The sequence below is a fragment of the Oncorhynchus masou genome, chromosome 8, assembly GCF_036934945.1.
Source record: "Oncorhynchus masou masou isolate Uvic2021 chromosome 8, UVic_Omas_1.1, whole genome shotgun sequence".
NCBI classification, from domain to species: domain Eukaryota; kingdom Metazoa; phylum Chordata; class Actinopteri; order Salmoniformes; family Salmonidae; genus Oncorhynchus; species Oncorhynchus masou.
The window spans coordinates 17,901,657-17,973,235 of NC_088219.1; the positions used below are offsets into that span (position 1 = coordinate 17,901,657).

General features: G+C 44.4%; 2 protein-coding genes, 1 long non-coding RNA gene and 2 pseudogenes across 4 annotated transcripts; 3 read left to right on the forward strand and 2 right to left on the reverse strand.

Annotated features, from left to right (window-relative positions):
* Positions 1 to 2,032: 2,032 nt before the first annotated feature.
* Positions 2,033 to 5,121, forward strand: LOC135543890 (cdc42 effector protein 2-like). The gene has a single exon (XM_064971204.1). It carries the CDS (start codon positions 2,109 to 2,111, stop codon positions 2,868 to 2,870), a length of 762 nt encoding a protein of 253 aa, XP_064827276.1. The 5' UTR covers positions 2,033 to 2,108; the 3' UTR covers positions 2,871 to 5,121.
* A 6,143-nt stretch (positions 5,122 to 11,264) lies between these two features.
* Positions 11,265 to 21,930, forward strand: LOC135544269 (zinc finger protein ubi-d4-like). 2 transcript variants are annotated; one of them, XM_064971750.1, is made up of 12 exons: positions 11,265 to 11,342; positions 13,180 to 13,340; positions 13,992 to 14,098; positions 14,239 to 14,420; positions 14,536 to 14,628; positions 14,821 to 14,905; positions 19,000 to 19,041; positions 20,490 to 20,627; positions 20,701 to 20,832; positions 21,058 to 21,170; positions 21,293 to 21,374; positions 21,805 to 21,930. In XM_064971750.1, the coding sequence occupies exons 2-12, from the start codon at positions 13,240 to 13,242 to the stop codon at positions 21,885 to 21,887; spliced, it is 1,158 nt and encodes a 385-aa protein (XP_064827822.1). In that variant the 5' UTR covers positions 11,265 to 11,342; positions 13,180 to 13,239; the 3' UTR covers positions 21,888 to 21,930. The 2 variants fall into 2 exon arrangements, with proteins under 2 accessions (XP_064827822.1, XP_064827823.1); XM_064971751.1 differs by lacking the exon at positions 19,000 to 19,041.
* Positions 21,931 to 22,894: 964 nt separating this feature from the next.
* LOC135544270 (uncharacterized) lies at positions 22,895 to 25,511 on the forward strand. The gene is made up of 2 exons (XR_010456318.1): positions 22,895 to 22,937; positions 22,977 to 25,511. It is a non-coding gene; the product is annotated as an uncharacterized LOC135544270 (long non-coding RNA).
* A 525-nt stretch (positions 25,512 to 26,036) lies between these two features.
* On the reverse strand, positions 26,037 to 27,477 carry LOC135543769 (muscarinic acetylcholine receptor M1-like; annotated as a pseudogene).
* A 4,034-nt stretch (positions 27,478 to 31,511) lies between these two features.
* On the reverse strand, positions 31,512 to 55,592 carry LOC135544271 (sodium/potassium/calcium exchanger 3-like; annotated as a pseudogene).
* Positions 55,593 to 71,579: the final 15,987 nt, after the last annotated feature.

Here is a 71,579-nt window from a genome sequence, read left to right on the forward strand (position 1 = left end):
CAAGGGCCTTTGCTGTTGTTCTGGGATTGATTTGCACTTTTCGCACCATTGTACATTCATCTATAGGAGACAGAACGAGTCTCCTACCTGAATGGTATGACGGCTGCGTGGTCCCATGTTGTTTATACTTGCGTACTATTGTTTGTACAGGTGAACGTGGTACCATCAGGCGTTTGGAAATTGCTCCCAAGGATGAACTAGACTTGTGGAGGTCTATAAAAAAATTGAGGTCTTGGCTGATTTCTTTTGATTTTCCCATGATGTCAAGTAAAGAGGCACTGAGTTTGAAGGTAAGGCTTGAAATACATCCACAGGTACACCTCCAATTGACTCAAAATGATGTCAATTAGCCTGTCAGAAGCTTCTAAAGCCATGACATCATTTTCTGGAATTTTCCAAGCTGTTTTAAAGGCACAGTCAACTTAGTGTATGTAAACTTCTGACCCACTAGAATTGTGATACAGTGAATTATAAGTTAAATAATCTGTCTGTAAACAATTGTTGGACAGATGACTTGTGTCATGCACAAAGTAGATGTTCTAACCGACTTGCCAAAACTATAGTTTGTTCACAATAAATTTGTGGAGTGGTTGAAAAACGAGTTTTAATGACTCCAACCTAAGTGTATGTAAACTTCCAACTTCCACTGTATGTACTGTGTTTTAACAATGTGCAAATAGTTGAAGTACAAAGGGAAAATAAACTCACTCTCTTTCTCTCTGTTAGTTAACAATGTGTGTATGTGCTATCTGTCACCAACCAGAATGCGCTCTGTTCTGGTTCAGCAAAGCTTCGATCAAGTTGGTTTGACCAGTTCCTCTCGCTCTACTGCCCTGACATTATGTGACATCATATTGTCTCTTCTGGTACCTTTTTGGGTCTTTTATTCAATAGTACCATTGTTTACTTAACATGCACGTTGAGGTCAGGTATTGTGTTTCGTATGCTGGTAGAGGGGAGACATTGTTTAGTTTTTGTTGCAGAGTGATCTATGTGCACAGTAGCTGACAGCGAACATTAAAGTAAATATTCTGTGTGTGCCTGAGCCTCAAGCTCCTCCTGTGCACTCAGTGGTGCTACTGTAAAGCTATCCCTATCTCATAGCTGTAACCTAAGAAGCAAGAGTTAATGTCAAGTCATGCCCTCTCTCTCATGCCCAGTTTTTCCTGCTCTGCTTGGCCAAGGCCCTCACTGAGCAGCAGCAGCACTTTAATCTGCCTCCTTCAGAACTACTGTCTGCCAGCCTGACACACACACCTGCCTCCCTAAAGCTCCCTAAATAGGTTTAAACCAGGCTAACCTCTCTCTCGTCCACAAGGCATGCTACTGAAAGTGTCCTCTCTTATTCACACCTTCACACTCACATATCGCCCTATCACTCAGCAGTGCATCCTGATTCATTCATTCTGGCATTCACCATATAAGAAACTTTTCCCATGCTGCATTGCCAACAACAATAGACTGAGTGATTATTTTATGTCCTGTTGTTGATATGATACGATGGAAATATTTATTGAATTACTTGCTTTCAGCTCAACTCTATCAAACTAGACCGAAGGGGCCTCTGGGTTTTTATGTGTCACGGTTGTTTTTTTTACACTTGAGTGTTTATTTTCCTTACAAATTAAGTTTCTGAACATCAGACGTCATGTAATATCATGAGAGTATTGTTCCTCCATGTTTATATAGCATGCATTTTAGAGCAACGGTTCTATGATGGAATATAAAACTAATGGCTTTCTTCTGCTTGTTTCCGCAGTGGGAGGTGATTGACACCGTGGACACAGTGAGCGGACCTCACTAAAAAACCTCTCCAACAGTCGTCGTGCCATCCTCACTTCTTACTCACTGTGAAGCGCTGTAACAAGAGTGATGTGGACTTTATTTGGGACTATTCATCAGTAAAGCTGGCTGCAGAAGTAGCAGTCCTCCCTGAGCACCAGGCCTGACTGTTAATAGCTCAGCTCAGCTCAGCCAGCCTGGTTCCCTCTCCTTCTTCCTGTGTCTGATTCAGAGAGAAGCTCTGCCCAGCCCCCCGAACCCTCCCCACCCCACCACTCACGTTGTTGCAGGAGTTGAGTCTCTGCTGCCCAGGGAGGGCTCCAGACATGTCCACCAAGGCGCCCATATACCTGAAGCGGCGGAGCAGGAAGGGTAAGAAAGAAAAGCTGCGGGACATCCTCTCCTCGGACATGATCAGTCCTCCGCTTGGGGACTTCCGCCACACCATCCACATCGGCAGCGGCGGGGGGGAGGACAACCTATTTGGGGACCTGTCCTTCCTGGAGGGGAAGTTCCACCTGCTCCCTGGGCAACAGGGCGACTGCCTATCCCAGCGCTCTTCCATGTATGCAGAGCCCTTCCAGTTCAGCCATACTGCCAGCGTCAGCGGACACACAGCCTCCTCAGAGAGCTCCCCCCTTCTGAAGAACGCCCTCTCTCTGCCTGTCATTGGAGGGCTGCAGGCCATCACCCTGCCCGTCACCTCTGCACCCCCCACTGTCCCCCACCCGCCTCAGAACGCAGCCCCCCCACCCAAACCTCCTCGACTGCACCTGGATGACAAGATCCTGATGTCCCATCACCCAGGCCTGGACTCCCCCTTGGCCCAGACTCCCAGCAGGACTTCCCAGTTCTGCCCACCCTCTCCCAGGTTTTCATCAGACAACGATGTGTGTATCCAGGACCCCTATCTGGATGACCGGGTTCAGGAGCGTCCCTACTTGTCCAACGCAGGCTCCCTGCTTTCCCTGCACCTGGACCTGGGCCCCTCCATCCTGGATGACGTGCTGCAGATCATGGACCGCCAGCGCCTCAATGGCCTCAACGGAACCTGTCTGCAGGGAGGACGGCAAGAGCTCTACACCTGACCATGGGAAGTCCTCCTCCCTCGGTCCTCTGTCCCTCGTAGTGTAACACAGGAGATTCTGACCTCAACCAGGCCTTGCTTGATCACAAGGCTGGGTTTGTACAGTAGTTTGCTCATATTAAGTGCTTTTTTTCTGGAACTTAACATCAGTTTCTGTTAGTGTTTTAATTGATATTGAATATCTTTCTACACTTTTCCATATTTGAATTACTTAATGTAGGAAGTGTTGTCTAATGAGGTGACATGAGACAAAAGCTGACTGTTAAATCTCATTTGCCCTTCCTCCAAAGAGTACATGAAGAGACTGGGGAAAGAATACACTGCTGGTCAGGAACTGAGGTCAGCATATATCTATCTGTTTGGGCCAATATGTCAGTGGGAAAGGTATGGTAAACCTGAAGGTCAGTGTTAGATCTTTTTTTTTACTGCACCTGAGCTGTAGACTACTCTACGTACTCCGAAGATCACAGTTTGCTGCGCGTGTCCTACAGATTTATCCAGCTTATGAAGCTATTCTGGAACAGACATTCTATTCAGACTCTACTTGATTGGGGATATTGTTCTCAAAGACACACACTTACGGAAAGATGAACTGTACGACAGGGATGATGTCATCTCTGCAAGGACAGAGAGCCAGAGTGGGAGAGGAGGTCACCTCCCTGAGTCTCGGTCTTCAGCTTTTGTTCATTTTTTACTGCAAGATTGTGAAAGTTGTAACTTTGTATCAGGAGAGACACTGAGTGTTGGAGAGTGCAGTTCCATATCTGTCGTCCTCTCGGCAGATCTACAGAGCAAAGCGCTCTGTTTTTACTGGCTCTCAGACTCTGGTCATTGAGATGTTGGACACGCTTTGATTCACAACCTGAGACTGCTCATAAAGAGATTATCATCGCTGTAGCCATCCAAGTCCTTGTGTTGCTCCAACTATCTCTGTACCAACACAGAAAAGTTCACAATCAGACTATTACCAATGTTATTTGGAATTCTAGTTGCAAGATACATACTTCAGTGTTTGCAGTACAATACAGCGTAGAGTTGCTGGAACACCAATTGCTGCATGGGGTATATATTTTTCTATTTCAATGTAGCAATCAACTGGATAATGATAACAGGTTAATGATTCTTCACAAACCCAATAAGAAATGCTTTATTATTTGCACCCAAAGGTGCACTGATTCACTTCAACATTGTACAAATTATTTCAAAAGTGAAATGCTAGATAATTTAGAACATATGTTGGTTCTTTGATAACGGTGGACCAATGATGTGCAGGTCTACCTTAAGAATGGCAAAAAAATGCTGGATACCCGTTAACCCATTTATAATGTACCCAACAGGGGTTCTATACATTACATGTCCTACTGTAGGCTAACATACACTACATGAATGCATAACGCTAAACAATATCATTATAGTATTATATTTGATTAATCTCATAGTAGATCAAATGTCTTGATACTTTCACACACTTACTAAAGCACTATAAACCTGTTGGCATTGTAACTGCATATATCTACGTTAATTACAGCTTTTAAACTGCTCTATAATTTCTGCTTACTTTTGGATATCAACTCATCAGATCAAATCTATCAAAATCTAATGTTCTCACTCCATACATATCCACCCTGTCACCGGCGGCCAGTAGCACCTTAATTGAAGAGGATGGGCTCATTTTTTAAAAACTAACTAGGCAAGTCAGTTAAGCACAAATTCTTATTTTACAATGACTGCCCAAACCCTCCCCTAACCCGGACGACGCTGGGCTAATTGTGCGCCGTCCTATGGGACTCCCGATCACGGCCTGTTGTGATACAGCCCGGGATCAAACCAGAGTCTGTAGTGACGCCTCTTGCACTGAGATGCAGTGCCTTAGACCGCTGCGCCACTCAGGAGTAAATCATAGTAATGGCTTGAACGGAATAAATGGATTGGTATTTAACACATCAAATAAATGGTTTCCATGTGTTTGATACCATTCCATTCACTCCATTCCAGCCATTATTATGAGTCATCCTCCCCTCAGCAGCCTCCTGTGCACCCTGTGCATGCTCAAGTGATTACTAAATTAGATGGAAAATAATTTGGGCTCCATAGCTGACATGTTGAGAAGAAGACTATATTAATAGACATATGTTGCAGAGAGAGAGAGAGAGGATGTGATTAGAGGTGCTGCAGTGCAGTCTGTTTGGACTCTGAGAGAGAGAGAGAGAGAGAGAGAGAGAGAGAGAGAGAGAGAGAGAGAGAGAGAGAGAGAGAGAGAGAGAGAGAGAGAGAGAGAGAGAGAGAGAGAGAGAGAGAGAGAGAGAGAGAGAGAGAGAGAGAGAGAGAGAGAGAGAGAGAGAGAGAGAGAGAGAGAGAGAGAGAGAGAGAGAGAGAGAGAGAGAGAGAGAGAGAGAGAGAGAGAGAGAGAGAGAGAGAGAGAGAGAGAGAGAGAGAGAGAGAGAGAGAGAGAGAGAGAGAGAGAGAGAGAGAGAGAGAGAGAGAGAGAGAGAGAGAGAGAGAGAGAGAGAGAGAGAGAGAGAGAGAGAGAGAGAGAGAGAGAGAGAGAAAAAAAAGAAAGGATATGGTAAGATGTGCTGCAGTGCAGTCTGTCTGGAGCTAGAGCCTGCAGTGCAGTCTGTCCTGCTGACCATGGCCAGGCCAGAATGGTGTTACGTAAGCCTGTGTCTGTTTACTCTGGAGCTCTGCTGACAGATCTGCAGCCAGCCACTCAGTGACAGGGGAGCTGTACGGTGCAGAACAGTGTGTCGGGCTCTCCTGCAGCGTTTGGGACAGCACCTGTTGACAGACTGACATCAACACTACTAACCTTCACTAGCTCCTGCAACTGCTATAAATCCAGATTTCTATAATCTTTGGTGTTTCATACTTTGGTGTTACTTTTTAAGTTGTGATATGCATGGTATGCCTCCTACAACAACTGAACTCAAGTTATTTTGGCATGTTTCCTATTGTATCTAGCTACTAGTCTAGACCTCCAAGTAAGTGTTGGCAGTTTTAGAAAGTGGTTGCAGCATACGGAACCAAAACCCTTTGTCATCATCACTCCGTTTATCATGGTTGCTATGGTACTGGCTTCTGCTAATACCTGAATCGCCAGATATGAGGCTCCACTTCCCTACATATTTATTTGGACAGTGAAGCTAAAACTTTTAATTTGGTTCTATACTCCACCATTTTGGATTTGAGATCAAATGTTTTATATGAGGCGATGGAACAAAATGTCACCTTTTTATTTAGGGTATTTTTCATATATATACAGTATGTTTTACCATTTAGAAATGAAAGAACTTTGTATGTAGTCCCCCCATTTTGAAGGTATCATAAGTATTTGGACAAATTCACTTAGTGTATTAAAGTAGTCAAAAGTACAACTCGACTTTAACTTTCTCACTCATCATTATTCACGATTCATTCATGATTATCCGTAATCATGGTAGCTTCCAAATTAATGTACAAATGCTCAGAAACATTCTATATTATTTACAATAAAGTGACTCCAAAAATACATTATTTACAATTCATTTCTACACAACTGTCCGGAACACCTGGTACTCTCATGCATGATTCAGTGTTGCTTGCCTCAAAGCGCACATAGGAGTAATTTAGCTCATCTTGTAGGCTTGTATCACTGGGCAACTAACGGCTCTGCTTCCCTATGTAGTCCGTAATAGATTGCAACCCCTGCCACATCCGACGAGCGTCGGAGAAGGTGTAGTATTTGTATTTATAATGGATCCCCATTAGCTGCTGCCAAAGCAGCAGCTACTCTTCCTGGGGTCCAGCAAAATTAAGGCAGTTTATACAATTTTAAAACATTACAATACATTCAATGATTTCACAATACACTGTGTGCCCTCAGGCCCCTACTCCACCACTACCACAGTACTAAATCCATGTGTATGTATGTTATCGTGTGTGTGTGTGTGTGTGTGTGTGTGTGTGTGTGTGTGTGTGTTGCTTCACAGTCCCTGCTGTTCCATACGGTGTTTTTTTATCTGTTTTTTAAATCTAATTTTACGGCTTGTGCAATTACTTGATGTGGAATAGCGTTCCATGTAGTCATGCCTCTATGTAGTACTGTGTGCTTACCCATAGTCTGTTCTGGACTTGGGGACTGTGAAGAGACCTCATGTGGCATGTATTGTGGGGTATGCATGGGTGTCTGAGCTGTGTGCCAGTAGTTTAGACAGACATCTCGGTGCATTCAACATGCCAATGCCTCTCAAAAATAAAGTAGTGATGAAGTCAATCTCTCTTCCACTTTCAGCCAGGAGAGATTGACATGCATATTATTAAAATTAGCTCTCTGTGTACCATCCTTTTTTGTGGCACCTGACCACACGACTGTAAGGTGCGACAAAACTAGGGCCTGTAGGACGTGCTTTGTTGATGGTGTTAAGAAGGCAGAGCATCGCTTTATTATACAGAGACTTCTCCCCATCTTATCTACTCGTGCATCAATATGTTTTGACCATGACAGTTTACAATGTAGGGTTACTCCAAGCAGTTTAGTCATCTCAACTTGCTCAATTTCCACATTATTTATTACAATATTTAGTTGAGGTTTAGAGTTATGTGAGTGTTTTGTTCCAAAAACAATGCTTTAAGTTTAAGAAATATTTAGGGCTAACTTATTCCTTGCCACCCACTCTGAAACTAACTGCAGCTCTTTGTTGAGTGTTGCAGTCATTTCAGTCGCTGTAGTAGTTGACGTGTTGAGTCATCCGCATACATAGAAACTCTGGCTTTACTCAAAGTCAGAGGCATGTCGTTAGTAAAAATTGAAAACAAGTGGCCTAAACAGCTACCCTGGGGAATTTCTGATCCTCACTGGATTATATTTGATAGGCTTCCATTAAAGAACACTCTCTTCTGTTAGACAAGTAACTCTTTATCCACATTATAGCAGGGGATATAAAGCCATAACACACGTTTTTTTCAGCAGCATACTATGCTCAATAATGTCAAAAGCTGCACTGAAGTCTAACAAGACAGCCCCCACAATCATTTTATCATCAATTTCTCTCAGCCAATCATCAGTCATTTGTTGTAAGTGCTGTGCTTGTTGAGTGTCCTTCCCTATAAGCATGCTGAAATTCTGTTGTCAATTTGTTTACTCTAAAATAGCATTGTATCTGGTCAATCACAATTTTTTCCCAGAAATTTACTAAGGGTTGGTAACAGGCTGGTTGGTCGGCTATTTGAACCAGAAAAGGGGGCGTTACTATTCTTGAGTAGCTTCCCTCCAAGCCTGAGGGCACACTCTCTAGTAGGCTTAAATTAAAGACGTAGAAAATAGGCAATAGGCGATATCGTCTGCTATTATCCCACAGTAATTTTCCATCTAGATTGTAAGACCCTGGTGGCTTGTCATTGTTGATAGACAACAATCATTTTTTCACCTCTTCCACACTGACTTTACGGAATTCAAAAGTACAATTCTTGTCTATCATAATTTAGTCTGATATACTTGGATGTGTAGTGTCAGCGTTTGTTGCTGGAATGTCATCCCTAAGTTTGCATATCTTGCCAGTGGGATTCAATCTGTCCTGTATTTACGCTTTGCCTGTTGATGGTTCTTCGGATGGCATAGCGGGATTCTTATAAGGGTTAGAGTCCTGCTCCTTGAAAGTGGCAGCTTAGTCCAAATATTACCTGTAATCCATGGCTTCTGGTTGGGGTATGTACGTACGGTCACGGTGGGGACGACGTCATCGATGTACTTGTTGATGAAGCCAGTGACTGATGTACTCCTCAATGCCATCGGAAGAATCCCGGAATATGCATCTGCGTAATCTGACCACTTCCGTATTGAGCAAGTAATTGGTACTTGCTGCTTTAGTTTTTGCTTGTAAGCAGGAATCAGGAGGATAGAGTTATGGTCAGATTTGCCAAATGGAGGGCGAGGGAGAGCTTTATACGCGTCTCTGTGTGTGGAGTAAAGGTGGTCTAGAGTTTTTTTTCCCCCCTCTGGTTGCACATGTAACATGCTTAAAAAGATTTAGGTTTCCCTGCATTAAAGTCCCAGGCCAAAAGGAGCGCCGCCTCTGGATGAGCGTTTTCTTGTTTGCTTAATGCCTTATACAGCTCGTTGAGTGCGGTCTTAGTGCCAGCATTGGTTTGTGGTGATAAATAGACAGCTACGAAAAATATAAATGAAAACTCTCTTTGTAAATTGTGTGGTCTACAGCTTATCATGAGATACTCTAACTCAGGCGAGCAAAACCTCAAGACTTCCTTAATATTAGATTTCATGCACCAGGTGTTATTGACAAATAGACACAGACCGCTGGGGTGGTCTGTGCAAACTTATCTTACAGGAAGAAACTGTTCTATCTTGCAGATGTACGAAAAACCCAGCCAGCTGAATGTTATCCATGTTGTCGTTCAGCCACGACTCGGTGAAACATAAGATATTAGAGTTTTTAATGTCCCGTTGGTAGGATAGTCTAGATCGGAGCTCATTCAGTTTATTATCCAGTGATTGCATGTTGGCTAATAGGACTGATGGTAGAGGCATGTTAACCAATCACCGTCGGATTCTCCAGACCTACGACCGCTATATCTCCGTCTCTTCTTCGTGCGAATTACAGGGATTTGGGCCTTGTCCGGTGTCTGAAGTAAATTCTTCACGTCCGACTTGTTAAAAAAAAATCTTCATCCAGTACGAGGTGAGTAATCACTGACCTGATATCCAGATGTTATTTTCTGTCGTACTTGACAGTGCCAGAAAAATTATGTAGATGCAGATGCATAAAGTGCTTTCATTTCTAAACGGTAAAACCGATATGTATGAAAATACCTTCACAAAAAAAAGGTGCAATTCTGTACTGTCGCCTCATTCTAAACATTTGCTCTCAAATCCAAAATGCTTGAGTATAGAGCCAAATTAAAGATTTGAGCTTCACTGTCCAAATAAATAGTCAGTTTAATATTTACCAAACTTCAAGGATTTGTAGATATCTCTATTACATCATAACCTTTGCTGATCTTTATGTATGATAATGACTCTTATCGTGCTGCTATCAATTGGCATATTTTGCATGTTTGAACAAATTGTTTACTTGCATCACACAATTACAAGCTGTAAATGATTATGAATAAATGCAATGTTATGGATAGAAGAAGAAAGACATCCTTGTTGAGTTTTTCTCTGTGTGCGCGTTCCCGCGCCCACGTTCTCTTGTTTGCCATGGTCCCTCCAGTTTTTGAATAGCCCTGGGAATGGCTCCAACTTCCTTTGTTAACACAGGGCCCTCGACACTAACAGCCAGTGACCCTGAGAGCAGGGGCGGTCTGGAAACACCACTGAGAGGGGCCCTGCAGGGGGAGGATCTCAGAGGGGAGGTAGACAGGCGAGTGAAAAACCAGTGCGGATGAGAAGAGGGAGAGACCAAATATATATTATTATTATATTATATTTTAACCTTTTTTCTCTTAAATGGTGTATCTCTGATCAGAGCAAATAGTTGAAGCAAACAAGTTAAAAACATCACTTCTTTCTGTTTCAACTGTGTTTTCAATTTGATTTGCTGTTGAGATTTGTTCTGCCTCTTTGAGCTTTAGATTCTTCAAGGAACTTCAGAGATAGGAAGATCCCACTGGGTAAACACTGTTTGAAGATTTCCTAGGTGACCTCCAGAATTTATTTGTGTTGATTATGGGACCACCCAGTCTATTCCTCACTTATTTAATCATACTCAAAACCTCATGCTGTAAGTGGAACGTGTCCCGCTGGCCTGGATAAATTATGTAACTCCTAATCTAAAACACTAATGACATTCGAAGGAGACCCCTTGTGAGTTTCACAATCAAACAAGTGTGTTGTGCTTCACTGTCTCCCTCATTGGCTGGGAACACCAGCTGTGTGTCTAGGTCTAAAAGCATGGCATACACAGATGTAAGAGGGCATAGTTTTAATGGAATGGCCTGCCTAGAGCAGAGTGACCAATGCCAGCCTCTTTCTCCCTGGTCTGAGTTTGGACCTCTGCTTGGGTGTAATAAGTAATATTGGGCCACTGACAGGCTGAAAGTGGATAGCATTCAGAGAGTTTGACAGTTTACATGTCAGAAAAGCTCCTTGAAGTCCATGCCCAGAACGATTCCTTCCTTCCATGTGCTTACATCTCCATCTGCTGGACATTTTTGTATATCACTAAAAGTAGTACATTTAATCCGTTTTAAGAGCAACACTGAAGTCTAAATGACATGTATGTCATACGTGTCATATTTTCCAATAAAATAATCAAAGACATGATTTAATCATATTTACTGAAATTGCATAGCTGGCTAATGTACTCTGCCCTAAACTATGAGTGGTTAACTTTTTTTGTAAACTCTATTTGATACATAATTGCAACACTATAACCTTGGTCTTCTTTACAAACTGCTATTTTTTTATTGCGCATGCGCAACCTTTCACGGGAAAGCGAACCAAGATGGCGGCTGTTGTTGAAAATGTTGTAAAACTGTAAGTAGCTATGTTCTTTCCCCCTAGCTAGTTTAAAGTATGCACATGTGTTTTACATTTAAATGTAAAGATCGGTGGTAACAGAAACATGTAAATGGTATAGTAAATTGTCTAAGATGTTCGGTAAAAGAACCGAATAACTCAGTTTTCAAACTGTGTCAGTACTCATAGCTAAACTGACCTATGTCAAGTGTTTTTGTATAATGGACACTTTGAAATTAACCAAGTGTCATCATTATATAACCAAACGTTGGGCACTAGTTAGCAAATGTACACGAAGAACTGCATATCCGCAACTCCATCCATAAGCCTAATTCCACGCGAGTTTGAAAACACCCACGGTGAGAGAGATGGGATGGTGACATGTTAGTTTACAATCATTAGCATGTTAGCTGGCAACTTGGTTATTAAGTTCAGTTAACTGCAGTGCGTATAGCTACTGTTGTTGTTTTACAATGTAGTCCTTCAACCAAGAAATGAGTTCAAATCCTGGTGTTCAATCAGTATTATGAATATATTTGCTGACACTGTCTGCATTCGTGGTCCTGTGACGCTTTCATGTGGAAATGGTTTGCATGTTTTTCTTTTAGCTTTCCAACAGAATATCCATGTCACCACAATGCATTAGTCACTATGACGAACGTCCTTGAGGCATTGTTAAAACTAGCTTTTGCCAAAAGATTAGAGTAATATGAATCAGATGTTCTTCAAGACAAATTCTACCAACAAAAAAAGAAAATGACCATGGAATGCAATGCAACAAATGTTTCAAACTCGTGAACTGCTGTGTGTTCATCATAGAAACCATTTACAGTTTAAGAACCAAATGGAAGCAAACAGAGCAGGGAGGGAGGGACCTACCAGAATTTGTCCAATAGAAATCTCGTTTTCGTTGTAAAATGTTTTCGTTGTAAAATGTTTTTGTTGTAAAACTAGGCTTAAACCGTTTCGCAACAGAACCTGTGTACTTTTTTATTTAACCTTTATATAACTAGGCAAGTCAGTTAACAAATTCTTATTTACAATGATGGCCTAGTGGGTTAACTGCCTTGTTCACTGGCAGAATAACATATTTTTTATCTTGTCAGCTCTGGGATTTGGGCCAGCAGCCTCAGTTACTGGCCCAATGCTCAAACCACTAGGCTACCTACTTCCCCAAATAATACAAGTAATACGCCCATGTTGTCTCTCATAGACCTCTTTCCATATCCACTTTCCCGAAAGCTTCTATATCCCTTTGCCTAAAATGGATTTAAGATTGTCTTAGTGCTACGAAGCTTTGAAGACAGATTTATTTAAGTAAAAAGTAGATTTCACTCAAGCTGATTCGTGTTGAAAAGCTGAGCCAGCAGAGGCTGCTGCTCCCAACCAGGCAGACCGCTGTTGCCAAGCCAACAAAAGAGCAACTGCTGACATTCTCAACAGTGACTGAGTTCAGGGACACAATGATGTAGTCTGCTTGCCTGCCTCCCCGAGGTGCCAGCTTAAACAGGACCAAAAGGTTTTTAGCTGTGGCTGTGATAGATAAAGGCTTTGAAGTTTGAACAATTTTAAGCCTCTTTTACAACACGCTAGAGCAGTAGAATTTAGACATGATTTGTTTTAGAGGTGGTAGGACACATACCATACCAACCTCTTTATGGTAGAGATACATTACAGGTACTGTCAGTTGTTGAATTGATGCATGAAGGTTTATTTATTTAGATCATTTTGCAGAAGCAGCAGTTACTCTTCCTGGGGTCCACAGTAATGTATCATTCTTATAACAGTATACACAGGCAGTGTGTTTCCTGGTGCTAACTTGTCCCTGGCTGTTCCTCTCGGTGTGTGGGTGAAGGCTGGGAGAGCAGTGCTACAGAGATGCCATGGAGCAGTGCCATAACTACAACGCCCGGCTATGTGCCGAGAGGAGTGTCCGGATGCCCTTCCTGGACTCTCAGACTGGAGTGGCGCAGAGCAACTGTTACATTTGGATGGAGAAGAGACACAGGGGACCAGGTAAATACATTACACATCTACACAAATTTAAGTCACATACAGTATTTCAACTACTGAGTTCACAGTCTGGAGTAGTAGGCTATATGAGTTTTTCCAGTACATATTTGTGTTATAGCCCTGGACACACCTCATTCAAACTGTCAGGGGCTTGATGATTACTAGAATCAAGTGTGCTTGTCTAGGCCACAACGGAAACGTCTACTGTTGGGGGTACTGGAGGACCCGAGTTGTTAAACACTTGGCAGTACCATTCATCATCTTCTCATGATCTGGAGACGAAAACAAAATAGATCACTGTAGTTCAAGCACTCGGTAGAAATTGTGTTCACCTATGTTTCCAACCACACCAATGTGTCGGAGGAAACACCATACAGCTCTAGCCACAAGGAGTTGCTTGAGCACAATGGGACAAGAACATCCCAGCCAGCCAAACCCTCCCTTAACCCGGACGACGCTGGGCCAATTGTGTGAGTCGGCTCATAGGTCTCCCGGTCGCGGCCGGCTGCGACACAGCCCGGGATCGAACCCGGATCTGTAGTGACGCCTCAGGCCGCTGTGCCACTTGGGAGGCCATAAAGTGAAAGTTAATGTCTGTTTTATAGGTCATCATAAATGTCTAGGTACGTTTATGTGCATCTTCTGTCGTCTCAGGAGTGGCCCCAGGACAGCTGTACACCTACCCATCCCGCAGGTGGAGGAAGAAACGACGAGCCCTCCCCCCAGAGGATTCCCGGCTGGTCTTCCCCCTCTAAAGTCAGGTACGTCCTAATCATGGGATACTGGTCAGCTTAATAACACTATAACTGTGTTGACATGTTTGTGTGCCCCTCTGTGCCAGAGTTCTCTGTTGGTTCTTCACTCCTTTGTAAAGGTTGTTTGTGATTCTCCCTGTCTGTAGAACTGGACTTGGGTTTTAAGAAGGATGCCCTGTCATCATCTGATGGCAGCAGTCTGGAAGCCCTGCTGAAGGGGGAACCCCTGGACAAACGGGGTCCTCTGGAGCTCCATGGGCCAGATGAGGAGTCCAGTCTGGCAGACTACACTTGTGGGGGAGTCACCCCTGCAGCACGCGTCAGAAAGGTACCGTAGCATGCTCTGGTTGGAGGGATCGTGTGATACATGGCATGGTTTACAGTTTATTACTCCTCCAATGACATTAGATACTACAGCAACATGCATTCTTCTGTCTATACAGAGAGTCCTGGAGCCAGATGACTTCCTGGATGACTTGGAGGATGAGGACTATGAGGAGGACACCCCCAAAAGAAGAGGCAAAGGAAAGGGAAAGGTGAGTGAAGCTATTCTAATAGAATAGCATTACATTTAGCATAGTCATTTAGCAGACGCTCTTATCCAGAGCCACTTAGTTAGAGACTCACTTTACTCAATGTTACAGGCATGTGATCTGAAATGGTGGCTGTGTCCACTGGCACCATGTCTGTACCTATGATATTGAATATGATGGTGTATTTGTCCTTAGGGTCGTGGAGTGAGCAGTGCCAAGAAGAAGCTGGATGCTGTGGTGGCTGCACTGGAGGACAAGGACAAGCCTTACTCATGTGACAGTGAGTCCCAGCAGGGCTTTGGAGGAGAACAGTGGGAGTGCCGGTGGCTTTGGAGGAGAACAGTGGGAGTGCCGGTGGCTTTGGAGGAGAACAGTGGGAGTGCCGGTGGCTTTGGAGGAGAACAGTGGCTTTGGAGGAGAACAGTGGGAGTGGGAGAACAGTGCAGGTGGCTTTGGAGGCAGAGGAGAACAGTGGGAGTGCCGGTGGCTTTGGAGGAGAACAGTGGGAGTGCAGGGGGCTTTGGAGGAGAACAGTGGGAGTGCAGGTGGCTTTGGAGGAGAACAGTGGGAGTGCCTTTGGAGGAGAACAGTGGGAGTGCTGGCTTTGGAGGAGAACAGTGGGAGTGCCGGTGGAGAACAGTGGGAGTGCAGGAGAACAGTGGGAGTGCTTTTGGAGGAGAACAGTGGGAGTGCCGGTGGCTTTGGAGAGAACAGTGGGAGTGCAGGTGGCTTTGGAGGAGAACAGTGGGAGTGCCGGGGCTTTGGAGAGAACAGTGGGAGTGCAGGTGGCTTTGGAGAGAACAGTGGGAGTGCAGGATGGCTTTGGAGGAGAACAGTGGGAGGCTTTGGAGGAGAACAGTGGGAGTGCCGGTGGCTTTGGAGAACAGGGGAGTGCTTTTGGAGAGAACAGTGGGAGTGCAGGGGCTTTGGAGGAGAACAGTGGGAGAGGAGAACAGTGGGAGTGCTTTGGAGGTGGCTTTGGAGGAGAACAGTGGGAGGAGGAGAACAGTGGGAGTGCAGGTGGCTTTGGAGGAGAACAGTGGGGCTTTGGAGAAACAGTGGGAGTGCTGGCTTTGGAGGAGAACTGGGAGTTGGCTTTGGAGGAGAACAGTGGGGAGTGCAGGTGGCTTTGGAGAACAGTGGGAGTGCAGGGGCTTTGGAGGAGAACAGTGGGAGTGCAGGGGGCTTTGGAGGAGAGTGGGAGTGCAGGTGGCTTTGGAGAGAACAGTGGGAGTGCCGGTGGCTTTGGAGGAGAACAGTGGGAGTGCAGGGGCTTTGGAGGAGAACAGTGGGAGTGCGGATGGCTTTGGAGGAGAACAGTGGGAGTGCTGGGCTTTGGAGCAGTGGGAGTGCATGGCTTTGGAGGAACAGTGGGAGAAGAACAGTGGGAGTGCGGATGGCTTTGGAGTGGGACTGCAGGTGGCTTTGGAGAGAACAGTGGGAGTGCCGGTGGCTTTGGAGGAGAACAGTGGGAGTGCCTTTGGGAGAACAGTGGGACTGCCGGCTTTGGAGGAACAGTGGGAGAAGGAGAACAGTGGGAGTGCGGATGGCTTTGGAGGAGAACAGTGGGACTGCAGGGGGCTTTGGAGAGAACAGTGGGAGTGGGTGGCTTTGGAGGAGAACAGTGGGAGTGCGGATGGCTTTGGAGGAGAACAGTGGGAGTGCCGGTGGCTTTGGAGGAGAACAGTGGGAGTGCAGGTGGCTTTGGAGGAGAACAGTGGGAGTGCAGGTGGCTTTGGAGAGAACAGTGGGAGTGCAGGTGGCTTTGGAGAAGAACAGTGGGAGTGCAGGTTTTGGAGGAGAACAGTGGGAGTGCACTTTGGAGAGAATTGTCTTTGGAGGAGAACCAGGGGGCTTTGGAGAGAACAGATTAAACTTTTGGAGGTGATGTTGAGGAGAACAGTGTCTTCCTTTGGATGGGAGTGCAGGTGGCTTTGGAGAACAGTGGGAGTGTTTGGAGAGAACAGTGGGAGTGCAGGTGGCTTTGGAGGAGAACAGTGGGAGTGCTGGCTTTGGAGGAGAACAGTGGGAGTGCCGGTGGCTTTGGAGGAGAACAGTGGGAGTGCTGGCTTTGGAGGAGAACAGTGGGAGTGCAGGTGGCTTTGGAGAAGAACAGTGGGAGTGCTGGCTTTGGAGGAGAACAGTGGGAGTGCCGGTGGCTTTGGAGGAGAACAGTGGGAGTGCCGGTGGCTTTGGAGGAGAACAGTGGGAGTGTCAGAACTGGGAGTGCAGGGGCGTTTGGAGAGAACAGTGGGAGTGCAGGTGGCTTTGGAGTCAGTGGGAGTGCGGGGGCTTTGGAAGAACAGTGGGAGGATACTGTCAGTCTGTGGGCGTACTTTGGAGGAGAACAGTGGGAGTGCTGGCTTTGGAGAGAACAGTAGTGCTGTCAGTCTGTGGGCAGTGGGAGTGCTTCTTTGGAGGAGAACAGTGGGAGTCTGGCTCTGCTTTGCTGGGAGTCAGGATGGCTTTGGAGAGAACAGTGGGAGTCTCTCTCTATGCTGTCAGTGGGAGTGCTGGAGAACAGTGGGAGGGTGGCTTTGGAGGAGAACTTGCTCTGAGTCAGTGAGTGCTGGCTTTGGAGGAGAACTGGGACTGTCAGGTCTGTGAGCGTACAGTGGGAGTGCTTGGAGGAGAACAGTGGGAGTCCGGTGGCTTTGGAGGAGAACAGTGGGAGTGCTGGCTTTGGAGAGAACAGTGGGAGTGCCGGTGGCTTTGGAGGAGAACAGTGGGACTGCAGGGGCTCTGAGTGCTCTTTGGAGGAGAACAGTGGGAGTGCGGATGGCTTTGGAGGAGAACAGTGGGACTGCAGGGGGCTTTGGAGAGAACAGTGGGAGTGCAGTCTTTGGAGGAGAACAGTGGGAGTGCAGGGGCTTTGGAGAACAGTGGGAGTGCTGGCTGAGTCTCTTTGGAGGAGAACAGTGGGAGTGCTCTTTGGAGGAGAACAGTGGGAGTGCTGGCTTTGGAGGAGAACAGTGGGAGTGCTGGCTTTGGAGAACAGTGGGACTGCAGGGGGCTTTGGAGAAGAAGAGTGGGAGTGCTTTGGAGGAGAACTGGTGGCTTTGGAGTGGGAGTGCTGGCTTTGGAGGAGAACAGTGGGAGTGCAGGTGCTTTGGAGGAGAACAGTGGGAGTCAGTCTGGCTTTGGAGGAGAACAGTGGGAGTGCTTCTCTGGGAGTCTGGCTTTGGAGGAGAACAGTGGGAGTGGACAGGGGGCTTTTCATACTTTTGAGAAAACTTAGGTGAGTGTTGATGTCTTTGGAGTCTGTGAGCGTACTTCTCTGAGTCTCTCTCTTTGGATACTGTCAGTCTGTGGAGCGTACTTCTCTGAGTCTCTCTCTTTGGATAGTGCTATCAGTCTGGCTTTGGAGGAGAACAGTACTTCTCTGAAATTGTCTCTCTCTTAGGTATGTTGATGTCTTCCTGATTGTCAGTCTGTCTGTGAGCGTACTTCTGAGTCTATACTGTCAGTCTGTGAGCGTACTTCTCTGAGTCTCTCTCTATACTATCTGTCAGTCTGTGAGCGTACTTCTCTGAGTCTCTCTCTCTATACTGTCAGTCTGTGGGCGTACTTCTCTGAGTCTCTCTCTATACTATCAGTCTGTGGGCGTACTTCTCTGAGTCTCTCTCTATACTATCAGTCTGTGAGCGTACTTCTGAGTCTCTCTCTATACTATCAGTCTGTGAGCGTACTTCTCTGAGTCTCTCTCTATACTATCAGTCTGTGAGCGTACTTCTCTGAGTCTCTCTCTATACTATCAGTCTGTGAGCGTACTTCTCTGAGTCTCTCTCTATATACTGTCAGTCTGTGAGCGTACTTCTGAGTCTCTCTCTATACTATCAGTCTGTGAGCGTACTTCTCTGAGTCTCTCTCTCTAGTCAGTCTGTGGGCGTACTTCTCTGAGTCTCTCTCTATACTGTCAGTCTGTGGGCGTACTTCTCTGAGTCTCTCTCTATATACTGTCAGTCTGTGAGCGTACTTCTCTGAGTCTCTCTCTATACTGTCAGTCTGTGGGCGTCTCTCTCTCTATACTGTCAGTCTGTGGGCGTACTTCTCTGAGTCTCTCTCTATACTGTCAGTCTGTGGGCGTACTTCTCTGAGTCTCTCTCTCTATACTGTCAGTCTGTGAGCGTACTTCTCTGAGTCTCTCTCTATACTGTCAGTCTATGAGCGTACTTCTGAGTCTCTCTATACTATCAGTCGGTGAGCGTACTTCTCTGAGTCTCTCTCTATACTGTCAGTCTGTGAGCGTACTTCTCTGAGTCTCTCTCTCTATACTATCAGTCTGTGAGCGTACTTCTGAGTCTCTCTATGCTGTCAGTCTGTGAGATTACTTCTGAGTCTCTTTCCTTTTTCTCTCTCTCTCTCTCTTTTCAGACACTTTCAGACAAAAGCATATTTCACAACCTTCTGGACGAGGTATATTTCTCCTTCTTTTCCCTCTACCACCAGTCCAGTCTGCTTACTGCCTGTTTGTCTTTCTCTCTGTGTGTGTTAGCTAACATCTAGAATGCTTTGAGGTTAGTGTTGCTGCCTCCCCCTCGTCCACTGAATAAGGTCTCATTTTCAATCGACTCAGAGTATAAGTAACTTGATATGCTTGACGGTGGATTGTGAATGTGTAGTGTGGAGATGCCTTCTCTGTGCATGAGTTCCACCTCACGCTTTAAGAAGCAGTGTACTTTTTGTATTATTTTATCCTAAATGACCTTTAGGCTACTCCAAGGTAGTTGTATTCAGGAACATCTTGGCTTAGTTGGTAGAGCATGTCACTTGCAACTCCAGGGTTGTGGATTCGATTCCCACGGGGGACCAGTACGAACAAATATGAAAATGTATGATAAGAGCATCTGCTAAATGACTTAAATGTAAAATATGTATTTCACACATGATATTATTGCATCACATTGTGGTCCTTTGTAGCTCAAGTGGTAGAGCATGGCGCTTGTAACGCCAGGGTAGTGGGTTTGATTCCCGGGACCACCCATATGTAAAATGTATGAACGCATGACTGTGTTGCTTTGGTTAAAGTGTCTGCTAAATGGCATATATCGCATAATCGTATTGCACACACTGCAGCCAATCAAATGTAGTCTGTGTTTTCTTTCATGTCATAATCTGTCTCTTAACTGAATATGTCTAATTTGCATTTCTTTGCTACATTTCTTTTTTTCTTAACTTGTCTTGTCCTCCTCACCTGTTTCTTGAGACTGAAATAGTGCCTCTGCCTTTGTGTTGAACCAGCTTGATGTCTGTGCTGGCTGTGTGGATCCTGATGTGAGTGTTCATGGGGGGAGAGATTGTTGAGGAATGCCTAACCTGGGTTCTGCACCATGGACCGTGTTGCACAATGGCCTGGAACTGGCGGTTTGACTCACATAGAGACAGGTGGCCTGAGGTTCAAATCGAATGTTATTTGTCACATGCTTTGTAATGCTGACTTACGGGTCCTTCCCAACAATGCAGAGGGGGAAAAAAGAGAACTGGGGTTGGAGATTGTGTTGCAACTGGGGCGAGGGTTGGAACTGGAGGGGTGTAATGGGAGATGGGGGCTGGGAGCTGACCCAGTCAGTAATCTTGCCCCTCTAGGTATCAGATGAAGAAATATGATGGGATTGTGTGATGAAATAAGAGAGGGTGATTGAGTGAGTGGATGGATGTCTGGGTGAGCATACCATACCATTGCTCTAGACCAGGCACGTGGACACTAATACATCAATATGATTTTCCTCATCAGTAAATAAAGATCAGATCGAGGCGATATCTTTCAGTGGAGAAAAATGTACTCTGTTCTAGTATGAAGGCTACTTAATGGTTTAAGTATGTTTCGTTTTAACACGTGTTGTGTTTGGGGGTTTCTCTGGCAGTCTGTGGGAAGCGTTACAAGAACCGTCCGGGCCTGAGCTACCACTACGCCCACTCCCACCTGGCTGAGGAGGAGGGAGGGGACAAGGAGGAGCCTGAGGTCCACACCCCCACCCCACCCCAGCCTGAGGAGCCTAAGAGTAAGTCACCATTTGAATGCATTTGAAACCTTTGAATGCAGACCCATACTCATTCTGTGTTTCTCCCTTACAGCCCCCAAGAAAGGTCCAGACGGTTTGGCGATACCCAATAACTACTGTGACTTCTGCCTCGGGGACTCAGCCCTCAACCAGAAGACGGGCCAGTCAGAGGGGCTGCAGTCCTGCTCAGACTGTGGACGTTCAGGTAACCCTTCCAACCCTGGCCTTTACCCTGAGAGACAGGGCCAACCTAGGCCTTTCAGACCATTTGTGTATATTTGTATGAGCATGCAAATGAATGCATGTGTGAGTGGTATTTACTTTAGGATGGTATTGAGTGTGTCAGACGCATGATGGCGTAGTTACAAAGACCAGTAGTAGTATGATGGAGGCTGACAGTTTGTTCACCCATTCTCTGTGTCCAACCCAGGCCACCCGTCCTGCCTGCAGTTCACCCCTGTGATGATGGCTGCAGTGAAGACCTACCGCTGGCAGTGCATCGAGTGCAAGTGCTGCAACATCTGTGGCACCTCAGAGAACGACGTGAGTTCACCTGCAGGCGTCATGCTTATTACTGTGGGATAAATGAAGTACACTGTATATTTAAAATGAAGTGGTGCGCTGATAAACTGCGTTGTATAATGAGCCTGTTGTCTTTTGTCCAGGACCAGCTTCTCTTCTGTGATGACTGCGATAGAGGCTATCACATGTACTGTCTCAGCCCCCCTATGGCTGAACCTCCAGAAGGTGAGAGCAGGATAATGGTTCTATCTGTTCATGATGTACCACTGGGGACCACTTGCCTGTCTAATAGGGGATATTTGAGTCAAAGTTTTTGATGATGACTGTTGTGGTTTTATCTCCGTAGGGAGACAGATTTATCTGAGTAGATTTGGCAGAGCAGAATGTCCAAGTCGAGCTCTCAGGCGGCGTAGCCAGACAACGATAGCACGGCCGGGTGTTTTACTGATGAATCATCGCTTTCAGCAGTTAACTAGCCTTGAAATCTTGAAATGCTTAGTCAATGCAAGTTATTAGAGCACAAAATAGCCTGCACCTTTAAATCCAGTGACTTCAACTGGGCTAATGACCAGATGTGGGTCCATGGAAGACAGGATATTTATAGCAAGTCTGTGTGAGTCACTCACCACTCTGTTTCCTTGTGTCCTCTTAACAGGGAGCTGGAGCTGCCATCTGTGTCTGGACCTGTTGAAAGACAAGGCGTCCATATACCGGACACCTAATGCCCCTCCGTTGTGATGGACCTCCACCCTCTCACAGGTTCTCCATCACTGGTCAGCAGAGAGGAGTGGGTGGGACAGATGTCTTGTGAAAAGGGAAGCATACCTCACCAACCCCCCTTCTGAAACAGGCCTCGGGAAGCATACCTCACCAACCCCCCTTCTGAAACAGGCCTCGGTTTGGAAGGGAAACACCTTACCAGCCCCTTGCTGAAACAAGGCACCTTACTAAGCCCGGTTTGGTTTGGAAGGGAAACACCTTACCAGCCCCTTGCAGGTCTCGGTTTGGAAGGGAAACACAGCCCCTTGCCCTCGGTTTGGAAGGGAAACACCTTACCAGCCCCTTGCTGAAACAGGCCTCGGTTTGGAAGGGAAACACCTTACTAAGCCCGTGCTGAAACAGGCCTCGGTTTGGAAGGGAAACACCTTACCAGCCCCTTGCTGAAACAGGCCTCGGTTTGGAAGGGAAACACCTTACCAGCCCCTTGCTGAAACAGGCCTCGGTTTGGAAGGGAAACACCTTACTAAGCCCGTGCTGAAACAGGTCTCGGTTTGGAAGGGAAACACCTTACCAGCCCCTTGCTGAAACAGGCCTCGGTTTGGAAGGGAAACACCTTACTAAGCCCGTGCTGAAACAGGTCTCGGTTTGGAAGGGAAACACCTTACTAAGCCCGGCTGAAACAGGCCTCGGTTTGGAAGGGAAACACCTTACTTGCTGAAACAGGCCCGTGCTGAAACAGGGTCTCGGTTTGGAAGGGAAACACCTTACCAGCCCTTACTGAAACAGGTCCCGCCCCTTGCTGAAACGGGCCTCGGTTTGGAAGGGAAACACCTTACTAAGCCCGTGCTGAAACAGGTCTCGGTTTGGAAGGGAAACACCTTACTAAGCCCGTGCTGAAACAGGTCTCGGTTTGGAAGGGAAACACCTTACTAAGCCCGTGCTGAAACAGGTCTCGGTTTGGAAGGGAAACACCTTACCAGCCACTTGCTGAAACAGGCTCGGTTTGGAAGGGAAACAGCCCCTTGCGGTTTGGAAGGGAAACACCTTACTAAGCCCGTGCTGAAACAGGTCTGAAGGGAAACACCTTACCAAACAGGGCTGAAACAGGTCTCGGTTTGGAAGGGAAACACCTTACTAAGCCCGTGCTGAAACAGGCCTCGGTTTGGAAGGGAAACACCTTACCAGCCCCTTGCTGAAACAGGCCTCGGTTTGGAAGGGAAACACGTTACTAAGCCCGGGCTGAAACAGGTCTCGGTTTGGAAGGGAAACACGTTACTAAGCCCGTGCTGAAACAGGTCTCGGTTTGGAAGGGAAACACCTTACCAGCCCCTTGCTGAAACAGGTCCACGGTTTGGAAGGGAAACACGTTACTAAGCCCGGGCTGAAACAGGTCTCGGTTTGGTTCTTATATGGCTGTTACACAGTTCCAAGCTCAAGTGACTCATAGGCTTTTGTTTTCAACTATTTGTCAATATATCAAACACAATGTGTCAATATCCTGAACTTGACAATACATGAAGTTTGTTTGAGTGACGTAAACCGCTTTTGCCAGCCAAAATACCTGAACACACAGTCTCACATACAGTTCATGCACACCACTGCTCAGATCCTACTTTTATTCTGCAGAATATCAGTTTTTCATGTAGAGGAGATAAATAGTTTGAGTCAATTAGCATGCCAATGCTTGTTCATAATAACATGTTCAAAGGTTTTGTATATTTATATATTTGTATAGAATATAAAGGTGGGAATTATTTAAAAGCTGCTCTCTGTTCAGCCATTACATTCCACTCCTTGACATTCATGTCATTTGCCAAAGACTGGAGTGGCAAGGAGTGGAATGCTAGCTAAAAAGACAGGAGTGGCAATATTGAGATTTAGGAAGCATTGGGCGTTAAAAGGGCCTTACTATTACATCAATCTCTATCTCGGTGACAGAAAGAGGACTTTGGCGTAACTTTTTTTTTTAAGGAATTAAAGATTGGGTGTTTGTTGTGGAAAGGGAGTCAGAATGGATGCTGGTTGGTGTGGTGATTGAGTGAATTTTAGTGTATCCTATGTCCACAGCCAGCCTTTACCAAAAATAGTTACCTAATCCATTGGTAGACAACACTGGTCCTGGAGAGCAGTTTGACATTTTACTGCTAGTAACGTAAGCATGTTGCTGCACCCGCTATAACATCTGCCAAACTGTATGTAACCAATAAACGTTGATATGCAGCAGTCCTAATCTGGACCCCTTTTTGACTCCTTGTTGTTATGTGTTGGGAGATCATTTAAAAACAGACAACTACCAAGCACAGGACTTTGTGTTTACCTGGCCATATCAGCTCTGAAGTCTCATCACAGACTGTCATGCTCTATGATTCCCTCCGTTTATAGCCAGAGGAGGGCAGTAAGGAGCCATTCAAGAGCTACTGGGACTGTGGGGAGATGGAAGAATGTTTTGGGGAGGATGTGGAGCCATCAGAGGGTCTAGTCAGAAAGTGGTGTGTTACCACAAACTGCAGACTGGTGTACCTGCACTTGCTATACTGTAGTGTTGTCCTTGGAGGCAACATCATTTGACTCTTTCATATATAGGTCTATACAGCATTCAGAAAGTATTCAGATATCTTTGTCATTATGGGGTATTGTGTGGATTGATGAGGGGTAAAAACAATTTAATCCGTTTTAGAATAAGGCTGTAACGTAACAAAATGTGGATAAAGTCAAGGGGTCTGAATACTTTCTGAATGCACTGTAAATACACAGTGTACAAAACATTAAGAACACCATCTTACTATTGAGTTCCACCCCCCTTTTAGCCCTCAGAACAGCCTCGATTTGTTGGGGCGTGGACTCTACAAGGTGTCAAAAGCATTCCACAGGGATGCTGGCCCATGTTGACACCATTGCTTTCCATAGTTGTGTCAAGTTGGCTGGATATTTTTTGGGTGGTGGACCATTCTTAATACACGTGGGATACTGTTGTGTGAAAAACACCTCAGCGTTGCAGTTGTTGACACACACAAACCGTTGATCCTGGTACCTACTACTGTACCCTGTTCAAAAGCACTTCAATATTTTCTCTACCCATTTACCCTTTGATTTTCTCTGCTTTTCCCCCAAAGCCGAGTGCAATGCTCTCCACCAGTTTGGCTATGGTTACAATTAGCTACAATTACTTTACCTCAAACTAGTGAAAGTAATTATTCTTTAAAACATTGGATTCATTCTCAGACATGGTCAAAAGGAGAAACAGTAGACGTTACGCTCTCTACAGACAGTGCATGATAATGTGTGCCCTCAACACGGGTGCTCATGGTCTACTCAGATTTGGATTGATCAAGGTGTAAGGAAGTTATGTAATATCATTTAGCTATACTATCATGTTATATTAATAGCCAACTAACAAATACTAAAGCATCAAACAAGTATTTCTCATTTCATTTGTTTAGCTGTTTGTTTAGAGGCAGTTGCCATTTGGAATATTACGGTTTTGGTTCATTTAAAACAAAACAAAAATTAAATCATCAATGATATTTACTCAGTTGATGTAAAACAGTTTTGGAACTTTATTTGGATTGTAACTCTGTTTCCTTTAGGGTACAAAGTTTTGTCCTTTTTTCCAGGAAAATAAAAGATTTGACGCTGTCTGTATTTGGTGCCATGTCATATTTTCTCTATTACCACAGTTGCCTTTCAGGATCACTGAAGCATTGTTGTATAAGTGATGGATCTTTGTGTCTGTGAAACCAAAACATTGGAAATTAATTCTGTACCTTATATTGCAAAGTACAAGGCCTGGTCTTGGTGATCAGCTGTAACATTAAGGCACATGGAACAATTCATAACCCTGCTGTTTAATAAACACCATGTCATAAACACAAGCCATTTCCTCAGGCCGTGGATGGACCCATTTACCCATAGAGAGGAACTGAGGGGGAGGGATTGAAGATGGTCTAGGGCAAAAACAGACTACATGATTACCATATATGTAGGCAATGTAATGTTCTTAAGATAGGGTACTGCCTAAAAGTAGTATCTATGTAGGTTTTCTGCCATTGCCTGTTCTAGATGTCAATGCCATCACATTTACCAAGTCAGTTCGTTAAAAAAAAATGAACAGTCAAAAGAGCGATTCTACGCCTTGCATGCATGGTGTCTTTTTAGCTTTGAAAATGTTCAGACAGTGCTGTTGATCTTGTGTGTCCTGAAGGAGGCATGATTGCTGTGATAAGCCCTTCCCCAGTTCCTCTGTCCGGGGCCGCACAGCAGCAGTGTCTTGAAGGTGATAGAAGTGCTCTTTGCAGTGGGCATAGCAGACTGGGTTGATGGTGCTGTTGATGTAGCAGAACCAATAGCCCTGCTGCCACAGCTTCTCAGGCACACAGTAGGAGATGGACACCAGCACCATAGTGTTGTAGGGTGTCCAGGACAGGATGAAGGCCAGAAAGACAGCACACAGGGTCCTAGCTGCCTTCTACCAGATGGTCATGTTCCTCTTGGCTTTGGTCTGCTTGCGGTGTCTGGAGTCTGAAGATATGGAGCATCTCAGGGAGGACTGCCTGCCCTGTGGGCCAGCTGCACTGTCCCTTGCCCTAGACGTTAAGGATTTGTGGGTCCCTCCAGTGTCCCTGCTCTGGACGTCTCTTAGTGGGATCATGGTTTTAGGGCTTGTATTAGCGCTTACCCCCGGCTGCTTCTGAACTGGGTCTTCCTCTGGGGAGGAGACAGAGACAGTAGGTTCTTCCTCATCTACATTACAGTTGCTGTCTCTGCAACCCTCCCTCTATCTACCACTGGTGTTGCTACTCTCCCTGCTCTGCTTAGGCTCCTCTCACAGGGAAGCAGCCCTGAGACCCCTCACTGCTCTGTTCCCTACCAGCAGACACCTCTCTGGACCTGCTCGCACTGCTCATGGTGCTGCTGGAGTAAACAGCCTTTCCCTCAGATCCATGGGAGGCCCCTCCACTGCTCCAAGGGAGGCCCCTCCCCAGCAGCCCCTCCAGATCCTGGGCTTCCAGATCCAATCTCCCAGTAGGTCCTCCAGTACAGGATGCCCATCATGGTGACAGGAAGCTCGAAGGCATCGATGGCCGTACCGAATGTGAGAGTAGGCTCGGTCAGGAACGGGTTAGAGCAGTCACCCTTGTCCTGCGAGGACCTGCCCACCACTTGGGGCCAGAACAAGATGGCTGGCCCTCACAGGATGAAGGACGCTGCCCAGGCCGGCTGCCCGGCCCTGTAGCTGAGAGGTCTGATGACCAGCAGGTTCATGACAGAGCCACATGGTCCACAGCTAGCCAGACGTAACAGGCCCAGGCCCCAGTGTCCCATGATGATGTAAACAGCATAGAGGTTCATATAAACCATCCCCAGATTCAGCAGGAAATTGTTGCTGACGGTGCGTAGTTCACTGTTGACCTGAAAGGAGATCAATGATAGTGACCAAAGAGAGAGGTCCTGTGATGAGTATGATCACCACCACCTCTCATATCTCATGGCCCCCCGATGGATCTGCTGTCACATTGGTGATCTTACTAGTCTGGGAGACACAGGAGTGGTTCATCCTTCACAAAGCGATGCTGAATGAAGTGGTGGAGCAAAAGTCATTATTCTTCATGACAGGGAATCGCTGATGAGGACATCTGCCCTGAAGCTATCATCTCAGGGCCAACTGCAGAACAAGAGAACAGGTGATCAGCCATGAGCTGGAACACGTTTCCAACAACCATGACTTTTATACATGTTTTCTCATGAATTTAGATCATTTGTTTTAGAACTGTTCGGTTGGTATAATTAGAGAATTGTCATTGTAGTAAATCCCATGATCATTTCTCCAGCAAGGACAGTTCTGTGAAACTCATTAATATATAAACCCTTCAGTTTACACACCATGTTTGAAGTCCTGCCTTTCTGTTGACTCAGACTAGGTAACATGTTGTTACTAAGATACATGTATTTTTCATAACTGTTAGTGTTTGATGAGTTTACTGCTGTATGCTAACAAGAGCATATGATTTAAAGGGAGAGAAATGTGTCATTCAATAATGTTCCTGATGGGGAATTAGTTTAGATACAGAATTTAAATAAGCAGTATTGGTGTATGATGGCAATTGTGATAATTGTGAATACTTTGGGATATGAACTTAGTTGTAGGACTACTGATGCTGAACGGTAAACTCCATAGTGAGAAATCTACCGCTCAATTACATGCTCTAATGATGTATCCCTTTATGCAAAAATAAACCTAGTAAAGAACTTATTTATGGTCACGATTACTGTCACAATAATTAATTCAATTTACGACTGCTTTAAACAAGTGTTTATATTATGCATCAACCAGTGGAGGCTGCTGAGGGGAGGACGGCTCATAACAACCGCTGGAACAGAGCAAATGAAATGGCATCAAACAAGGAAACCATCTGTTTGATGTATTTGATACACTTCCACTTATTTCGCTCCAGGCATTACAATGAGCTCATCCTCCCCAATTAAGGTGCAACCATCCTCCTGTGGCATCAACACTTACACTTGTATTGGATGGCGTCCATATACCCATAATAAGACAACAGGTTCATGCGATGGTCAATCCCTTGTGGTTGAAGTCGTAAAGGTACAGTATAAAAAAGGAGTTACTAGTCATGGGACATCCAATGACAGAAACTTTACCGCCGGTGTCTATTTTGGTCAACCTTGCTGTTTGTGTGTGTAGATTTTATTATGCATATGAATTATTGCTCCTCAAATGGCTTGGTCCTAAGGTGAGGCATGGTGTGTTCTTAGAAGATAAGGTGAAGCATGGTGTGTTCTTAGAAGATAAGATGAGGCATGGTGTGTTCATAGAAGATAAGGTGAGGCATGGTGTGTTCTTAGAAGATAAGGTGAAGCATGGTGTGTTCTTAGAAGATAAGATGAGGCATGGTGTGTTCATAGAAGATAAGGTGAGGCATGGTGTGTTCTTAGAAGATAAGGTGAGGCATGGTGTGTTCTTAGAAGATAAGGTGAGGCATGATGTGCTCTTAGAAGATAAGGTGAAGCATTGTGTGTTCTTAGAAGATAAAGTGAGGCATGGTGTGTTCTTAGAAGATAAGGTGAGGCATTGTGTGTTAGAAGATAAGGTGAGGCATGATGTGCTCTTAGAAAATAAGGTGAGGCATGGTGTGTTCTTAGAAGATAAGGTGAGGCATGGTGTGTTCTTAGAAGATAAGGTGAGGCAAGGTGTGTTCTTAGATAAGGTGAAGCATGGTGTGTTCTTAGAAGATAAGGTGAAGCGTGGTGTGTTCTTAGAAGATAAGGTTAGGCATGGTGTGTTCTTAGAAGATAATGTGAGGCATGGTGTGTTCTTAGATAAGGTGAAGCATGGTGTGTTCTTAGAAGATAAGGTGAAGCATGGTGTGTTCTTAGAAGATAAGGTGAGGCATGGTGTGTTCTTAGATAAGGTGAAGCATGGTGTGTTCTTAGAAGATAAGGTGAAGCATGGTGTGTTCTTCGAAAATAAGGTGAGGCATGGTGTGTTCTTAGAAGATAAGATGAGGCATGGTGTTAGAAAATAAGGTGAGGCATGGTGTGTTCTTAGATAAGGTGAGGCATTGTGTGTTCTTAGAAGATAAAGTGAGGCATTGTGTGTTCTTAGAAGATAATGTGAAGCATGGTGTGTTCTTAGAAGATAAGGTGAAGCATGGTGTGTTCTTAGAAGATAAGGTGAGGCATGTGTTAGAAGATAAAACATGAAGAGTACAGAAGAAACTGATGTAACAAGAGGTTCCTGCCACAACATGTGTAGCCTACATAATGTGTCAGGCAGGCTGCTATGCAAACTCAAGCAGCTGACATCCAGCTACCACCTCACAAATAATTTCCTTCAACTTACTTCCTGTACTCCAGTAAATGAGCACATTTAGATAAAAACTTCTCAATGTTTACAGGTGTCAATAAAGCATTTATTAAAGTGCATGGCAAAGTAATCACCCTGGAAATCTTGATTGGGCTCACACACATGATGATAAATAAGAGCACGATATCTAGAATATATTATTATTTAGTATAGCTGGGTTAAACTGTAGGTCTATGTAAACGATGTGAAATGGCTAGCAAGTTAGCGGTGGTGCGCTCTAATAGCGTTTCAATCGGTGACGTCACTCGCTCTGAGACCTTGAAATAGTTGTTCCCCTTGCTCTGCAAGGGCCGTGGCTTTTGTGGAGCGATGGGTAACGATGCTTTGAGGGTGGCTGTTGTTGATGTATGCAGAGGGTCCCCGGTTTGAGCCCAGGTAGGGTGAGGAGAGGGGCGGAAGCTATACTATTACATTGGTACCGTGACCCGGATTACTGGTTGCTGCAGAAAAGGAGGGGGGCGAGGAGAGGGACGGAAGCTATACTATTACATTGGTACCGTGACCCGGATTACTGGTTGCTGCAGAAAAGGAGGGGGGCGAGGAGAGGGACGGAAGCTATACTATTACATTGGTACCGTGACCCGGATCACTGGTTGCTGCAGAAAAGGAGGGGGGCGAGGAGAGGGACGGAAGCTATACTATTACATTGGTACCGTGACCCGGATCACTGGTTGCTGCAGAAAAGGAGGGGGGCGAGGAGAGGGACGGAAGCTATACTATTACATTGGTACCGTGACCCGGATTACTGGTTGCTGCAGAAAAGGAGGGGGGCGAGGAGAGGGACGGAAGCTATACTGTTACATCTACATAGTTCTGTTCTCACTAATTCACACGCATGCACACACACACACACACAGTCTTTCCAATTGTCTGTATTTCAGAATTTCAAATCTGAACCCTAGATCATCTTTCAATTAATATTTTAGCTGTACTTGTTTTCTGCCGTGTGATTTGCAACACAATATTCATACAGTTGTATATTGTTGTGAGCTCAGAGTGCTGGCGCAGTGGGAATGGATTGGCTGTTATGTTTAACATCCACAATTAGGGCTGGTACAATGACAAGGATGAAATTACTTTTACAACCCTTTCATCTGCTGTGTCTGGTGCCTGACAGCACCAGGAACAATGTATCATATTGGATGATGCCATATCACACTGGATATGTTGTAAAAATGATCTGTTGTTATAACTGGGAAAACTTAATGACCTTGTTATTTTCAATTTACCAGCCTCTCATCTGTGGATCCAAATGAAGATAAGGAAATGGGGGTTTCAGTCCCCAATATGTTCCTCATTAGGACTTTGATGGGAAACGTGTGTGCGTACGTACTTGCAGCATGTGTGCATGTACTGAATATGAGTGGACGGCAGTGTGTGCAGCATATGGTCAGCGGAGATGGGTTTCTGTCTGCATGGCTCCCTCTGGACTCGTATCAGAAGGATGTATTTGCTTTGAGAGACTAACAGGCTAGTAACAGCTTACTGCAGCTCCTCGGGGGTTAATGAGTAAACGACAGGTCTGGAATCAGTGAAAGGTAGAGGTAGGCACTGGGTTTGTTTCCCCTGTTGTCTTCCCACTGGGCACACCCTGGTTGAATCAACGTTGTTTCCACGTCATTTCAATGAAATTATGTCGAACCAACGTGGAATAGACATTGATTTCCTGTCTGTGCCCAGTGGGCCCCACTCATCACTTCTCAGAGCTTAACAGTTGTACAGTATGTACAGTGACTTAAGGAGAGAGACATGGATTGTTATTGCACAGATTTTATTTATTGCACTCAACAACATACAAAAGTTCTCAATGATCAGAGATCATGTCTAAAGTAACGAATCTCAGTGCTGGAATTTCTGGCGGCTCCAACCTAACAGAATAAAACATTGAGGAACAACACACTTCAAACACAGATCTTCCATGTGAGAACTAAATCAGGGTTTTATTTGGTGCTCTGACCTGAACTGCTAACAGAAGCAGGATTTATGACTGGTTGGTTGGTAGTGGGGACTCCTTGGTGGTCTTCCTATCTCAGTAGGTACTTAATAAAGGACTACCCTGGACATACGACAGGTGACTAAACCTGGGATAGTTAGCAGCACCAGCAACCAGCCTATACAACTCAGTCTCTACTCCTCTACTCCTTATTTGAAATGTAAAAAATGTTGAGTGGCTGAAATCAAAGAGCAGAACTATACCGAACAAAAATATAAACGCAACATGTTAAGTGTTGGTCCCATGTTTCATGAGCTGAAATAAAAGATCCCAGAAATGTTCCATACGCACAAAAAGCGTATTTCTCTCAAATTTTGTAAACAAATTTGATTACATCCCAATTAGTGAGCATTTCTGCTTTGCGAAGATAATCCATCCACCTAACAGGTGTGGCATATCAAGAAGCTGATTAAACAGCATGCTCATGACACATGTGCACCTTGTGCTGGGGACAATAAAAGGCCACTCTAAAATGTGCAGTTTTGTCGCACAACACAATGCCACAGATGTCTCAAGTTGAGGGAGCGTGCAATTGGCATGCTGACTGCAGGAATGTCCACCAGAGCTGTTGCCAGAGAATTTAATGTTAATTTCTCTACCATATGCCACCTCCATCGTTGTTTTAGAGAAAAAGCTCTTTTGTGGGGAAAAGCGTATACTGATTGGCTGGGCCTGGCTCCTCAGTAGGTGGGCCAGACTCCCAAGTGGTTGGTTGGGCCTATGCCCTCCCAGGCCCACCCATGGCTGTGCCCCTGCCCAGTCATGTGAAATCCATTGATTAGGGCCTAATGAATTTATTTCAATTTCCTTATATAACCTGTAACTCAGTACATTCTTTGAAATGGTTGCATGTTGCATTTATGTTTTCTTTCAGTGCAATAGTTCGATCACATAAAGAATGTATTCTGCAATCCTTTCATTTGGCAAAAAGTTTGAGTCATTTGATCTGATCTGAAATCTAAATTATTTCAGGAAATCATATTCACGCTGTAAATAAATACCTATACGTTTTTGAGAATATACTATTTTGCAGAGCAAACCATTAAGTATTGTAATCACAAGCACTTGACAAAAGAAATATATGAAATCTCTTGGGAATAATAAATAAAGATACTAAATCAAGAAGATTCAGTGCTAAAAAGGATCTTAGCTGGCTTAAATAGAATAGTGGCTTAGAAAGTGATACAATTCAATATAACCTTATTCTCCTTTCATCAGATATAGGTGGACTGTGCTGATCTGAAGAGTCAGTCTCATTTAGTATCACTTTACAAAGTGACAGAAATATACTTCATTTTTCAGTTACAGCATATGATTTTCTCACAAATATCACGGGAAGAATATATTATTTAGTGCTTATATCAAAAACACCACAAATCTAGTCTGTTTGACATACATTTTTTGTAAAACTATGTAAAATATTTAGTAAACATTTAGAAACAGTAAAAAGTATGGTCTTGTAGACCTAATAATCATTGTACAGTAATACAAACACTGACCGTCCCTAAAGGTAGTGAACTATTACAACAGACCCGTACGCATGATATCAAAGGTTGTGACACCCAGAGAAACATGTTGTCCATAGTAATAACACTTCTAAAAATGATAAAATCATACATTTCACGTGAGCCTATTATTTACTTAGTTTGTAACAGTACATGTTATGAGGCAAAACATGATTAATGAATCCTCTTTGGGGGAACTCGGTCAGTCACTCTACAAATTCTAGTCACATAATCTGCATCTCTTACGAATACTTCTTCTATTGTACATCTATGACACGTTAACAACGTCCATTTTTCTTATTGCTTCGTCCATAGTACCTTACTGACAGTTCTATGCTCCACTGTACCCCAGCACTGCTACACATTTGCACAAATGTACACACTGTATCACCACACAACAAGGCAATGTCAGCTAGGGCACACATTGAAAACAAACACGGGCGTTCCAAACGTAAGGTCAAGAAACGAGGATTAGTCTACTGTATTATTTTTCCATTGGTCACTGCTGAACATTAGGTGTTGCTACGTATTAAAACACCAAACTTCGGAAGAAAAAGGTTTGTGCTATAGAAAAGACTGCTGTGTGTGTGTGTGTGTGTAAGTGTGTGTGAGTAGGTTCTTCTATCCTTGAGGGGACCTTAAAATCCCCAAGAGTCACCACAAGTGAAACAAGGAAAATTGTCCCTCGTTTAGGATTTATATTTAGGGTTACAATTAAGGTTGTAATTAGGGTAAGGGGTTGGTGGTTTATGGTTAGGAGTTAGGGAAAATAGTGTTTTGAATGGAAATGTATTTTAGGTCCCCACAAGTGTGTGTGTGTGTGTGTGTGTGTGTGTGTGAGAGAGACTGACTGACGAACTATCCGGAAATCCCCACAAGGAAAATTCTCCCTTGTGGACATAGGCTATTTAGGGTTAGGGAACATTTTAGGTCCCCACAAGGATAGTAAAACGTGTGTGTGTGTATTTGTGTACAATGTCACCCAAGGATATCCTGTTTGTGGAACATCACATGTTAACTGTAGCACGATGTAGCTGAGGCTGGGTTTTTTTGGCTTTAGGACAGAGTATGTCAGGGAGACAGAGGACTCCTGGACGTGGCAGCTGACAGGAAGGCAAATCAGGGTTGACCTTCGACCCCAGCATCAGCCTCACATCTGCCCAAAGAAGATGGAGCAGAGCAGGAAGATGGCATAGAGTAATATCAGCCCCAGGCCCAGACGGCGGTCCAGCTTCCAGTGGTTCAGATGGACACTCATGACCTGGGAGGTAAGAAGGGAAGAGGGGGAGGTGAAGAGAGAACAGGGGATGGGCAGATGGAGAGGGGTTTAATGGGAAAGAAAAGTTGCATGAGGTAAAGAAAGGAATAGCTTGGCTATGGCTGGGTGATTGCGTAATAGATGGAGCCACACAATGAACTTGTCTAACACCGGTATGGTGATACTGATGGTTTGTTTAAATAGCAGGTTAGGAGAACTAACGTGGCAGGTTAGGAGAACTAACGTGGCAGGTTAGGAGAACTAACGTGGCAGGTTAGGAGAACTAACGTGGCAGGTTAGGAGAACTAACGTGGCAGGTTAGGAGAACTAATGTGTCAGGTTAGCAGAACTAATGTGTCAGGTTAGCAGAACTAACGTGGCAGGTTAGGAGAACTAACGTGGCAGGTTAGCAGAACTAATGTGTCAGGTTAGCAGAACTAATGTGTCAGGTTAGCAGAACTAATGTGGCAGGTTAGCAGAACTAATGTGTCAGGTTAGCAGAACTAATGTGGCAGGTTACGAGTAACGTGGAAGGTTAGAACTAATGTGACAGGTTAGCAGAACAAACGTGGCAGGTTAGGAGAACTAATGTGACAGGTTAGGAGAACAAACTTGGTAGGTTAGGAGAACTAATGTGGTAGGTTAGGAGAACTAATGTGGCAGGTTACGAGTAACGTGGCAGGTTAGCAGAACTAATGTGTCAGGTTAGGAGAACTAATGTGGCAGGTTAGGAGAACTAATGTGGCTGGCAGGTTACGAGTAACGTGGCAGGTTAGCAGAACTAATGTGACAGGTTAGCAGAACTAACTTGGTAGGTTAGGAGAACAAACGTTGCAGGTTAGGAGAACTAATGTGGCAGGTTAGGAGAACTAATGTGGCAGGTTAGGAGAACTAATGTGGCAGGTTAGGAGAACTAATGTGGCAGGTTAGGAGAACTAATGTGGCAGGTTAGGAGAACTAATGTGGCAGGTTAGGTGATGGAGGTATAGGTAAAGAAAAGGGTTATAATTAGGCTTAGCTAAAAAATGCTACAGTTGTTAACAACTTTAATCCCCGACAACTAGTTGGAGCTGTGGTAGCCACAATGGTACAAACCATCAGTATCATAACCACACCCTGCTCCAGAAAGACTGTACTATACTCTGTCTTGTCTGCCGGCATCCTGCTTGTGGTCCATAACAAATATCTTGTAAAAACCTTAAATACCAGTAAAACTATGATCATACTGTGTTTGTGGTGTGTAAGAAAAGACTTGTAAAAAGTGAAACACCAATAGAATTGTGATACGCGTGTGGCATATGGCCTGTTATGTGGTTAAATGATGCTCAGAACCAGATGTCTAGTGAAACAGTAACTGATGGTGACAGGAACGCATGCACACACACTTACTGTGAGGAAGACAGAGGCCAGCAGCAGGACGACAGAATACACCAGGCCCTTGTTATTGATGTAAACCTGCGAGGAAGAGGAGGATGAGAGGGGTCAGATGTCGATGATTGTTAAATGTCCATAGAGAGAGAGTTTTAATGAACCCACCAATGATCCGTTGTCCACCACCAGAGTGCGCAGAGCCCAGGGAAAACCCAGCCCCAACAGGATGTCAAAGATATTACTGCCAATGGAGTTAGACACCGCCATGTCCCCCATACCTGAGGAGAGGGGGGGGGGGAGTAAAGCAGTCTACACTACACCACCAGGACGTCAAGAGGCTGGTCAGGATGAGAGGAAGTTGAAAAGAGAGGATGACGGGTACCTTGCCGAGCTACAATGAGGCTGGCCATGCAGTCTGGCACACTGGTGCCCGCTGCCAGGAAGGTGATGCCCATGATGTAGTCTGGGATGTCTAGTGTGTAGCTGATGATGGTGACCTGGTGGGCACACACAGCTAGATCAGAGACAGAGACACCACACACACTCACCCTCTCAATATTATCCTACAACTCCTGGAACATCCAATATGGCCTTACGGCTCTGCTGTGGGTCCTTACCATCCACACCATGAGGTAAGAGAAGATGGCTATCCACAGGGTGGAGGCCACGAAGGTGACCATGAACCAGCGGTGCCAGCGTGGGTACACACAGTTAGGCACAGTGCAGTACAGCAGCAGGCCCAGGGGCCACGAGATCAGCCACTTGACCCGCGCACAGCAGCCCCCTGCCATACACACATGAACAACAATATACTGTCGGTCACAGACCAGAACATACCAGAGCCGACACCCACTTTGTTTTCCTCAAATGCAATTTCAGCGAACGTCAGGGAAATTGTCTGTAGCCCTTTACACTCATACCCGTATACGGGTTGAAAATGGCAGATTTGGGCACTAATAAGCGCTAAAATTGGAAAGCAGTGACTGTACAGTAACTTGTTATACATGATGTCAGAGGTCTGGCTCTGCGCTTCACAGCTCTGTATTGGTTTTGACTGACAGCTGTTCTGAACTTGAGCACCGCGCACGACAAGAAGTTGCTCCCATCCCTCCCGCTAATTGGGCAACTTTTACACATTTTTTGTTGTCTACGTGAGGGAAATGCTGTATATTAAGATGACTCAATGTATTTTGAGAGAGGAGGCGTTGAGGATTACAATAAATTCTGCGTTGATGCCAGAAAAGCAATCCAAACACCTGTGAGTCCAAATGTGTACTTTTTCAATAAATGTGCACATTTTCAAATCCTAAAACTCATGTCAAATACCGTGTCAACGTTTATGATCACTATGTTTGATGTAGAGTTACAAGATACACGCCGTCATACCCGTGGTTTTTCTGAACAGTATGTTGAAGGAAATGTACCTGACTGCACTCATGACTCCTTTCTATGAGCACCAAAAATACCATCTGTTTTGTTAGGCCTTGTGAAAGCCTAACACAAGCCTAACAAGATCATATTTCATAACCAAGTCATGTCGTCAATAGAACATGCTTTCAAATCATGCCCATCTGACCCAGGTTGCGATTTATAATGGATCGTTTTTGGATTGCGTAAACAACAACCGTAATTGTGTGATGGTGGGGATGCAGGGTTGTGTTCCAAATTCAACTACTACAAGTGTGCTTGCTCTAGTTTCTCACAGCTAGGAAAGCTAAAAAAACAAAAAGCACGTTATAGTCATAAAAGTGCATTGAAATTGCGTTGGAACTGTGCACACTTTGGAGAGGCGAGTGGCCACTTAGAGATACTTCAAACCCTTGTAATTGGTTTTGTCTTATATTTTATAATGTTAATGAATGTATCCAGAGTATTTTCAGATTTTGTTATATCACCTGGCCAATGCAGAGGCCTGAATGGCCCATCATCATCATCCTCCTCTTCCTCAGCGTGACAGCCCTCCGCTCCTGGCTTCTCCCCCCCTGCATCCCCTACCCTGGCCCCGTCAGGGGTCTGCTTCTCCACACTGCCCCCATTCTCCAGACCTCCAGAGCCCAACCCCTTCAGAGGGGTGCCCCCTGCCGCTGGGCTGGCCTCCCCGTCCAGCTGGCTGTTGGGACTCCTGATCAGCCTCTGTCTCTGTGTAGGAAAGCGAGAGAGAGTGTCAGAGAGAGTGAGAGTGCACATTAGTTCTCCATAGTGGCTAATGTAGCCCCTTGTTGATGTTCCTCCAGTCTGAGTCCAATACCTCACTGATGAGCACACGGCCTGCCATGGTGAGCCTGGTGCGAGGGGAGAAGTGGGGGCTGATCATTATGCGCAGGCCGGCCTCGGAGAAGGACAGCTGGTGGGGGTTGAGGATCAGGAGCTCGTCCACCATCACCACTGGAGGAGACTCCTGACCCTGGGGTTGTCCTGCAAGGTGAGGGAGGGTAACACTTTACCTAAAGCCAACAGGCAGGTATAATGCATTATGATGTTGTTATAATGCACTGTGAGACTTGTAATGTAACAACAAATCAATAACAGCCACAGCTTCTAACACTCAGACAGTGAGAGCTGAAAGGAGCTCCAATCCAGACAGACCTTTCCTGAGCAGCACCATGTTGGTGTTACAGGTGAGTCCGTCCTCTGCCATCTCCTCGTCTCTGAGTCCCTCACTGACAAGGCAGCACTGACCCGGGCCCCCAAACCGACGTTGCACACATCCCCTGATCTGGGAGTTGAACCTGAAACCACAAAACAGCTGTCATATGAGAAACAGCACAAGCAGACACGAGCTACATGCTCTGGGGATTGATGACTCTTGTGAGAGGTGTTTCAGCATACTCACTTCATGATAAGAATGTAAACTCCATACATGGTCATTAGGAGCACAGCCTCCCACCTACAATCAGAGAAATACACGGCTCAGCTACCACCTAAAACCAGTAAACAGTTCAACTACAACCTAAAACCAGTAAACAGTTCAACTACAACCTAAAACCAGTTAACAGTTCAACTACAACCTAAAACCAGTAAACAGTTCAACTACCACCTAAAACCAGTAAACAGTTCAACTACCACCTAAAACCAGTAAACAGTTCAACTACAACCTAAAACCAGTAAACAGTTCAATCAGAGAAATACACAGCTCAACTACCACCTAAAACCAGTAAACAGTTCAACTACAACCTAAAACCAGTTAACAGTTTAGTCAGAGAAATACACAGTTCAACTACCACCTAAAACCAGTAAACTGTTCAATCAGAGAAATACACAGTTAAACTACCACCTAAAACCAGTAAACAGTTCAACCACCTAAAACCAGTAAACAGCTCAATCAAAGAAATACACAGTTCAACTACCACCTAAAACCAGTAAACTTCATTCAGTAAACAGTTCAACTACACCTAAAACCAGTAAACAGTTCAACTACCACCTAAAACCAGTAAACAGTTCAAATACCACCTAAAACCAGTTAACAGTTCAGTCAGAGAAATACACAGTTCAACTACCACCTAAAACCAGTAAACAGTTCAACTACAACCTAAAACCAGTAAACAGCTCAATCAGAGAAATACACAGTTAAACTACCACCTAAAACCAGTAAAGAGTTCAACTACCACCTAAAACCAGTAAACTGTTCAACTACCACCTAAAACCAGTAAACAGTTCAACTACCACCTAAAACCAGTAAACAGTTCAAATACCACTTAAAACCAGTTAACAGTTCAGTCAGAGAAATACACAGTTCAACTACCACCTAAAACCAGTAAACTGTTCAACTACCACCTAAAACCAGTAAACAGTTCAACTACAACCTAAAACCAGTAAACAGTTCAAATACCACTTAAAACCAGTTAACAGTTCAGTCAGAGAAATACACAGTTCAACTACCACCTAAAACCAGTAAACAGTTCAACTACCACCTAAAACCAGTAAACAGTTCAACTACAACCTAAAACCAGTAAACAGCTCAATCAGAGAAATACACAGTTCAACTACCACCTAAAACCAGTAAACAGTTCAATCAGAGAAATACACAGTTCAATTAACACCTAAAACCAGTAAACAGTTCAATTACCACCTAAAACCTGCAAACTGCTATTTTACTGTACTTTTACAATTCTGACATGTAACATTGAGAACTTTGGCAGCATTAATCATGATAAAACTCACCAGACAACTTTTGCATCGTATATAACCTACAAAGAGAAAGTTAACGCATTAAAATAGTCACAGCTGCATTGCATGCCATCATTTCACTATGTACAGGCAGATTATACAGCACTGTAATTGTAGAGCACCAGTAAGCTACTATATACTGATCTCTAAATGCATTTGATTGTGTGGTCTTAATTTCCCCTCCTCCCTCCCTTGTCTGGCTCACCAGGATGAGAGCCAGCACAGAGAAGATGTAGTAGGTGGAGTCCCTGAACAGAGACCACCACGTCAGAACCACCGTCTGCAGAGGGGGAGGAGCCACACAGAGAGAGATTCCACTAACAGACAACCAACACACAGCTAAATCAAGATGAAGTCCTCAGGTTCACTCAGCCAGTGCATGTGTAGAATCATTTCTAAAATAAGTTTCCATGTATTTATGAGCTCTTCAGCCATAGCTAGCTACACTGTTAAGACCATAGGGTGTGTAGTCTTTGGCAGGTCTGTACCTGGCCCGCAAAGATGCCACAAACACCAATGATGACCAGGATGTTGAAGACCGCTGAGCCCACGATGGTGCCGACCCCCACGTCTCCTTTAGTGATAAACACACCTGAGATGGAAAGAGAGGTGTGGGAGGGGCTGTAGTGACAATTACATTTTAGTGGATGAAACCAACGGTTATCTCAATGTGTTCTATACGTTGATGTAGAATGAAAGACTATTCATATTGACTCTGCTGACATCATATGGATATGTGTGGCATTACATGATACACAAACATGTTCATTTGGATGGTTTGAAGATCCATGGCAAGATGGTGAAAGTTATGGGCCATTTGTATCAGTCAGTGTTGGGCATAATGTATAGTGTTCATTGACACAATATTGGCCACTGATATCAGGAAATATGAGGTGAAATACAGAGTGATTAAGAACTGACCAATGAGAGAGGTGAAGAGCTCTGGTGCTGAGCTTCCTGCAGCCATGAAGGTTGCCCCTGCCACATCCTCACTGAGCTGCAGGTTCTGACAGGGACAGAGACAAGGGGAACATTCTCACACAATCATAATACATGATCAAGAAGCACTATGTCTTTTCAGCCTGTCTTCAGCCTGTCTTGCACAAAGTTTATATTTTAAATGCGTCAACTAAAAGTTGTAATAATGTAGGATAAAAAGCAGCACATGGTGCCTCCGTCTTCCTGTATCCTGTACCTTCCTGTACCTGTATCCTGTACCTTCCTGTACCCTGTACCTCCCTGTATCCTGTACCTTCCTGTACCCTGTACCTCCCTGTACCCTGTACCTTCCTGTATCCTGTACCTTCCTGTACCTTCCTGTATCCTGTACCTTCCTGTACCTTCCTGTATCCTGTACCTCCCTGTATCCTGTACCTTCCTGTACCCTGTATCCTCCCCTGTATCCTGTACCTTCCTGTATCCTGTACCTTCCTGTATCCTGTACCTTCCTGTATCCTGTACCTGTATCCTGTACCTCCCTGTATCCTGTACCTCCCTGTATCCTGTACCTCCCTGTATCCTGTACCTCCCTGTATCCTGTACCTCCCTGTATCCTGTACCTTCCTGTATCTCCCTGTATCCTGTACCTTCCTGTATCTCCCTGTATCCTGTATCTCCCTGTATCCTGTACCTTCCTGTATCCTGTACCTTCCTGTATCCTGTACCTCCCTGTATCCTGTACCTCCCTGTATCCTGTACCTCCCTGTATCCTGTACCTCCCTGTATCCTGTACCTCCCTGTATCCTGTACCTCCCTGTATCCTGTACCTTCCTGTACCCTGTATCCTGTACCTTCCTGTATCCTGTACCTTCCTGTATCCTGTATCCTGTATCCTGTACCTTCCTGTATCCTGTACCTTCCCCTGTATCCTGTACCTCCCTGTATCCTGTACCTTCCTGTATCCTGTACCATCCTGTATCCTGTACCATCCTGTATCCTGTATCCTGTATCCTGTACCATCCTGTATCCTGTATCCTGTACCTCCCTGTATCCTGTACCTCCCTGTATCCTGTACCTGTACCTCCCTGTATTTATATTTTAAATGCCTGTACCTTCCTCTATCCTGTACCTCCTGTATCCTGTACCTCCTGTATCCTGTACCTTCCTGTATCCTGTATCCTGTACCTCCCTGTATCCTGTACCTCCCTGTATCCTGTACCTCCCTGTATCCTGTACCTCCCTGTATCCTGTACCTCCCTGTATCCTGTACCTCCCTGTATCCTGTACCTCCCTGTATCCTGTACGTTAATTGGTGTTGTTGGTTTTCTCACCTCTGATATTTTCTCCAGGGAAGGGACAAAGTAGTCATCACAGACAATAGCAAGAGCATAGAACATGTAGATAGCCTAAAAGATACAGCGAGAGATGAAAATAGAGATACAATCTGTAAGGATGTGATAAGGAAGTGTTTAAGTTATTCAGTTCATTTAGGCAGGTGTACTTCACTATGATTGGCAGATAAATGATATTAGGAAACATCTGAACAGATGGAATTGCACTAAGGATGTGGCTGCAAAACTGCAGTATCATGGTATCATGGTTTTGTGAGGTGTGTTAAACAGGTGTGTTTTCTGCATTGTGTGTTATGGGACACTCACACACAGCACATGTAACAGCACTGCTCCTCCTTTCAGCTCCTCCTTGGTGAAGATGTCTTCTGGAAACTCATGGATGGCTCAGGGAGAGATAACAGTACAACACAGTTAGACACAGATCCTACCTCTTTCTGTCGAGAGAAAGAGAGGGGGGGTGGAGGTGGAAAAGGATAGTTGAGAGAGAGAGGGGGGGAGAGAGAGAGAGAGAGAGAGATGGAGGTGGAAAAGGATAGTCGAGAGAGAGAGGGGGAGTCGAGGGTGGAAAAAGATAGTCGAGAGAGAGAGAGAGAGAGAGGGGAAGAGAGAGAGATGGAGGTGGAAAAGGATAGTCGAGAGAGAGAGAGAGATGGAGGTGGAAAAGGATAGTCGAGAGAGAGAGGGGGAGAGAGAGAGAGAGAGGGGGGAATGAGGGTGGAAAAAGATAGTCGAGAGAGAGAGAAGAGAGAGAGAGAGAGAGAGATGGAGGTGGAGAAGGATAGTCGAGAGAGAGAGAGAGTAGAGAGAATGGAGGTGGAAAAGGATAGTCAAGAGATGAGAGAGGGGGGGTGGAGGTGGAAAACCTCCTCCCTGTAGGATAGTCCTGAGAGACATCCTGTACCATCCTGAGAGAGAGAGGGGGAATGGGGGTGGAAAAGGATAGTCAAGAGACGAGAGAGAGAGAGAGAGAGAGAGAGAGAGAGAGAGAGAGAGAGAGAGAGAGGGGGAATGGAGGTGGAAAAGGATAGTCAAGAGACGAGAGAGAGAGAGAGAGAGAGAGAGAGAGGGGGGGAATGGAGGTGGAAAAGGATAGTCGAGAGAGAGAGGGAATGGAGGTGGAAAAGGATATTCGAGAGAGAGAGAGAGAGAGAGAGAGAGAGGAGAGAGAGAGAGAATGGAGGTGGAAAAGGATAGTCAAGAGACGAGAGAGAGAGAGAGGGGGGAGTATGGAGGTGGAAAAGGATAGTCAGAGAGAGAATGAAGGTGGAAATGGATGAGAGAGAGAGAGGAGATGGAGGTGGAATGGAGGTGAAAAGGGAAATGGAAAAAAGGTTGAGAGAGAGAGAGGGAATGGAGGTGGAAAAGGATGAGAGAGAGAGAGAGGGGAGAATGGAGGTGGAAAAGGATGAGAGAGAGAGAGAGAGAGAGGGGAGAATGGAGGTGGAAAAGGATGAGAGAGAGAGAGAGAGAGAGAGAGAGGGAGAATGGAGGTGGAAAAGGATGAGAGAGAGAGAGAGGGGAGAATGGAGGTGGAAAAGGATGAGAGAGAGAGAGAGAGAGAGAGGGGGAGAATGGAGGTGGAAAAGGATGCTCAAGACACATGAGAGAGAGAGGGGGGGGAATGGAGGTGGAAAAGGATAGTCGAGAGAGAGAGAGGAGAATGGAGGTGGAAAAGGATAGTCGAGAGAGAGAGGGGGGGGGGAAAATGGAGGTGGAAAAGGATAGACGAGAGACGAGAGAGAGAGAGAGAGGGAGAATGGAGGTGGAAAAGGATGAGAGAGAATGGAGGTGGAAAAGGATGAGAGAGAGAGAGGGAGAATGGAGGTGGAAAATATGAGAGAGAGAGAGAGAGAGAGGGGGGGGAGAATGGAGGTGGAAAAGGATGAGAGAGAGAGAGAGAGAGAGAGGGGGGGAGAATGGAGGTGGAAAAGGATAGAGAGAGAGAGAGAGAGAGGGGGGGAATGGAGGTGGAAAAGGATGAGAGAGAGAGAGAGAGGGGGAGAATGGAGGTGGAAAAGGATGAGAGAGAGAGAGGGGAGATGGAGGTGGAAAAGGATGAGAGAGAGAGAGAGAGAGGGGGGAGAATGGAGGTGGAAAAGGATAGAGAAGGATGAGAGAATGAGGAAAAGGATGAGAGAGAGAGGGGGGGAGATGGAGGTGGAAAGAGAGAGAGAGAGAGAGAGGGGGGAGAATGGAGGTGGAAAATGATGAGAGAGAGAGAGAGAGGGGGGGGAGAATGGAGGTGGAAAAGGATATGAGAGAGAGAGAGAGAGAGGGGGGAGAGAGAGAGAATGGAGGTGGAAAAGGATAGTCAAGAGACGAGAGAGAGAGAGAGAGGGGGGGAGAATGGAGGTGGAAAAGGATGAGAGAGAGAGAGAGGGGGGGAGAATGAAGGTGGAAATGGATGAGAGAGAGAGAGGAGAGAGAGGGGAGGTGGAAAAGGTTAAAAAAGGTGGAGAGAGGAGGTGGAAAAGGATGAGAGAATGGAGGTGGAAAAGGATGAGAGAGAGAGAGAGAGAGAGAGAGGGGGAGAGGAATGGAGGTGGAAAAGGTTAGTCAAGAGAGAGAGAGGGGGGAGAATGGAGGTGGAAAAGGATGAGAGAGAGAGAGAGAGAGAGGGGAGGAATGGAGGTGGAAAAATGGATGGAAAAGGATGAGAGAGAGAGAGAGAGGGGGGGAGAATGGAGGTGGAAAAGGGAGAGAGAGAGAGAGAGGGGGGGGGGAGAATGGAGGTGGAAAAGGGAGAGAGAGAGAGAGAGAGAGAGGGGGGGGGGAGAATGGAGGTGGAAAAGGATGAGAGAGAGAGAGAGAGAGGGGGGGAGAATGGAGGTGGAAAAGGATGAGAGAGAGAGAGAGAGAGGGGGGGGAGAATGGAGGTGGAAAAGGATGAGAGAGAGAGAGGGGGGGGAGAATGGAGGTGGAAAAGGATGAGAGAGGGGGGGGAGAATGGAGGTGGAAAAGGATGAGAGAGAGAGAGAGAGGGGGGAGAATGGAGGTGGAAAAGGATGAGAGAGAGAGAGAGAGAGAGGGGGGGAGAATGGAGGTGGAAAAGGATGAGAGAGAGAGAGAGAGGGGGAGAGGAGGTGGAAAAGGATGAGAGGAGAGGGGGGGGAGAATGGAGGTGGAAAAGGATGAGAAGAGGAGAATGAGGTGGAAAAGGAGAGAGAGAGGGGGGGAGAATGGAGGTGGAAAAGGATGAGAGAGAGAGAGAGAGAGAAATGGAGGTGGAAAAGGATGAGAGAGAGAGAGAGAGAGAGAGAGAGAGAGAGAGAAATGGAGGTGGAAAAGGATAGTCGAGAGAGAGAGGGGGGGGAGAATGGAGGTGGAGAGCGAGAGAGAAAAGGATAGTCAACAACAACAACAGATGGGGAAGGAAATCAGAGTCTTGCGCTAATCTGACGAAATGGATGTCATGCCGCTCAAGACCAAAAGCAGAACAGCGTCATCAAGCTGCCACATTGGTTTGTAATGACATTGCTTTCCTGTCCCTGTATCATCATCCTTCTTATGATAAAGGACAGATACATGCATCGTAATAACACAGCAGGCCTTCTGGAAGAATGAATGACAATTTCACCAAATTGCTTTCCAGGTCCAATCCTTTCTGAAGGAATAGAATGCTATATCAAATTCAATTGTATTTGTCACATGTGCCGAATTCAACAGTTTTCGACTTTACCGTGAAATGCTTACTTACAAGCCCTTAACCAACAATGCAGTTAAGAAAATATAGTTAAGAAAGTATTTACCAAATAAACAAAAGTAAAAAATCCCAAAAGTAACAGAATAAAATAGCAATAATGAGGCTATATACAGGGGGCACCAGTACCGAATCAATGTGTGGGGGTACAGGTTAGTCGTAGGGGTAAAGTGACTATGCATAGATAATAAACAGCGAGGAGCAGCAGCGTAAAAACAAAGTCTAGGACTTGGGTAACTGGAGTCTTTGACAGCATATAGCTGAAGGAGGCACCTTGAAGGTTTGTTCCTCCACAGTCCGAAAGGAATTGCTGCAGCTCAGCATCAGGATCTGGCTCAGACTCCCAAGACATCATACGTATCCGCCTGACACACAGCAGCCTAATAACTGATCTCCTATGGAATTGTTCCCTCCACGCAGCCAGACACCTGTACAGGCTAGCAGATGCTGCCCCCCTGGGCCGTGTAGAGAGAGAGGAGCAGAGGAGCAGAGCTCTGATGAGGAGGTGTGTGGAACAGCTGGTTCCTGCTCCTCCAGTCCCCAGGCGTATGTGAGAGTGTTAGTGAAAGCTTCCCCTCGGCGCGACGAGCAGAGGAGAGGAGGCTGCAGCCTAGAGAGCACAGGGCACTGCTGCTAAATCAGTACTCAGACGCAGGGGAAAATGAACTTTAACAACTGGGGAGCCCAAACCTATTAATAGACCTGCTGCTCTGAGACAGGCAGCCCTGGGTAGCCTATACAGCCAGTCCCACAATGCACGCTGTCTGACGCATGCTGCACGACTCATTCTACACCAAACACACTTCCTATAATATACATGCTACACATCACATGATGTATGACACACACCACCAAACATAGGCTTAATGACATATACTACACAGTATGCCCACTACACGCCATCAGCTGTGCTGTGATTCTATGACAGCATGCCATCCTGAAGCTTCTCCCTGTAGATTAGAAGAGCACACCTCTCATGTCATCAAGGCTATTCAATTTTGATCCTTGAATCTGTAGTGTGAGGCAGAGAGGAGAGGGTGCCATATGGTCTAGAGGTTTGTATGATGACAGTGTGCTTCTATACAATGCCCTTCTATACTGTGTACGTGTACAACATATGGTTATCTAATGTACATCTAGCGATGTCATCAACATTCTGAATCTGAGCCTCAGAGGGTGAGGGTCCCTCTCTCTGCCTCTGCTCAGCTTGTACTTCCACCTTCCAGAGAACTATGGGGAAAGGAGCTTATTTTATTTTCTGGACAGCTGTTGCACTGGGGCAGGACCTGTTCACTAAACCATCCCAGCTTAGCATGTCAACTTTCCTTTCAGATTATCATAAGAAAGAGTGAGACAGCATCTCACTACAGAACGTGGGTACACATCTGCATCTTATCAGTGTGAGGACATCTGTGCTGTAGTTGTGGTGTTATTATCATTTTCTGTTTTCCTTATCCTATAGCTGTGTTTTGGAAAGCAGGCCAGATCTGGATCCTTCCCCAGGGCCCCAGGACATGTAGCCCCAATACACAAGGCCCCAGTTGAACGTGTCTATGTAAATGACTTGCTGAAACACGCGTCTCAGATGAACGTTTTGATGGGTTGCTTCGGTGAAAGCAGTTGCCATGGAGACCCTCTCCCTGGGGACTGTGGTTTGTTGACGGGCGGCAGTGGTAAGCCAATGACGGCTGAGCGAATGGTGAGAAAGGGGGGAGGGAGGGGAATGTGTGTTTACCATGGTATTGGCTTATGAAATATGAAAAAAAGAGAAATGACAGGCAGCTCTGGAGAGAAATTTCTAAAAATATGTATTTTTCCTTGCCAAGAGGTCTGAGAGAGCGAAAGCATACGAGAGTTTTAGACTTTTGTCACAGGACTGCTGATTGACTAGACAAGCCATATGATGATTTACTATATCTGAGCTTGGCTTCCAATACTGGACATAGGACATAATCAGCTCTCATGGAATATACAGCCTGGGGGGCAGGGCGAGGGCGTGGAATTGTAGCAGCATTCACGTGTTTCTTCTCTGGCATCACAGGCTCTGCACCACGTACCCTCTTATTACATCTACTAGTGTTACATCTCTGTGTGTCTCGTCTCCTATAAATCTCACCGGGTGACGTTTATTGTCATTAATCTTACGCTTGAGGTAAAACTGAGAGATTTCTGCAAAATTGGCTATGTTATCGTAGAAATTCATGGTCTTGGTATTCATTTAAAGTTAGGGTTAGGCATTAGGGTTAGCAGTGTGGTTAAGGTTAGGGTTAGGTTTAAATCAGATTTTGTGACTTAGTGACTATGACAGCTAGTGACCCCTCTGCAGAGCTGCCTCAAGGGCAAGATTCATGACAATAAATGCAAACCTGCATAGATCTCTCTCTGAGATACTAGATCTTATCATTATTCACACTGTGAATGGGCTTGATCTTAATTAATTTAATTGCTGATCCAATCAAGTAACTAGAGAAGGGTTCAAAATGGACATGTGATGTAATATGTGTGTGTTCCTGCGTGTGTGCGAACCTATAAGTATGCTTGAGTGTGTGTTTAATGCCATATCAGTCCGGATTAAAAGTGAACCCCCAACTAAATTAAACCGCTAAAGCTGTGAGATGATCTCCACTTGAGTCACTCTGCCACAAGGGACTTAAGAGTGTGACCGAATGGCAGGCAGAGGGAAAGAAAGAAAGAGATGTTATTGATTGAAAAAGCTGCAGGGTATCTTGGAGTCAAGCTAAGGTATTGAGTGAAACACAGAGCAAAGTAGTCTCACGCACCAACAGAAACATCACCACTACAACAACCTTTTTTTAAACCCCTTTTTCGTGGTATCCAATTGGTAGTCTTGTCCCATCACGGCAACTCACATACAGACTCGGGAGAGGTGAAGGGATCAATCTGCACTGCTTGTTGACACATTGCTCAATTAACCCGGAAGCCAGCCGCACCAATGTGTCAGAGGATACACCGTACAACTGGTGACTGTTGTCAGCTTGCAGGCGCCTGGCCCGCCACAAGGAGTCGCTAGAGCACGATGGGAAATCCCGACCGGCCAAACCCTCCCCTAACCCGGACGACACTGGGCCAATTGTGTGCCGCCTCATGTGTCTCCAGGTCACGGCCGGCTGTAACACAGCCTGGGATCAAACCCGGGGCTGTAGTGATGCCTCAAGCACTGTGATGCAGTGCCTTAGACCGCTGCACCACTCGGGAGGTCCTCACTACAACAACCTTGCATTTTTTATCCCGAATCAAAACATTTCTTTGATTTTATGACATAGTTACGAAAGGCCGACAAGAGCAAAAATAGTCAAAGCCAATCCAACCACACAAATCTCACCAAACCTCAATAACCATCCTTTATCTGACAAAACACTGGCTGAAATCATTTGAAAAATCCTCAGGAGACCTACAGTGGGAGAACAATCAATAAGCTTTAGTCCCTCACAGGAGATTACTCCACCTGTTCAGATACATCACATGGAACTATCCATCGTCTTAAAGCGTCAAGTCTCAATGTTATGTTGGTGGCCTGGGAAACAAAGGAAACTGCTGCAGTAAAACAATTAGAATTCCACCACTAATACCCTATCTGAAATGAAGACGGGTCGCTGTGAGCCACATTTTCTGTACAACCACACACAGAGCAGTCGGTGAGTGATCTCCATCCTTAACCTAGGACCTTTAAGTCATCATCAGGAACCAATGGGAACTCAGAGAGCACAAGGATTCTAGAGAGACGGGATGGGAGCTAAGGACATTCTCCCCAATTTACAAAGACTTCAGACAAAAACACAACTACTCCCATGTTTAATGGTTGCATTAGTTGCCATTTGCTTTATTTGACAGCCATAATAAATTACTCCCCTGACAAAACTCAAGGTCTTTTGAAAGGACATGTCATTTGAGTATCTATCAGATTCTCTTTTTCAGTTCTCTCCTGCAGCCACTAAAATATCTCTGTGGAAAAATAATCCTCAAACCGACTGGCTCGGTTGCTTGCCGAATAAAACAAATGCATAAAAAACACAAGCCATCGTTATTTATTCAATCTGGATCGTTGAAATGTTGCAGAGAGCACAATAAAAATGTAAAGGTAATTTCCGACTGAGCCAATATCTGCAGCATTTACCATGAATGCCGTCTCCACTGATACGGGAATATTGTCTTTATATGTCAATCACACTGGAACGCTGAACTTCCACGATACGGATTGAATAGAGCCCTTATTGAAATGCATGGGCTTATCTTCTTCCCCTGGTCTATTTTTAGCTCGATCTGGTTGTTCATTCTGCCTCGGCACTTTGAATGCTTGAAAGACAGAATTATCTGGGTTTCAAAATGTAGCATTCAGTTGCTTAGCAACGCTGGCCTCAAAGGGTTCTCGACTGAAGGCAGACGCTGCCATCTCCGTCTTGTTATACAGCGGGGGGATGGAGAGAGAAAGAGGGCGAGCGATTGAGAGAGATCAAATAAAGTGAGATACAGCAAAAGACGGGAAAACCGCGGCAGGTAAGGGGTAGGGGGGTACTGAAACCTCACTTCCGCTATCCCCAAGATAATATTCCTAGAGGTCTGTCTGAGCTGGCCGTTTGGATTATGTAATCATTAGCAGTTACAGTAAACAGAGAATAGGGGATTTACGTGAAGATAAAGATGAGTAGCCTGCCCTGTGCTCTGTAGCCTAGGAGTAGTGCAGCTCTGAAAGACCTAATGTCATCTACCTGCCCACAGATCCATCAGCCTATTGTTCTACAACCTGTATTTACCTTATGACTCATAAGGGAGTTGTGTCCTTGTCAAAGGCACTGAGGGAGGTCTGTTTGTAACAGAAAGACCACACATCAAGTGCTTGCTTTATTGGTGTTGCAGGTGCACATATTGCATTAATAGTTCTCTTCTGCCAAGTGTAAATCTAGAACGATTGTGGCAGGTCAGGGAGATAGTGGTATCTAATGCAGTTCATACATTTTCATATCGCAGACTGAAATCACTACACTGTGCATTGCTCAGTCCTGTCGCCCTGCTGCAGAGATCTCCTTAGCTGTCTTCTACCCCATGTCCTCCACTGTGTTTACTTACTGTTTATATATTTCCTTGATTGTTCCATTGCAAGTCTGGCATGGCTCTCTAACCCCTCCAGACAGACCCTTTCCTTTGGCCCGGCAGCCAGGTTTGAGACACACAGTTTACAGAGCACCGACTCCTGACAACCACTGCACTGCAGCCTCGGCCCACATGACCTTTCAGTTAACCCGCAGGGGAGAGCCAAGGTTCACCAGCATATACACACAGCACCAACCGCCTTCCCAAAACACACACACACACATTAACACACTAAGTCACAACTACACAGCTTAGACACTCCTGGAGCCCCTTCAAGTGTTCCACACAGTTTGGGAAATAAATATTTAGTCAACAGACAGTTTGTGCATCGATGTGTCTTCAGGACTTGTAGGGCTCCTATACTTGTAGGGCTCCTATACTCCTATTCCTGTACTTAATCAGCTAACGCTAAGGAGAAGACTATTGAGTACAGAGATACTATATACAGTTTGAATGGGCCCTGTCAGCTGCTATTCTCTGAGGAGACAATCATATAAAACTGTGTGCCAGAGGACATGGCAGGGAACATACACTTGTCTAGAATGGGAATCAGGGTCCTTCAGTGGGAGAGATGTTTGGGGCTGTGAGGCTGACTCACCTGGTCTAGGAAGGTCCAGTGTCTGGTTGTCTTCTGTCCACTCCTCCTGCATCAGCCTGCGTCTGGAAGGAACTGGAACACCCCCGCTTCTGGCTGAGACCCTGATGTCTCCGGCTCTATTGAAATGTAAGTCAACTGATTTGTAATTTGTCTATTTTATTGCACTGAGACTCATCAAAAGACCGGTCCAAAGACAAAACACTATCTTATTGGACACAACATTGAAAGGCTTTGTGTTTTAGTGCAGATGTCACAGATAATAAATATACAGGCTGGAGGAAGCAACCAGAGAGAGTCAGCAGAGGAGATCATGTCATCTTTTAAAGAGCACACTCATAAGCCATTCATCATGTCAGCACTGCAATCTCCTCACGGAGTAAATCCCTGTTCCGTATCTCTGTTGATAGCCTATCTCTTTATTTGGACTTCCGCTATTAACCACTATATATGGAAGGACAGCATCAACAGTGAGGACCTCCACTGATGTATCGTATCTGTGTCATTGTCTCCTGAAACACAGAGATAACTGCTGCCACTCACTGAGATCTATGTCCAGAGCAGAGTAGACCAGAGCAGACGTGCAGATCAGACCAGAGCCCGAGTAGACCAGACCAGAGCAGATTAGAGCAGACCAGAGTCCGAGCAAACCAGAGCCCGAGTCCGATCAGACCAGACCAGAGCCCGAGCAGACCACAGTAGACCAGACCAGAGCCAGCCAGGTGGGGGCCATTACCTTCTACTCCGGTTGTTTAAGAGGTTGCTTGATCGCTCTGTGTGTCCAGTCTGTTTCATGATCACTTACTGCTTTGTTTCACTCTACAGTCCAATCACTGTGTCGTAGTCGGTCTGAGAGAGGGGATGTGGAGGCTTTCATGTGGAGCTGCCTAGAGAAACCTGGGTAATATGAGATTCAAATGAGCCTCTGTCACAGACGGTGCCGCCATTATCACACTCACAACACGACCACACATCACAGAACACAGGGCTCCAACCCAGACCCAGACGAAGATGACACTTTGGCCTGAGTCTCGTCTCTTTCTATAGAAGATGTGGGGTTCACTCCTCAAGATGATCTGTCTGGTGCATTGTAGGCATTGTTGCTGAGAATTTTCCTGCACAGTAGGATATCTAAACGTGTAGTGTATTCAAGGTTTAAAAAGGCTTCAAAAGTTTATAATTTCCACTTTACAATTGCAGACTTTATTTGCCCTAAGGAAAAATTTATCAACCCCTACAAAAATGGTAATTCATTATAATCCACAAAACAGTTCACATTTCCTGTTTCTGCAGGATGATTTTCCTGCTTTATCAAACTGGCTCAAATTAAGATCCTGCATCTGCAAGCCTCGAACTAAGCTGGAACTGGCAATCAATGAAAAAGCATTCAAGAACAATTGCTCTACTATAGCGACTAGTAGGCCTGCCACTAGAATGATGCTGTATGGTGAACATGGCAAATTAATACATGTTTACAGTAATACACATCTTGCCATTTGCCATTAGAAAGATACATTAAATAATTGTTCATATTTTTTTCCCAAGATTAGGCCTATTAATTAATATATGGGTTAAATGCATCAAATCAAACTTTGTCACATGCGCCAAATACAACATGTGTAGACCTTACAGTGAAATGCTTACTGACAAGCTCTTAACCAACAGTGATGGTAGTTATGAGATAGTGAAGGTTTAGTAGGGAAAACTGAAGAATATGACAGCTATTAAAGGAGAATATGAAAAAAATCAGAACACTGGTTGTCAGAAGGATTGTGTCATAGCTTAATCTATGAATCATTACATGAACTCATGCTCTCTCAACCTGAAAATCACAGGACTGGCCCACACAATCACACACACACACACACACACACCTCTTGATTAAATAATTTTACCAGACCATCCGTTGTTTCATAGCTGAGTATTTGAATCCATCCTCCGAGAGGAAACCAGGAGATCTAGAGCAGTAGAACCAGGTCTGTAGAGAATAGGGCCCCTAAAGGCTAGATCCCTCAAACTCAACTCTGGACCTCGAAGCCAGTTCCACTGCCTTTTTTCATTGTTCCCCTCTAATCAGGAACTGAATTAGGCCTGGAACACCAGGTGTGTGCAATTCATCATCAGGATGAACAGACAACCAGCAGTCTCTGGACCTTGTAGTGTAAGAGTTGAGTACCATTGGGCAAGAGGTTGACAATGCGCTGTTCATACAAAGGATATGAATAACTGCATGCCATCAATGTTCTCTTAAGTTCATACACTCATCCCTTTACACACAGTTTATATGCTTATCTATTTTCTCACTGTGGTGCAATTCCAATCATCCGTCTTCATGTTACTTAATGCAATGCTTGATAGGGATATGTATTTTCTGGGTTCCCTCAGAGTAATTGGTTCGACTCTAGAAGGTTCTGTGCAGGTGATTGCCTGAGATGAGAGGTTCTGTGAGGATACCAGGCTGGAGCAGGGGGGTGATGCCAGCAGCATACCACCCTGCATCCCACTGCTTGCCTCTGAAGCTAAGCAGGGTCAGTCCTGGTTGGTCCCTGGATGGGAGACCAAATGCTGCTGGAAGTAGAGTTGGAGGATAAAACAGACATGAAAAAGATCCCAGAGCAGTGATTGGGGACATTGCCTGGTGTAGGGTGTTGTTTATTGGATGTGATGTTAAATTGGTGTCCTGACTTCTGTGCTCACTAAAGATCCCATGGCACTTATCATCAGAGTAGTGATGCTAACCCTGGTGTCCTGGCTAAATTCCCAATCTGACCATCATGGCCACCTAATCATCCCCAGCTTCCAACTGGATCATTCATCCCCTGTAATTAGTCACCAGGTCATTGCTATAAATGAGAATGTGTTCACAGTAAATTTACCTGGTAAAATAAGGGTTAACAAAAAAAATGATGCTGAAGGTTCAATGTGACGCACAATCTAGGTGCTGAATATTGGGGGATGGGACATGGGAGGGGATCATACAATCTGTTGGTTCCAAATCTCTCTCTTTCACCCCATACAGCCTATTATCAATATGGTTACATAATGATTATTTTGCGAGAAATTAAATAATCTTGCATATTTAGCCGATGGCAGTATTTAATTGAAAATTTAATTAATGAAGAATGTGAATGAGTTGACAGATAATCATTTCCACCCTTAGGTATTATAATACAATCTGTGAAGATATAAACATGTCCTAAAATGTTTTCAACTTCAAAAGGAATAGTAAAAAATATGTGATGCTAAAAAACACCCCACATTTACAAGCAATAATATACGTTAATTGACATTATGCAAAATGTACCCATCATTATTCCTTGTGGAAAAACTCACCTGTCACGTGCGCGACCTGTGCGAGCCAAATGACCGCGAGAAGCCCAACTCCACAGCAGCAGAACCGCTGGAAGGGCCGCCGTCTCCCTGTCTGTACAGCCGCCTTCATTCCGAAATCGGACCCTCACCAGTCAAAACATTTCCGTTGCAGTTACGGTCAGGTCGGTTTCCACTTTTCACAGCTTAATTGCACTAGGCTACACTTTAACTTGAATGTCAAGTTAGTTGATTGTGTAAACCTGTGCTAAATCCTCGCAGACTGTAGCCTACTCAATTCGGATTACAATATTTTATCCTGCCAAGGCGCACCGTGACATCCATGCCTTGAGATCACACAAGATTATACAAGAGGAGTAGGTGGATGCAGAAGTGATGACAGCATTTACAGCCTTCAGATCGGTAGACAGATTGAAAGGTCGGCGACAGCAGAATCCGGTACAAACACGAGAGTTGAGGCGCTGGGTAGCGGTACGGTCTTTCTGCCTTGACACTATTACCACTCTGGTTGTGAAATCGTGTCGGTCGTCGTGTTGTGCGCTGTGTTCGTGTGCGCCACTAGGCGGCGACATGCTCGGCGTCATTCAATGCATAGAGTGCAACAAAACAAAATCCGAACAGACTGCCGAGACAATTTTCTAAGATAGCCTATATCCTCAAGCAACCAGTGTGGCAATTTGTCATCTGAACATAGTGATAGAAATTCTTCATGAGCTATGAATTTTAGGCCAAGGCTACTGCTGTGCTACTGTAGTCAAACAACAAGAGTGATGTGTTTGGCAACATGCAAAATTGGCCTGGTTTTAACATTTCACAGACATTATATCTGAAAAGGAGAGAGCAACTCCCCCCCCCCCCCCCCACACACACACACATTGCTACACATCCCCTGAAACACACACACACTCTCTCTCTCTCTCTCCCAATTTGACACACACACCAGTGCATGCTGTCTATGTTTACAGAGCATCGGTGAGTCAAACCTGCATTAAAGTTGAGCTCTTGAGCTGCGGTATGTCTGACACGTTTTGCTCTGGCCCAAAGTGAAGATTCTGCCTGCAAGCACCAACCCCAAATAAAGACATAAGACCTGGTATTGTTGTCATCAGCCCTTCTCCAGGTGTCAGGCCAGAGAAGATAAAGAGCTTCACCGCGGCTGGTGTTTAGGAAAGCTTTCCGGAGGACAAAGCCCAGGGAAGTGTTTTTGTTATGTTGTCTTGGTGTGTTACGAATCACACTTGTGTGGAATGAGATTTGGAAAATGTATTTGCATTTCTTTACTGTATGCTCTCGGGAAGACATTTAACATAGTCAAACACCGGCCTTAGTTTTCTGTAGAGTTGACTCTGTGTGTATGCACATGTATGAGCAGGCAATACATAGTCAATTCCATTAAGTAAACACTTCCCTTCATTTATTTAGTCCTACTGTCATTGCACCATGTTGTTACTTTCGTTTCACATGCAGTAAAACTGCTCAGACTAATGGTAAGGCTTTCCATATGAACATTTTCATTCCAAAACAATATATATACATTTTTCCAAATGTTGGAAAATTTGCTTTTATTATTTAAAGAACTTTTGAAAGAGATTGGTGTGTTTTTTCACTATCAAATCATGGCATATTCAATGACAGACAAGTATTTGTTGAAATCTATCACTTGATGGTTTCATTTCAGAGACACAAATAATCATTTTTGGGGGGAAAATGCTAGGTTTTACACAGTCAGATGTAACAAATAACTACATTTTTTTATAAATAAATGTACAAATTATACATTTGTCGCATCAATATTTAAGACATGAAAATAAAATAAAAAATATGGTAATATGAGATCTGTAGAACATTTACAGTGTAGTCATTTAGCACAGTCTCTTATTCAGAGACACTACAGTAGGGTGTCATTTAGCAGAGTCTCTTATCCAGAGACACTACAGTGGAGTGTCATTTAGCAGAGTCTCTTATCCAGAGACACTACAGTAGGGAGTCATTTAGCAGTATCTTATCCAGAGACACTACAGTTGGGAGTCATTTAGCAGAGGCTCTTACCCAGAGACACTGCAGTAGGGAGTCATTTAGCAGAGTCTCTTCATGAACTTCTTTGAGGAAAAAAAATGATTATTAGAAAGCAAATTACAGACTCCTCTTTAAATTGCATATTCCTTCAAAGCTCAGTTGTCCTGAGTCTGCACAACTCTGCCAGGACCTAGGATCAAGAGAGACGCTCAAGTGTTTTAGTACTATATCTCTTGACACAATGATGAAAATAATCATGGCCTCTAAACCTTCAAGCTGCATACTGGACCCTATTCCAACTAAACTACTGAAAGAGCTGCTTCCTGTGCTTGGCCCTCCTGTGTTGAACATAATAAACGGCTCTCTATCCAACGGATGTGTACCAAACTCACTAAAAGTGGCAGTAATAAAGCCTCTCTTGAAAAAGCCAAACCTTGACCCAGAAAATATAAAAAACTATCGGCCTATATCGAATCTTCCATTCCTCTCAAAAATTTTAGAAAAGGCTGTTGCGCAGCAACTCACTGCCTTCCTGAAGACAAACAATGTATACGAAATGCTTCAGTCTGGTTTTAGACCCCATCATAGCACTGAGACGGCACTTGTGAAGGTGGTAAAATTACATTTTAATGGCATCGGACCGAGGCTCTGCATCTGTCCTCGTGCTCCTAGACCTTAGTGCTGCTTTTGATATCATCGATCACCACATTCTTTTTTAATTTTTTTTAATTTATTTTTTATTTCACCTTTATTTAACCAGGTAGGCTAGTTGAGAACAAGTTCTCATTTACAACTGCGACCTGGCCAAGATAAAGCATAGCAGTGTGAACAGACAACACAGAGTTACACATGAAGTAAACAATTAACAAGTCAATAACACAGTAGAAAAAAAAGGGGAGTCTATATACAATGTGTGCAAAAGGCATGAGGAGGTAGGCGAATAATTACAATATTGCAGATTAACACTGGATTGATAAATGGTCATGTACAGGTAGAGATATTGGTGTGCAAAAGAGCAGAAAAGTAAATAAATAAAAACTGTGGGGATGAGGTAGGTGAAAATGGGTGGGCTATTTACCAATAGATTATGTACAGCTGCAGCGATCGGTTAGCTGCTCAGATAGCTGATGTTTGAAGTTGGTGAGGGAGATAAAGGTCTCCAACTTCAGCCGACTAGAGCATACAAGTCGCAGTGGTGGGTAGTATAAGGTGCTTTAGTGACAAAACGGATGGCACTGTGATAAACTGCATCCAGTTTGCTGAGAAGAGTGTTGGAAGCAATTTTGTAGATGACATCGCCAAAGTCGAGGATCGGAAGGATAGTCAGTTTTACTAGGGTAAGCTTGGCAGCGTGAGTGAAGGAGGCTTTGTTACGGAATAGAAAGCCGACTCTTGATTTGATTTTCGATTGGAGATGTTTGATATGGGTCTGGAAGGAGAGTTTGCAGTCTAGCCAGACACCTAGGTACTTATAGGTATCCACATATTCAAGGTCAGAACCATCCAGTGTGGTGATGCTAGTCGGGCAAGCGGGTGCAGGCAGCGATCGGTTGAAAAGCATGCATTTGGTTTTACTAGCGTTTAAGAGCAGTTGGAGGCCACGGAAGGAGTGTTGTATGGCATTGAAGCTCGTTTGGAGGTTAGATAGCACAGTGTCCAATGACGGGCCGAAAGTATATAGAATGGTGTCGTCTGCGTAGAGGTGGATCAGGGAATCGCCCGCAGCAAGAGCAACAACATTGATAAATACAGAGAAAAGAGTCGGCCCGAGAATTGAACCCTGTGGCACCCCCATAGAGACTGCCAGAGGACCGGACAGCATGCCCTCCGATTTGACACACTGAACTCTGTCTGCAAAGTAATTGGTGAACCAGGCAAGGCAGTCATCCGAAAAACCGAGGCTACTGAGTCTGCCGATAAGAATATGGTGATTGACAGAGTCGAAAGCCTTGGCAAGGTCGATGAAGACGGCTGCACAGTACTGTCTTTTATCGATGGCGGTTATGATGTCGTTTAGTACCTTGAGAGTGGCTGAGGTGCACCCGTGACCGGCTCGGAAACCAGATTGCATAGCAGAGAAGGTACGGTGGGATTCGAGATGGTCAGTGACCTGTTTGTTGACTTGGCTTTCGAAGACCTTAGATAGGCAAGGCAGAATGGATATAGGTCTGTAACAGTTTGGGTCCAGGGTGTCTCCCCCTTTGAAGAGGGGGATGACTGCGGCAGATTTCCAATCCTTGGGGATCTCAGACGATATGTAAGAGAGGTTGAACAGGCTGGTAATAGGGGTTGCGACAATGGCGGCGGATAGTTTCAGAAATAGAGGGTCCAGATTGTCAAGCCCAGCTGATTTATACGGGTCCAGGTTTTGCAGCTCTTTCAGAACATCTGCTATCTGGATTTGGGTAAAGGAGAACCTGGAGAGGCTTGGGCGAGGAGCTGCAGGGGGGCCGGAGCTGTTGGCCGGAGCTGTTGGTCGAGGTTGGAGTAGCCAGGCGGAAGGCATGGCCAGCCGTTGAGAAATGCTTGTTGAAGTGGAGAGATTGGAAGCCCAAATTGGTCTACACGGACAAGTTCTGGCCTGGTTTAGATCTTATCTGTCGGAAAGATATCAGTTTGTCTCTGTGAATGGTTTGTCCTCTGACAAATCAACTGTAAATTTCGGTGTTCCTCAAGGTTCCGTTTTAGGACCACTATTGTTTTCACTATATATTTTACCTCTTGGGGATGTTATTCGAAAACATTATGTTAACTTTCACTGCTATGCGGATGACACACAGCTGTACATTTCAATGAAACATGGTGAAGCCCCAAAATTGCCCTTGCTAGAAGAATGTGTTTCAGACATAAGGAAGTGGATGGCTGCAAACTTTCTACTTTTAAACTCGGACAAAACAGAGATGCTTGTTCTAGGTCCCAAGAAACAAAGAGATCTTCTGTTGAATCTGACAATTAATCTTAATGGTTGTACAGTCGTCTCAAATAAAACTGTGAAGGACTTCGGCGTTACTCTGGACCCTGATCTCTCTTTTGAAGAACATATCAAGACCATTTCAAGGACAGCTTTTTTCCATCTACGTAACATTGCAAAAATCAGAAAGTTTCTGTCCAAATATGATGCAGAAAAATTAATCCATGCTTTTGTCACTTCTAGGTTAGACTACTGCAATGCTCTACTTTCCGGCTACCCGGATAAAGCACTAAGTAAACTTCAGTTAGTGCTAAATACGGCTGCTAGAACCAAAAAAATTGATCATATTACTCCAGTGCTAGCCTCCCTACACTGGCTTCCTGTCAAAGCAAGGGCTGATTTCAAGGTTTTTACTGCTAACCTACAAAGCATTACATGGGCTTGCTCCTACCTATCTCTCTGATTTGGTCCTGCCGTACATACCTACACGTACGCTACGGTCACAAGACGCAGGCCTCCTAATTGTCCCTAGAATTTCTAAGCAAACAGCTGGAGGCAGGGCTTTCTCCTATAGAGCTCCATTTTTATGGAACGGTCTGCCTACCCATGTCAGAGACGCAAACTCGGTCTCAACCTTTAAGTCTTTACTGAAAACTCATCTCTTCAGTGGGTCATATGATTGAGTGTAGTCTGGCCCAGGAGTGGGAAGGTGAACGGAAAGGCTCTGGAGCAACGAACCGCCCTTGCTGTCTCTGCCCTGCCGGTTCCCCTCTTTCCACTGGGATTCTCTGCCTCTAACCCTATTACAGTGGCTGAGTCACTGGCTTACTGAGGCTCTCTCATGCCGTCCCTGGAAGGGGTGCGTCACCTGAGTGGGTTGATTCACTGATGTGGTCATCCTGTCTGGGTTGGCGCCCCCCCTTGGGTTGTGCCATGGCGGAGATCTTTGTGGGCTATACTCAGCTTTGTCTCAGGATGGTTAGTTGGTGGTTGAAGATATCCCTCTAGTGGTGTGGGGGCTGTGCTTTGGCAAAGTGGGTGGGGTTATATCCTTCCTGTTTGGCCCTGTCCGGGGGTGTCCGGATGGGGCCACAGTGTCTCCTGACCCCTCCTGTCTCAGCCTCCAGTATTTATGCTGCAGTAGTGTATGTGTCGGGGGGCTGGGGTCAGTTTGTTATATCTGGAGTACTTCTCCAATTCGGTGTCCTGTGTGAATCTAAGTGTGCGTTCTCTAATTCTCTCCTTCTCTCTCTCTTTCGCTCTCGGAGGACCTGAGCCCTAGGACCATGCCCCAGGACTACCTGACATGATGACTCCTTGCTGTCCCCAGTCCACCTGGCCGTGCTGCTGCACCAGTTTCAACTGTTCTGCCTTATTATTATTCGACCATGCTGGTCATTTATGAACATTTGAACATCTTGGCCATGTTCTGTTATAATCTCTACCTGGCACAGCCAGAAGAGGACTGGCCACCCCACATAGCCTGGTTCCTCTCTAGGGGCGGCAGGGTAGCCTAGTGATTAGAGTGTTGAACTAGTAACCGGAAGGTTGCAAGTTCAAACCCCCTCTGTCGTTCTGCCCCTGAACAGGCAGTTAACCCACTGTTCCTTGGCCGTCATTGAAAATAAGAATTTGTTCTTAACTGACTTGCCTAGTTAAATAAAGGTAAAAAAAATAAAATGTTTCTTCCTAGGTTTTGGCCTTTCTAGGGAGTTTTTCCTAACCACCGTGCTTCTACACCTGCATTGCTTGCTGTTTGGGGTTTTCGGCTGGGTTTCTGTACAGCACTTTGAGATATCAGCTGATGTACGAAGGACTATATAAATACATTTGATTTGATTTATCCAGAGACACTACCGTAGGGAGTCATTTAGCAGAGGCTCTTATCCAGAGACACTACAGTAGGGAGTCATTTAGCAGAGGCTCTTACCCAGAGACACTACAGTTGGGAGTCATTTAGCAGAGGCTCATACCCATAGACACTACAGTAGGGAGTCATTTAGCAGATGCTCTTACCCAGAGACACTACAGCAGGGAGTCATTTAGCAGAGGCTCTTATCCAGAGGCACTACAGTAGGGAGTCATTTAGCAGAGGCTCTTACCCAGAGACACTACAGTAGGGAGTCATTTAGCAGAGGCTCTAATCCGGAGACACTTCAGTAGGGAGTAATTTGCAATCATTTAGCAGAGGCTCTTATCCAGACACAACAGAAGGGAGTCATTTAGCAGAGGCTCTTATCCAGAGACACTACAGTAGGGAGTCATTTAGCAGAGGCTCTTACCCAGAGACACTACAGTAGGGAGTCATTTAGCAGAGGCTCTTATCCAGAGGCACTACAGTAGGGAGTCATTTAGCAGAGGCTCTTACCCAGAGACACTACAGTAGGGAGTCATTTAGCAGAGGCTCTTATCCAGAGACACTACAGTAGGGAGTCATTTAGCAGAGGCTCTAATCCAGACACAACAGAATGGAGTCATTTAGCAGTCTCTTATCCAGAGACACTACAGTTGGGAGTCATTTAGCAGAGGCTCTTACCCATAGACACTACAGTAAGGAGTAACTTAGCAGAGACACTATAGTAGGGAGTCATTTAGCAGAGTCTCTTATCCGGAGACACTTCAGTAGGGAGTAATTTGCAATCATTTAGCAGAGGCTCTTATCCAGACACAACAGAAGGGAGTCATTTAGCAGAGTCTCTTATCAAGAGACACTACAGTAGGGAGTCATTTAGCAGAGGCTCTTATCCAGAGACACTACAGTAGGGAGTCATTTAGCAGAGGCTCTTATCCAGAGGCACTATAGTAGGGAGTCATTTAGCAGAGGCTCTTATCCAGACACAACAGAAGGGAGTCATTTAGCAGAGGCTCTTATCCAGAGGCACTACAGTAGGGAGTCATTTAGCAGAGGCTCTTATCCAGAGGCACTACAGTAGGGAGTCATTTAGCAGAGGCTCTTATCCAGAGGCACTACAGTAGGGAGTCATTTAGCAGAGGCTCTTACCCAGAGACACTACAGTAGGGAGTCATTTAGCAGAGGCTCTTATCCAGAGACACTACAGTAGGGAGTCATTTAGCAGAGGCTCTAATCCAGACACAACAGAATGGAGTCATTTAGCAGTCTCTTATCCAGAGACACTACAGTTGGGAGTCATTTAGCAGAGGCTCTTACCCATAGACACTACAGTAAGGAGTAACTTAGCAGAGACACTATAGTAGGGAGTCATTTAGCAGAGTCTCTTATCCAGAGACACTTCAATAGGGAGTCATTTAGCAGAGGCTCTTATCCAGACACAACAGAAGGGAGTCATTTAGTAGAGGCTCTTACCCATAGACACTACAGTAAGGAGTAACTTAGCAGAGACACTATAGTTGGGAGTCATTTAGCAGAGGCTCTTACCCATAGACACTACAGTAAGGAGTAACTTAGCAGAGACACTATAGTAGGGAGTCATTTAGCAGAGTCTCTTATCCGGAGACACTTCAGTAGGGAGTAATTTGCAATCATTTAGCAGAGGCTCTTATCCAGACACAACAGAATGGAGTCATTTAGCAGAGGCTCTTATCCAGAGGCACTACAGTAGGGAGTCATTTAGCAGAGGCTCTTATCCAGAGGCACTACAGTAGGGAGTCATTTAGCAGAGGCTCTTATCCAGAGGCACTACAGTAGGGAGTCATTTAGCAGAGGCTCTTACCCAGAGACACTACAGTAGGGAGTCATTTAGCAGAGGCTCTTATCCAGAGGCACTACAGTAGGGAGTCATTTAGCAGAGGCTCTTATCCAGACACAACAGAAGGGAGTCATTTAGCAGAGTCTCTTATCAAGAGACACTACAGTAGGGAGTCATTTAGCAGAGGCTCTTATCCAGAGACACTACAGTAGGGAGTCATTTAGCAGAGTCTCTTATCAAGAGACACTACAGTAGGGAGTCATTTAGCAGAGGCTCTTATCCAGAGACACTACAGTAGGGAGTCATTTAGCAGAGGCTCTTACCCAGAGACACTACAGCAGGGAGTCATTTAGCAGAGGCTCTTACCCAGAGACACTACAGTAGGGAGTCATTTAGCAGAGGCTCTTATCCAGAGACACTACAGTAGGGAGTCATTTAGCAGAGGCTCTAATCCAGACACAACAGAATGGAGTCATTTAGCAGTCTCTTATCCAGAGACACTACAGTTGGGAGTTATTTAGCAGAGGCTCTTACCCAGAGACATTACAGTAGGGAGTCATTGTTAAGGGAATTTTTTATCAATGATTAATTATGTATACATTTCAATCAGGACTGACTAGTCCAAATGCTATTATGTACTGTACATACAGTGCCTTGCGAAAGTATTCGGCCCCCTTGAACTTTGCGACCTTTTGCCACATTTCAGGCTTCAAGCATAAAGATATAAAACTGTATTTTTTTGTGAAGAATCAACAACAAGTGGGACACAATCATGAAGTGGAACGACATTTTTTGGATATTTCAAACTTTTTTAACAAATCAAAAACTGAAAAATTGGGTGTGCAAAATTATTCAGCCCCTTTACTTTCAGTGCAGCAAACTCTCTCCAGAAGTTTAGTGAGGATCTCTGAATGATCCAATGTTGACCTAAATGACTAATGATGATAAATACAATCCACCTGTGTGTAATCAAGTCTCCGTATAAATGCACCTGCACTGTGATAGTCTCAGAGGTCCGTTAAAAGCGCAGAGAGCATCATGAAGAACAAGGAACACACCAGGCAGGTCCGAGATACTGTTGTGAAGAAGTTTAAAGCCGGATTTGGATACAAAAAGTATTCCCAGGCTTTAAACATCCCAAGGAGCACTGTGCAAGCGATAATATTGAAATGGAAGGAGTATCAGACCACTGCAAATCTACCAAGACCTGGCCGTCCCTCTAAACTTTCAGCTCATACAAGGAGAAGACTGATCAGAGATGCAGCCAAGAGGCCCATGATCACTCTGGATGAACTGCAGAGTTCTACAGCTGAGGTGGGAGACTCTGTCCATATGACAACAATCAGTCGTATATTGCACAAATTTGGCCTTTATGGAAGAGTGTCAAGAAGAAAGCCATTTCTTAAAGATATCCATAAAAAGTGTTGTTTAAAGTTTGCCACAAGCCACCTGGGAGACACACCAAACGTGGAAGAAGGTGCTCTGGTCAGATGAAACCAAAATTGAACTTTTTGGCAACAATGCAAAACGTTATGTTTGGCGTAAAAGCAACACAGCTCATCACCTTGAACACACCATCTCCACTGTCAAACATGGTGGTGGCAGCATCATGGTTTGGGCCTGCTTTTCTTCAGCAGGGACAGGGAAGATGGTTAAAATTGATGGGAAGATGGATGGAGCCAAATACAGGACCATTCTGGAAGAAAACCTGTCTGCAAAAGACCTGAGACTGGGATGGAGATTTGTCTTCCAACAAGACAATGATCCAAAACATAAAGCAAAATCTACAATGGAATGGTTCAAAAATAAACATATCCAGGTGTTAGAATGGCCAAGTCAAAGTCCAGACCTGAATCCAATCGAGAATCTGTGGAAAGAACTGAAAACTGCTGTTCACAAATGCTCTCCATCCAACCTCACTGAGCTCGAGCTGTTTTGCAAGGAGGAATGGGAAACAATTTCAGTCTCTCGATGTGCAAAACTGATAGAGACATACCCCAAGCGACTTACAGCTGTAATCGCAGCAAAAGGTGGCGCTACAAAGTATTAACTTAAAGGTGCTGAATAATTTTGCACGCCCAATTTCTCAGTTTTTCATTTGTTAAAAAAGTTTGAAATATCAAATAAATGTCGTTCCACTTCATGATTGTGTCCCACTTGTTGTTGATTCTTCACAAAAAAATACAATTTTATATCTTTATGTTTGAAGCCTGAAATGTGGCAAAAGGTCACAAAGTTCCAGGGGGCCGAATACTTTCGCAAGGCACTGTATATGCATTTTCTCTCTTGCTCCCATTCCCAATTGTATATAATATAGTCAGGAGTTTAAAACAGTGCCTTGGTACAAATGGATGAACTATCTCCAGATGGCAGGGACGGACTATCTCTAGACTGTCTAGAATGCTTATCTACACTGACTGACCTTGGCTACAGGCGAGGAGGGAAGGCTCGAGAACTATAGGGCCTCTCTACCGGTGTCATAATAAAATAGGTAAGAATAGTTTAATCGTAAAAAGTTGTAATTGTTTTTCCAAGTATTGATTTTTGGTTAGGTAACGCCAGTGAATTCGAACAAAAAGTAACGTATTCTAGACATGATCTGTTTTCCGTTTTAATTGCGGGGAAGAAAAAAATAAAATGTCTTATCTTAAAGGGACAGTGCACGGTTATCACAGTGGTTTGAGAGTATGGCAGTGTATAAAATATTTTGGGACGACAATTTGAAGATAGACTGAATGAGTTACATGAAACATTGAGAGATTTAAAACAAATGATGTGAAGGGATTATCAGAATTATTAGGTTTCGTTGTTGTAGTAAAAGTTTGGGTTAAGGGGATTTCCCTGTTTAAAAAAAAACTACGAAAAGACAATTACGATTTATGTCCATCGAAATGTTTTATAAAGTTAGCGAATTTAGAGATATTGGTTGTGTGTTGTAAATTATAATTCAAGATTCGAACAGAGATGATAAATTAGGTTTGGTTTATCGAACAACAATTATTTAAATTCAATTATTTAAATTCATTTAAAATTCATTCAAATTCACTTTTGGTTGTGACCGGGGGTAACGGAGAAAATTGTTTGTTAGAAGGAAAATGGGTGCAATTAGTGTTGAGTCACTTTTCAGAAGTTGATAAAAATGACATAATACATTTTTAACAGTAATTTGAGAGTCGCCAGGATAGTCAGGAAAGATGCTAAAAACTAGCAGCTGATACGTTAGGTAGGCATCATAAGATTTGTGGCGTTTGTTTGGATTGAATTAGGCTATGGGAGAGAGAGACTGGATGTCTGAATCGTAAAACATCGTGGTAATGGATTCCGATGGTTGTGATTCCAGGTTTGGTTGTTTATGTAACACCAGTGAATTTGAGCACTGTTTCCATTGTGTGGAACCATGTTAGGGTATTTAAAGTTGAAAAGCAACCTCTATAGAAAAACATAACTGCATATGTTTTGGGAAATTAGCTCGGTTGAATTTGGTTATTCGACCTAACAGATGTAAACGTGAGTCTCTGAGTAATTTTGCCATCTGAAGCATTATTACATTTACATTTAAGTCATTTAGCAGACGCTCTTATCCAGAGCGACTTACAAATTGGTGAATTCACCTTCTGACATCCAGTGGAACAGCCATTATAGTAGTGAGGTTTCGTATAGTTTGTTTTTAGCTGATAAAAGTGGTTTGTTTATTTGTTTACTGGTTATGGTGAATTTTACGGTTTGATTTAACTTAGTTAAACATTGTGTTCTGGTGTGTTTAGGTAGGATTCTTTGTTCCGGGACGGATGGGAGTTACCTAAAATAAGTAAATTAAAGGAGCCATGGGAGAATGCGAATGCATATTTATTAAATATCGGGGATTAAATGACGGATTTCTTACACTGAGAAATGTACGACATTTGCAGCAGAGGGGAAAAGTAATACATTGGATAATGATGTTATCAGGTTTAATTGTACCTAAGGGTAGCATGTTCATTTAAGTAAACACATACGTAGACGATGTTTAAAAAACGTATGATTAATGATTTGAGTCAAAGGGGAATTATAATTAGGTTTTAGTTATAGTTCACTTATTGAGTTTCTGAATCGAAGTAGCATAGTGAATGCTAGTTAGGCGTGTTGTGTCTCACTTTTAGAAGTCTCCTGGGATTATAATTTTGGGGAGAGTGGGGGAGAGAGCGGCCATAAACGACCAAATTGAAAAAGGTCTGCAAATATATACACATAAAACAATTGTTAGAACTATTTGTTTTAGTACAAAGGTATTTTAAAGAGGACGCTCACATATGGAACCTTTAATTACGCAGGTGATTATTTTTATTTTAAGGATAAAGGGTTTTTATGTCTAATATGGTATGACCTTTTGACCTTATCGTGGCTATCTTTTGGGGTCTGATCAGCCCCGGGGGAGAGCCATTTGTATAATGAATTGTGGTCAGTTAGGTTACTAATTTTAAGGTAAATTAGTTATAATGGAATGCTAGTTTGGGGTTAGAATTATTGGTCACTGAAGCTGATTTACAATATTAGCTGAGAAGTTTTTGAATTGGCTATTATGGATTTGATATTACAATAGAAAATAGTTATATTTATCATAGAGAATAAATAGGGGTGATAAATTATTGTAGATAAGGTATTCCATGTTATTGTCAGATAGAATACTGCGGATCCCTGAAGTAGAGAGCTGGTAAAGTTTAGGAAGGATTTCGATATGGTTAGCATTTGTTCAGGCTCTGGTTAACCATTAGAAGGTCTTTTAAATAGTATTAAATTTGACAGGAATATAGGACATCTGTGGTGATTTAGGATTATTGTAAGGATTAAGATAGATTGATTAAGGAAATGTAAGGACTTTATAGATGGCCACTTATAGACATGTTTTTTTTCTAAAATCAAGGATTTTAGATAGTCAAACAGTGAGACGCTTAGTGGCATTTAGAGAGATAGCAGAGAAAGGAATTACTATTTAAGAACATATATAAATAGCACAGATACTTCTTAAACTAGATAAGCCACTGGACAGAGAATTGATACAGGATTGGGATGAATGGATGGATGCCCAAGAGAAAATTGGACATACATGATAATGTCAGAAAATAAGGATAATTTACTAATCCTACCTAAGTCATTATTTAGGGTATATAAGGTTGATACTTGAGCAGAGCCAGGTATCAAAAGCGGGGTGGGTAAGTTAGTGGCCTATTGGATAAGAAACTAATAGCTAAAAAATGTTTTTATTTATTTTTTATTATCAGATAAAACATATGAGAAACTGTTTGTTAACCAAGCCTGTATGTCCAGGATTTTATGCATTACAGGTGAACTACAGGTGAAGTCACTCAATCCAGTCCCAGAGGCTTGTTGGGGGGACCATACCAAGGACTCCTGGTGACAGCTAGCTGAAAGAGCTACCCGGATTCATATCGCATGGCGGGAGGGTAAGACACACTGATACTATCGAACAATAAACAGTGTTCGAGAGGAGAACTGGAATTAACAGAATTCCGGGGGCCATCTCTCGAATGAAAAAACCCTCCCTGTCTTTTCATCCCTGTTGTTGTTCATAGAAGTGAAGATGTGTCTGGCTCTTGCTAAGTGATGTGTTCTCGGGGAGAGGGTGGGGCTTCATATGGAAGCTGTTCGTCTGAGCTGTCTTATCGTGGGTGTCATATTCCTGATACAGCACGTCCCACCTGAGTATGCGGAGAGTGGTAATTTGACCCATGGTTTAGACGATGAGGATTTTGTTCCAAAATAAGCATAAGAGATCCCTAGATCTGGGTAGACTGAAAGTTAGAGTAGAGGTTGGGAAGGATCTCTCAATGGAGTTTTATGTAGACCAAATGGGGTGTCTAACTACATGGCAGTCTAGGACTCTGAGCCATTATGGCATATCGGTGTATCGGTGTAGGTCTCCATGTTGGTCGTGGACACAGGTCATAGCTCATTTGGAGAGAAAGGGCTATATGAATCCACTCACCCAGTATAGCATGAGGTGGAGTATAGTGAAGGGGAGAGTTTCTGATTGTAATCCGGAGAGAGGGATGTATTGCATAAAGATACGCCTAACCCTTTAAACAGTAATGAAGGAGAATCTAGGGTTGTGGTATGATGGAGATGACCAGGTCTTGGTCGACACCCTAGTACGGTTCTGGGTAGAGGAGTTTAGGCCGGTATGGTAAAGCTGTTCACGAAAGCAGGAATGCCAGATAATGACAGTTGTATTGATTAGCACTATTTAAATCCCCAGGTTCCTCCCTTCACAGTGACCGGAGGAGATTATTACCATTTGGCCCGGTAAAGTACTCTTGGGAAATAATGTCAGGGCGAGGTTTTACCAACAGATTGGACAGGATTATGCTCCATTGTAATGCCTTTCACACTCATTCAACACCAAGAAATGAAGTATAGCCAAATGGGAGAAAAGAGCTATTCCATCCGGGTCTCTTATTGACTAAGTATACAGTGCCTTGCGAAAGTATTCGGCCCCCTTGAACTTTGCGACCTTTTGCCACATTTCAGGCTTCAAACATAAAGATATAAAACTGTATTTTTTTGAAGAATCAACAAGTGGGACACAATCATGAAGTGGAACGACATTTATTGGATATTTCAAACTTTTTTAACAAATCAAAAACTGAAAAATTGGGCGTGCAAAATTATTCAGCCCCTTTACTTTCAGTGCAGCAAACTCTCTCCAGAAGTTCAGTGAGGATCTCTGAATGATCCAATGTTGACCTAAATGACTAATGATGATGTTGTGATGTTTTGATGACAAGAAATATCTCTAATAAAAATAGAAATGGGCTTTTCAATATTACAATATAACTACAATGTGTGTTTGAATGTATAATATTTAATCAAAGGCTGGATATGTTAAGGGAATTTTTATCAATGATGACTAATTATGTATACATTTCAATCAGGGCTGACTAGTCCAAATGCTATTATGTACTGTACATATATGAATTTTCTCTCTTGCTCCCATTCCCAATTGTATATAATATAGTTATGAGTTTAGAACAGTGCCTTGGTACAAATGGATGAACTATCTCCAGATGGCAGGGACGGACTATCTCTAGACTGTCTAGAATGCTTATCTACACTGACTGACCTTGGCTTCGGGCGAGGAGGGAAGGCTCGAGAACTATAGGGCCTCTCTACCGGTGTCATGAAGAGATAGAACATTTAGAAAATGGTGATGTCATTTTCAGTTTATAACCTGTGGAAAAATGTGTATATACCAGTACTCTCTTGAATTAAATGCTGTTACCTGACTTTTAAGACCGGGGCTCTGTCCATTCTTATAAAATATATAGGGTCTTACAAACCCTTAAATGCATTGACAGAGTATTTAATTCTGATTGGGAAATAAAACAGAGGAATTTAGAATTCCTTCAACAGTCATTTAGCAGAGTGTCTTATCCAGAGACACTGCAGTAGGGAGTTATTTAGCAGAGGCTCTTATCCGGAGACACTACAGTAGGGAGTCATTTAGCAGAGGCTCTTGTCCAGAGACACTACAGCAAGGAGTCATTTAGCAGAGGCTCTTATCCAGAGACACTACAGTTGGGAGTCATTTAGCAGAGGCTCTTATCCAGAGACACTACAGCAGGGAGTCATTTAGTAGAGGCTCTTATCCAGAGACACTACAGTTGGGAGTCATTTAGCAGAGGCTCTTATCCAGACACGACAGAAGGGAGTCATTTAGCAGTCTCTCATCCAGAGACACTACAGCAGGGAGTCATTTAGAGTGACTTACGTACTGTACATTCATATTAAGATAGCTAGATGAGACAACCACAAATCACAGTCAAATACAAGATACGAACATTCCATTCCAGCTAAACACTGGGTATATCGCGTTTAAAAAAAAAAAAACATTTTCATAACCATCTCAAATCTATGAAT

What these genes read in the sequence shown, in the direction of transcription:
- LOC135543890 (XM_064971204.1), top strand. Translation starts at nt 2,109, where the DNA reads ATGTCCACCAAGGCGCCCATATACCTGAAGCGGCGGAGCAGGAAGGGT.
- LOC135544269 (XM_064971750.1), top strand. Translation starts at nt 13,240, where the DNA reads ATGTGCCGAGAGGAGTGTCCGGATGCCCTTCCTGGACTCTCAGACTGG. An exon ending in TCTTCCCCCTCTAAAGTCAG is followed by an intron (nt 14,099 to 14,238) that starts GTACGTCCTAAT and finishes CCCTGTCTGTAG; the next exon opens with AACTGGACTTGGGTTTTAAG. An exon ending in CAAGCCTTACTCATGTGACA is followed by an intron (nt 14,906 to 18,999) that starts GTGAGTCCCAGC and finishes CTCTCTTTTCAG; the next exon opens with ACACTTTCAGACAAAAGCAT.